This window comes from Prionailurus viverrinus, chromosome A1, assembly GCF_022837055.1.
Source record: "Prionailurus viverrinus isolate Anna chromosome A1, UM_Priviv_1.0, whole genome shotgun sequence".
Taxonomy (NCBI): domain Eukaryota; kingdom Metazoa; phylum Chordata; class Mammalia; order Carnivora; family Felidae; genus Prionailurus; species Prionailurus viverrinus.
The window spans coordinates 229,042,229-229,113,915 of NC_062561.1; the positions used below are offsets into that span (position 1 = coordinate 229,042,229).

Genomic DNA, 71,687 nt, shown 5'->3' on the forward strand with positions numbered 1-71,687 from the left:
CTAAATCACAGTGTTCTGGGATGTCAGTTACACATGCAATAAACCACCTGATATTATCCCCAGGTCACTGAGGCCTCATTTATTTTTTTCCATCTTTTTTTTCTCTGTTGCAGATTGACTTGTTTGTATTGCTACATCTTCAGGTTTGCTGATCCTTTCTTTTCCCATGTCTCAGCTGCAGTTAATCTCATCCAGTGTATTTTTTGTTTTCATTTCAAATATTTTAATTTTTATCTCTATAATTTCCATTTGGTTCCTTTTGTATCTTCACACACTCTCTCCATTCTATTCATATTAAAGATCCATAAACATAGGGTATTTATAATAGGTATTTCAAAGTTTTGTGTACTAATTCCACCATCTCTGTTATTGGTGGATCTTTTTCTATTGACTTTTTTTTCCCTCCTGGTTATGGGTCACATTTTCCTGATTCTTGGTATGTCCAGGAATTTTTTACTGGAGGCTGAATGTTGAGTTGTTAGGTTACTGAGTATGTGAACTTTGCTATCTTTATTTGAAGAACATTGGCTTTGTTCTGAAAGAAAGTTACGCTATTGGAAGGTCAGATGGGTTTGATCTTTTCATGGCTTTTTAAAAAACTGTTACAGGGTAGGTCTGCGGTTGCCTCAATTCAGAGCTAGTTTAGCCCTAGTACTAAGGTGTGACCCTCTGGGTTTCTTGAATAGTCAATTTGGAAGCTGATTTTCTTGAAAGCATAATGTTGGAAGATCCCTGGCCTGACCTTAGGAAGAGATTCACAAAATCCTTTCTTCACTATGGTAAGCTTGAAACCAAAGCGTTCTGAGGAGGGAACATGGGATATGTGGTCGGCTGCAGGTGCACAGAAGAACCAAGCCAACGGCCGGATGCTGAGAAACATTTAGAATGCTCCCATAACGAAAGGTGGCTGTCAGGTACTCAATCATTAATCACAAGGACAGCAGTTCAGTGTGATAATTGGTTCTCTCTGTATACAAGGATTTAATAGCTTTCTTGCCTGCCACATAAATGATGCTGACCCGCCCAGCCTCTGTGAGTAGACAATGGTACTAAAGATTGTGTTAATCTAACTGTGCATCTCCTTAGGACCATCAGTCTACAAATAGGAACTTTGAGGCATTATTGCAATTTTGAAAAGGTTGTCCCTCATCATGTGTCTTTGCTTACATTCCTAAACTATATAAACCTCTTTAAATGGTTTTATGTGGAGAGATTCTTTTCCAGTTAATATTTAAAGATGTTTGTTTCATCCACTTGAAAATGCCTTTGGTTATAACTCTTCATCACTGCCCCTTGTTCAACATAAAAACAGATATAAAAAAATGGAAGCTTCTCAATATGTGTGCCAGTTTAAATTTCTACCGGTGTCTAAGAGATCCTGGCATAGTCAAGACAGTTCTCTATCCTAGCAAGGTGCTGCCTGAGGCTTGTGATGTGCATACAGCTGGGCAAAGCAAGGCTCTGTGTCCACCAGGGGCTTGAGCTCACGACCTCAAGATCAAGAGTTGCATGCTCTATGGACTGAGCCAGTCAGAATCATTTTTTACCCTGGTCTGCACCCTAGGAAATGGAGCCCAGGGCACTACTTTGTCCTTATTCTCTTGCCCTCTGGCTGCAGGTTGGGTTTAGCCAATGGGAGATGCCAGTAGGAGATGGAAGGGCAGGATGAGAGATGACAGTCTGGGATGTGTCTTCTCACTGTCCCCTTGCCTCTGCTCCTCCAGGACTACAGCTCCTGCTGGCCAGTCCCCTCTAAGCCTGCAGCCCTCTCTGGGCTCCATTACCATTTTCTCCCTTTGTCTTTTTGGCTGTGATGACAGTAACAGCTTCATGCCAGGGCTGGTTCCTGGGTGCCTCAGCAGCTTTTGTCGGTTCCCTTAACCTTACCAGCATCTCTGTAAACCATCCTTCACTAAATGGCTCTTCATTTGAACCATCAAGTGAATGCTGTTTCTTTCCAGAATTCTGACTAATACACACGTTAAGTGAAAAGAGAAGAATACAAAGCTTTGTATAGACCAAAACAAAACAAAACACCCAAAAAACAAACAAACAAAAACACCTAAAACTGACATGGAAAGTCTCATTATCTGGGGGCGCCTGGGTGGCTCAGTTGGTTAAGTGTCTGACTTCAGCTCAGGTCGTGATCTCATGGTTCATGAGTTGGAGCCCCACATCAGGCTCTGCACTGACAGCTCAGAGCCTGGAGCCTGCCTCGGATTCTGTGTGTGTCTCTCTCTCTCTCTGCCGCTCCCCTGCTCATGCTCTGTCTCTTCCAAAAATAAATAAATATTTAAAAGTTTTAAAAAAAGAAAGTCTAATTATCCGGAGGTCGTTTAGGAATAAAGTAAGGAAGATGGTTTGCAATCATTTGAAACTATTCCACCATTTCTATTTTTTTGTTTAATTTTTTTAATGTTTACTTATTTTTGAGACAGAGACAGAGTGTGCGTGGGGGAGGGGCAGAGAGAGAGAGGGAGACACAGAATCTGAAGCAGGCTCCAGGGTCTGACCTATCAGCACGGAGCCCGACGTGGGGCTCGAACTCGGGAACAGCGAGATCACGACCTAGACTGAAGTCGGATGCTTAACTGACTGAGCCACCCAGGCACCGCTATTTATTTTTCTTGAGCTGGAGTAAGTAACTGCGTACATAATAGGTAACTATGGGTATAACACCATCAATATCTGTTTTATAAGGTACCAACTTCCAACTTCGTGGAAATTTACTACTCGTGGCACAAGGAGAACAACACATTAAGGAAGTCGTCAAGGAACCTGGAGGAAGTAGACAAGGCTTCTTCCCACATGGGTATTCAACTTGGCGACTGAGGTCATTAGAATAAAGCTTTAAGTCTGACTACTTTTGTTACTATGGCTTTCTTAGCATTTGTAAGCACATTTATACATTCCATTAGGTCTCGATGATCATTAACTTGTAAGAAATATTTCCTCTTCCCTGTATTTATTTTCATTTTTTTAAATGAAGTATAGTTGACATACAATGTTATATTAGTCACAAGTGTAGACCATAGTGATTTCACAATTCTGCACATCACCCAGTGTTCACCGTGATACGTGCAGTTATCATCAGTCACCATACGTCAGTACAGTATTATTGGCCAGAGAAAAATATGGACATTTCATGAATTTGCACATCATCCTCATGCAGGGGCCACACTAATCTTCTCTGTATCGTTCCAGCTTTCGTACATGTGCTTGCTGAAGCACATGCTTTCTTTCTTTCTTTTTTTTTTTTTAAGCCAAACATCCCTTGGCTTAGTTTAGTAGTATTGTTAACCTCTGAAATGTAGATAAGCTTACTGTCTCCAACACAGATGGGTCCAGAAATAGATTTCATGGGTTATCCATTTACAATACCAAACTATCCTTTCTGATATCCACTATGAGGTTCTCCAAAGAGTTCCCCTTATTCTTAATGTCTAGAAAACCACAAATGCAATCTCATTAATGAGAACCACCACCAGGTTTAAGCCTCTCAGGGCCTGGGTACTCTGTTTCCTGGCCCCAGGCTGTGTCTTAACATAGAGAATATCCTGTAGAAGTCAATAGGAATAGGGAAAACGATATCTCATTATAGTAAACATAAAACTAACTTTTGATAGAGCTGTTAGGAATTCTGTGCATGAGGTCCCAGATAATCAGATTTGACCTTCATGCTTCTGTGTAAGAGCGGGGGAGCCAATTTCCACCACCGTGGAAATTTACTACCCGTGGCACAAAGAGAACAACAAATTAAGGAAGTCGTCATGCAACCTGGAGGAAGTAGACAATGCCAAATCCAACCTTTGCAACGTGAAGTTTGAGTACTGCAGCCAGAATGCACCACAGACCTAACCCACTGCAGACTAAAAGGTTTGCTGCAAATGCACCTACGTGAGGTTCAGAGGACCTGGAATCCACTTGACATCAAAACGCTGCAGGAAAGCTCCCAGGACTTTGGTCTGCATTTTTTGTTAATGGGAATAACGCTCACTCCTGGGGTTCTTTGGTTTTTGTTAAGTTTATTTATTTTGCAAGACAGAGAGAGACAGCGAGCTCGTAAGTGGGGAAGGGGCAGAGAGAGAGAGAGAGAGAGAGAGAGAGAGAGAGAGAATCCCAAGCAGGCTCTGCACCATCAGCTCGGGGCGGGCGCTCAACCTCACAAACCATGCGATCATGACCTGAACCAAATTTCAAGAGGGTCGCTTAACCGACGGAGCCACCCAAGTGTCCTTGGTCTGCATTTTTAAAACACCACACGTGTAGCTGCTCAGCTAACTAAACAGATCAATAGAAACAAACCTTTGCAGGAGGGGAATTACTCTGGGCACCTGCAACTTTTTCTTCTTTTTATCTTCACCTGACCACTGAGAAAAGTACTTCAGGAGGGCAGCCTTGTGTGACGGTTACCCTAACACTCGGGTACCAGCTGGCATTTGTCTCTGCTCATCTTCAGTGAATTCATTAATATTTTTATCTGTAGGATATTCACAGATAAGAGTACTAACCTTAATTATATGCTAATCTGAACTAGATTCTTCTTCTTCCATCGTTGACGGTCACTCACGTGTGCACCTGAGCTGTGAAAAGCTCCACAAACAACAGATATGGTTCAAGGCACACGGGGCTCACACCCGCTTCCCAAAAATTTTGAATCTGTGTTGCCGACACACTGGCCTCACGCCCTGGCCACGGATGATTGGATAGAGTGGGCCATGTGGTTCAAGGGCTATGGGTCGGCTGAGCCAACCAGATTCTACTTCCTGGGGATTTGAACTGGTGGACTCAGACGCAGCTTGCCTCAGTGGTGGGAGCAGCCAAATGTGCCAGGAGGACGAAGAGGGGGAGCCGGAGGTAGAGAGAGACCAAGAGCGGTACGGAGAAAGACATCTTGAGCCACGAGGCCAGAGCTCATCTGAACCGTGAGACCCACAGCCGGAAACCTTAATTCTTGGCTCTCCTGGGCCCAGGCAACTGCCAAGGGAACTGGATGTACTTCCTGCCCTGTTGCTCTGTGGGATTCTCACTCTCAGACTCGCTTAAGTGCTTTTCTGTCATCACAACCCCAACTGCTTGGACAGAACCCAAAGCAGGTTAGGAACCTCCTATTGCTTGCATTCCCGATCAGGCTGACTTAGGCTCAGGCGATATTTCCTACTAATCGTAAAACAGCCACTTAAGCCGCTAACCATTTCTCATTCGCAATAAAACCCACAGAGAACTGGAATTCATGGATTTTCCAAAGCTCTTCCTTCGTGCAGCAATTTAGCTCAGGGCCTCTCTTTGGCCCACCACGTAGGAATCCTGCAAATGCTAAGCAGAGCGGTGGTCGTGTGGAGCTCTGAAGACCGTCAGGAGCCAAGGTGAGATGAGTGAACCTGGGTCTTACAGCCTGGTGGAAAACCTGTTTTTTAAGTATGCCCTCCTACCTAACTTGCCACCGAGAGGTACCTTCCTCTGTGCTGGTGATAAGCCTCTAGGCCTTCACTTTTCCTGACTTCAGCTGCGCACGGTGGGTGAGTCCTGCTTCGAACTTTGACAAATATCTGAGATGCACTCAAGTGTTCCTGCCATGGGTGTGCAGGTGCGGGCCGCCCGAGCCCTTGCTTTCTTTTAGCCACACCGCCCTGACCCTACATCGCTGTCTCCACCCTGGGGCCTGCAAGGAGGCTCTCAGAGCCCGGGCTGAGGTCAGGCCTCTTTCACAGGCACATGTGCTCCCCTGACATCTCAAGGTTCGGTTCATTCTTAGAAATCCGTGACCCCACTTCATAACGTCCTTCCACGAGCCATATTTACTTAAGAACCTGTTTCTGGGTGAGGCCACTGTCCTTGGTTAATTTTAACCTCACTAGAGATAGAATGTTAGCAAAACTCGGTTTGACCTCTCATGTCTTCTGTGGCCGTTCCATAGGTCATTGTGACTTGGTGACTATGTCAGGGGGTCACTGACTTCAGGAAGCTTCCCTCCCCAGGACATCTAAAAAACGTGCTCTCTGTAAGTTCCGGATCAATAAAAAGAAACCGCAGGGGGAAATAATCCCACTTTGCCTCTTAGCTGTACTTGGCTCTCATTACCAACTTGCAACTTGGAATTTACTTGATATCTGTTTGAGCTCTGTTCCACTCACAATGATACGAGACCCATATCCTTCCCCACCAGAGCTTGAAATCCAGGAAAGAAAGAAAGTGTCGTGATAAAGATGGACCAGTAACAGCAAAAACCCCACAAAACAACAACAACAACAACAACAAAACGTACCGCTCTAGGCAAAATCCCAAGCCCCTACATAAATAGCATCAGAATCTATTGATTCTTTCTTGCAATCCCTGTTTCCGTGCTTCTGGGTGTGCTCTATAGGCCCGTGTCACATTGTGAACCCTTTGTTGTCCGTCTGTCTGCGGTAACGCGTACAGAAAGGGAGAGGAAGCGTTTGGAAACTTTTACAGCAACTAGATCTCAAGGTAACATTTTTACTGCACTTTACAGAGATGCCACGTTGCAAAGGATTGGAAACTTTAAGAAGCTGTGCCTCTCTGTGAATAGTTTTACAAGCACCGTTCTGCCACAGTTTTCAAAGGGAAAAGGCCACGTTCCTTCCTGCTCTAAAAAGAAAGCCGTGCAGTGTTTCCTTCTCTTGTAGGGCGCAAGATGTATTTTCATAGCTGTTTGCTCTTGTAAAGACATACAGGAGGGACAGCCGAAAATGCAACTACTAAATATCACGGGTCCCACGAGCAGATTCAAGTGTTCCGTTATTACCTTGTGAAATATAAACCGAGTGGAAACATTAATTTCTCATGTACCTACCACTGACTAATGCATTAAACATAGATCACACACTCACCAGTGCTGAGTTTTTCTTTTCATCTCTCCAGCATGTTGAATTATAGCTAAAGTGGGGGGAGGGAGGGCACCTGGGTGGCCCAGCTGGCAAAGCATCCTACGTAGGCTCAGTTCGTGATCTCACGGTTTGTGAGTTTGAGCCCTGCATTGGGCTCTCTGCTGTCAGCACAGAGCCTGCTTCGGATCCTCTGTCCCCCCTCTGTCTGCCCCTCCCCTGCTCTCTCTCCCTTGAACATAAATATTAAAAAATAAAATAAAATAGGGGCGCCTGGGTGGCGCAGTCGGTTAAGCGTCCGACTTCAGCCAGGTCACGATCTCGCGGTCCGTGAGTTCGAGCCCCGCGTCGGGCTCTGGGCTGATGGCTCAGAGCCTGGAGCCTGTTTCCGATTCTGTGTCTCCCTCTCTCTCTGCCCCTCCCCTGTTCATGCTCTGTCTCTCTCTGTCCCAAGAATAAATAAACGTTGAAAAAAAAAATTTTTTTAATAAAAATAAAATAAAATAAATTATAGCTAAAGGCCACTTCTGATAAGAGAGATGTATTTATCTTTCCTATTTAACTACAATAATACGAATATTTTATAACAAACGCCATTTTCACCATCAGCGCATCTCTGCTCCTTTTTTTATGTACAGGAGTCTGAAAGTTCCAGAACACCGAAGCAACTTTCCGGGTCTTTGTTCCCGCTGTTGATCATTTTGCACCAGCTGCTTCTCTTTCCCTGGCCCCAGGGGCCTTTCCATGAAGCTCAGTTCAGCAGAGAAGCCAGCACCCAAAGGAAATTCACACACATGCTGACAGGTACTTGAAGCATTCCCAAGCTGTTTCCCGGATTTTGGCCTTGGGGATGGCAGTGATAACAAGAATTGGGGCCAGGAAAGTCTCAGGCTTTTGCGTCTGTCCTGATAAATTTGTTGATCGATGGTAAGGTGCAGTGAAGTAAAGCTATACAGTGTCCATGAAGCATCTTAGCATTACTGACCTCGTTCTGCCTTTTCAGACTTGAGGGTGAAGAGAATAAAACTGTAAAATGCTGTGCTTATACCTGGTTTTAACACCCAACCTCTGTTTGGTTCCAACCTCTAATTGGTTCCATCCATGTAAGGCTTTATAAATTAGGAACAAAAAAAAAAAATTCTTTGCTTACAAATAAGCTATTTAAATGGGGAAAAAAAACACCCTACATTTCTGTACGTAGGAATGCTTTTTGGAACACATTCCCGGTTTAAATAAGCTACCTGTGCAGATGGGTTTTACAACCCAACCCATCTGGACTAAGCCGGAAATACTTAAAGCAAGCATTTCTTTCAGTTTACAGAAATCCTCTTGACTAAGTTTTCCAAGAATCATCACAAGGGACACTGATGGAAACAAAGGGACTTAAAGATCAGCCTAAGCCCTGATGACACTGATAATGAGGACCAATTGATCATTATACACAGAAAGTTGGGCTTGATGTTATTGATTTATTTATTTGTTATTTATTTATTTATTAAAAAGTAATCTTTACGCCCAACATGGGGCTTCGAACTCATGACCCCGACGTCAAGGGTCACGTGCCCTACCGACCGAGGCAGCCAGGCGCCACCCAGAAAGTTGGTTTTTAAACAGAGAGTAGTCTTTTTCCAGAGACACCAGCCAGCATTAAACTTTCAATCCCACGCATGCTTCACCCACTTGGGCTGGCTTTGCCCCTTACTTGTTCCGACAGACCCCTCAACTCCTCAAACACAGTCTACAACTTTCAAGTGCAGTCACACAGCACATACCTCTGGCTGGTCTACGGAGCACTTTGGCCTAGGGGATGTTGGATACGGGAGTGAGTGGTTTTCCGTTACTTACAAACCCTGTTGATATTAAACCCAAACAGAATCCAGATATGCTTTCGTTTTCTCGCCCTACAGGATAGGACGGGATTAAAACTAAAATGAATTAACAGAAGACCCAACCATTTTGAACAAGTAACATAAAAGTGATTGTACAATTTGGACCCACTTAATTTTGTGTCTGACTGTAAGACAGTCATTATGATGAAAACAGGACTTTTCTCTATAGAGAAAACTGTACATAAATATGGTCAGTACTGAGGTAAACAATAGTCAACCTAATGACAGGTAACATAGACTGTTAATGTTTTAGATCCGTAAAAATATATGTTGTTAGTTTTACATTTTACAGTAACCAGTCTTAAGCAGTGGAAGCACATTCCTGTAAAAACAACCATACCCCCTTAGGAACTTGCTATTTAAGTGAAAACTAACACTAATTCTGAATTAGTCATTTCTTTATTCACATTTGTATAGGTTTCCACATATGAGGTTAGTTGTCAGTCTAAAACTTTACCTTCTTTAATGTGGTACTCAGAACTTAGAATTTTTTTCCTCCACAAGATTAGCTTCGACAGAAATAAAATGGTCTTTCTTTGATCTCACTAAATTATGAGAAAATCATCTGATCTAGAATAACAATTATTTTCATGCAAAATTCATTTGCAGGCAAGTCCTTGGAAAATTAACGTAAATGTCCCCTAATCCGGGTTCTTCTTCTCTCCTGGAGGCCAGGCAGATTCTACACTGGCTTGTCTGGGTCTCTTTCCCATACATAGAGAAGGCCCTACGACTTCCTCCATGGGCGGAAAGGACTTTGGTTCAAGACTGTGATGGCCCACATTCAAGAAACTCAAGTCGTCATGGTGGCCTGAATTATACAGAATTGATACAGTTCTTTGGGGACCTTTTAAATGGTGTGTGTTCGTAGGATGAAACCAGAAGCCACCTGTTATTATTTCTTCACTTTGGAGATGAAGTAGAACAGGATTTGCCTGATCCATTTGGTCACCCAAACCTCCCTTGCATTGGACGTCTGCATGGAAGTCTGGAGAAAATACTGAGATTAGAAGGCCATGATACAAAGAATGTGGAAAGTCAAAGAAGTCCAAGTACCAGGTGGGGGAATGAAACCTGCCCCTCTATCAGAAAGTCCATCTTGACGATAAAAAGTGTTCTGGGGACGGATGGTGGTGATGGTTGCACAACAGTGTGATGTCCTTAATGCCACTGAAGTGTACATTCGAAGGTGGTTAAGGGGCACCTGGGTGGCTCAGTCAGTTAAGCATCTTGACTTTGGCTCAGGTCATGATCTTGGGGGTCTTGAGCTCAAGTCCCGCGTTGGGCTCTGTGCTGACAGCTCGGAGCCTGGAGCCTGCGTCGGATTCTGTGTCTCCCCCTCTCTCTGCCCCCCCACTGCTTGCGCTCTGTCTCTTAAAGATTTAAACGTTAAAAAAAATTTTTTTAAAGATGGTTAAAATGGTAAATTTTGCCACAATAAGAAAGTACATCTTGCCACAATAAGAAAGCCAGTCTTGTACTACTATGCATATGACCCCTCAGTATGGACACATATGGCCAAAATTTAAGAGAAACATATTCTTAAGTCAGAAAGGAACAAGGGCGTATGTTTGCATTTTTGCTATAATCTTCTCATCATTAAAACATGTGAGGTTAGAAAGACATTAAATGTTGGCATCATATAGGAAATTCACCTCCAGGTTCTTGTTGGCATTTAAAAGTGGTGCTAATTAATATGCAGTTCCCTCTAATTCATGTGTTATTCATTATACAACTGAATTAAAAATAAAACAAAACTGGAAACACCCAATACCTCCTCTCAAATTCTTGATTCAATGCCTTCTGCAAACGTGGCAATTATTTAAAGGCCTTTACTTTTTACTTTCTTTGTACTGGGATGCCCCTTTTCCACAATTTGGTCTTGCCCCATCCTGCCCTGCCCCCCAACACAAGGTTAAGGATAAACATAATTGATTAGTATGTCACAGAGCTTTGGGCTGCTAATCCCTGGGGAAAAAGTTCTTCCTTTCAATCCTGGACTGGTGTGGAAATCATAACACTGAGTAAGGAGATGCCAGGTGAGTGGTAAGGTACAAACGCCGGGTAGGTGCCTGGACAGCTCAACTGGAACCAAAGTCTAGAACAGACATGCCATGAGTATCAGTCACAGTGACCTGCTACAGGCCGTCACTGTAGCTGCCTACGAACACAAAGGGTAGGGTCCATTTTCTCATGGTCACAGTAATGTATCATGGGAAGAACTTTCCACGGGGTCAGTTAAATGACAGGAGTTATGCAAAACCATAGACACTTCCAAGCAGGAACGTGCTAGAAAGATCAATGAAGAACTCCCGTTTAAAACAAAAAGAAGAACTCTTGTTTCGTGTGGCTATCAGGGTGACAGAAAGCCCCTTGGTCTGAGCTAATTGCTTTCCAACTCTTCTACCAGGAAACTAACTGAGAGCAGGCACAGCACAGTGTGCATTAGACGTCCGGCTTGAGTAGTACACACAAGTGATTATCCCCAGTACAAAAGATCTGGATGTTGTTTTCATCTGCCACAGCAATTAATTTTATTTCTACTAGCACAGCAGTATGAACATGGGAGAAAACATTAGCATCAAAAACATTAAGTCGCTCTTAGAAAGGATTCGTAACTTTGAAGTAGCAGACCGTTAGGCAAGATTTTAAAAGCTATTTTGTATTTATTGAAGTTCAAAACAGCCTAGCAAAGTACCTTCAAAATAAAGATGACCAAAATAAACTAGAAAAGTATTTCCAAAATAAAGATGACCAAAAATTTGTCAGCTCGAGCGTATTAGTTGTCAGTTGCTGCTCTAACCTAACACGTTACCATAAACTTAGTGACTTAAACAACACAAGCGTATTATCTTACAGTTCTGCAGGTTAGAGATCCGACACGGGTTCCGTCCCACTGGGCTAAAATCAAGGTGTGGGCAGGGCCACGTTCCTTTCTGGGGGCCTTGGGGAAGACTCTGTTCTCTTCCCTTTTCACCTTCAGAGACCATCCACATTCCATGGGTCATGGCTCCTTCCTCCATCTTCAGAGCCAGAAATAATGCGTCTCTCTCTCTCTCTGTTCTGTTATTTTACATTTTCCTCTGATCCTGACCCTCTCCCAATTCCTCTCCTCCCCTCTTAAGGACCCTTGGGATTACACTGGGCCCACCTGGAGAACCCAGAACGACCTCCCAGGTCAGATTAGTACCTTCATCCCACCTGCAATCTTCTTCTTCTTTGCCATCTAACCCAACGTATTCCCAGGTCCCGGGGATTTGGACACAGGCATGGTGATCGGGGGGTGGCATTAGTTTACCTACCACACGTTAAATACACAGGTAAATACACATTAGATACACCACAGTTAGTATTTTGTAATAGTTCAATAGTTGTCATTCAGTTACCTTAATCTACAGAATTAATCTTTTTTATCATAAAACATATTCAACTGGCCAGATGCAACAGTAACAAAAAAGTGTAAAGTGATATAAAACAAATTGTACAAGATTACAAAGTAGTGATGATTTGTGTGTGTGTGTTCATATATGTATATATAAAACTATACAATGTATATACATGTGTATGTGTGTGTGTGTGTGTGTGTGTGTGTGTGTATACACATACCCCATACACAGAGTTTTACAGTTAATTAAGTGGTTCTAGAAAATCAATATACCATAAAGATTCCTGGGAAAGTAATGCTTATAAAATAAGGCCACGTTTATAAAGATCTCAAATCAGTCAAAGACAAGGTTCCTCATGAGAACATCCAGGTTACAGACAAATTCGTTCCTGGTTAGTCCTTTCCCCTTCTCCTCTCGCTTTTTTTCCTGTTGTACTGCCCAGATTTCCTTTCCCGGTGCCCTTAAAGGCCTGTGGCATGTGAAATGACTAGAGCCCGTGTGAACAAGGTCAAACCACCAAACACAAATAGGCCGGTTTGGAGGAAGTCACTGGAAAACAAAAGCATGCCATCCGTGCACCTCTGTGTCCAGGGCACCTGCAGCTCCAGAGAAGAAGGCCCCGCCCCTTTCAATGGTCGCAACACCAGCTTTGGCTCTCCACCTGGACTTTGCTTGAACGTGTGACCGCTGTGAACGGCGAGGGCCGGTGCCCGGCCCACGCCAGACTTAAAAGACAGGAATGTGGTAGTGGCGGTCATTCTCCGTCAGCAGGGAGATCTCGGGCCACTCCCTGAACGGCAAGTCTGGGTAGCAGACCTCAAAGTCTCTGGAGTTAAACTTGAACAGTCTGAACACTTTTATCTTTATTTCAAGGGAGTGTCCAAGAATAAACATATCGATCTGGAGAAGAGACGAGAGAGAGGTCACAAACACACATTTCCAATTTCCCGCCCCCACCAGGGGAGGGAGCGTGTTCTCCTGAAGCTTAGGAAGCAGTGCCCTTGCTTAGGAACCAGACCCACACATGAACCACTGAAAGGCCGGCGTCAGGAACAAATGCCCACGATGCGGAAGGCAGGGGACAAGCAGAGGAACATCTCTGTAGACCAGCATGAAGTTACAGGGGGAAAAAAACAAAACAAAACAAAACAAAAAACAATAAAAAGTAAAGGATGCTCACAGTTAAAATCACACTGTTTTCCAACTAGTTTTAGATAAATTTTTGTAAAAAAAAATGGCAGGTAATTTTGCACACCGCCTAAGAGAGCAAAGCAAAACAAAAGAAAACCTCTTTTCTATGGGAATGAAAAAGTCTTATCTGGATTTTAAAGTTTTTAACAATTTCTTTTTTTTTTAACTTAAAGTTTATTTATTAGTTTTAATCATCTCTACACCCAACATGGGACTTCAACTCACGACCCGGAGATCAAGAGTCGTATGCTCTTCCGACTGAGCCAGCCGGGCGCCCCTAAAATTTTTCCAATAGTGTCTATTTATCTGCACTAAGGAACCAAATGCTTTCCCAAACATTATCTCCTCCAGCTGGACTTTCTCTCGGTTAAACTCTGCTGTGGGAGAACTGCCACCAACTGAGAAGCAGAGTGAAAGCTCAGAAGGGCCTCCAGCACTGCTCAGTGGCCATGGGGCTTGACAGACACACGGCACACTGCACGGAGCAGTGAGGTTTTTACTCTTCTTTTCCTCCTTTCAGGGGCAACGACATCAAGCCACTGCTTCGCCGCAGGTGGGTTTATCACCTGAAAGTAAACTCCACACACCTGTGTGTTTAGGCACTGCCATGGGGTCCTGAACACATTCTTCTGCCCCAATTACCTGCTCCAGTCCACATGTGTCGCCCACAGAATTCAGGTGGTTCATCATGAAGCTCAAAGGGTCAGAGGATGTTTCCCGGGAAAACAGGAGCCGAAAAAGACTGGGAATGACTTTCTGAGTCTTCATTTGCTCATAAACTTCAGTGACTTGATAGAGCATGATGAACTTTAGAGCTTCGTAAAGTTTATATTCCAGAATCGCATCAGAAAAGAGGATGTTGCACATACTTCCTCTCTTGTGATAATCTTTAATTCCACTAAATTCAGTCCACTGGAAACACAGATGTGAGAGTGAGATTTACAGGGTAGAGGTGAATACCGACAGCATGGCATAGTTTTAAAGTACGTATAAAAATAAACCAGAGATTAATAGAGGGGACCTTTAACTTTTCATTTTTGACCCTGATTTTTTAAATTTTTTTTTCAACGTTTATTTATTTTTGGGACAGAGAGAGACAGAGCATGAACGGGGGAGGGGCAGAGAGAGAGGGAGACACAGAATCGGAAACAGGCTCCAGGCTCTGAGCCATCAGCCCAGAGCCCGACGCGGGGCTCGAACTCACGGACCGCGAGATCGTGACCTGGCTGAAGTCGGACGCTTAACCGACTGCGCCACCCAGGCGCCCCTGACCCTGATTTTTTTTTAAAAAATTTTAATGTTTATTTATTTCCGAGAGAGAAAGTGAGAGAGAGCGTGAGCGGGGGTAGGCCGGAGAGAGAGGGAGACACAGAATCCAAAGCAGGCTCCAGGCTCCGAGCTGTCGTAGGGCTCGAACTCACAGACCACGAGATCATGAGCTGAAGTCGGACGTTCAACCGACTGAGCCACCAGGCGCCCCTGACCCCGATTTTTTTAACCACAAGTATATATTACTTTTATAATAACAAACTAGCTTAAATATCTTTCAAAAAAGCACCACCGATTAGGTAAAAAACCAAGCAAGTCAGTTTCCTAAGACAGCTTAATACAGCTGGGTCGCACGGCAGATATTCCAGAGACGAACAGTAATAACTAGTATTCTTTGCCACTCACCATGTGCCAAGCACGGTTTAAAGCCACATGTATTAACTTATTCAATCCTCACAATAACAGTACAAGGGACACAATATTCACATATCGGTTTTACTCATCAAAAAACCACAGCACAGAAATTTTACGGTATTTACCGGGGAGGGTTCATTTCAACAATTCCAAATCTGTGTCTATTAAAAGGCAGGAAAACTCTTAGTTCAAATGACAGCGTCTGTGGTGTCCCCAAGTTATTAATGGGGCACATTCCAGAAGTGCATTTCTGAATGCCCTGTCTGGACCTTGCACCACATCTCTCTGGGGAAAACAAAGGTACGGGACTGTTAAGGTTTCCTGGCCAGCCCACAAAGGCCTCCTGAACCCATAACGGGCCTAATTATCACGTCCAACGCTGCTCTCGTTGGTTACTTGGAAGGAGAAAGAACAGGAAAGCCCATCGTCAGCTCCTAGAAGAGGCGCTCCTGCCCACAGGTCCTCCCCGCGAGGCATCGGGTGACAGGCCTGACAGAGAAGAGTCACTCACTGCACCCGGGGGTGTGTGCTTTCATTCCTCGTCTTTTCTTCCCCCAGACACTCACCTGCGTTTTCAATAATTCCACACATTTACGTAACTTTCCAAACACATTGGAACCTGTATACTTCTCAGGACCAAAACTGTATTGCTGGATCCAATTACAACCTTGTGAAAAGAGCAGTTTTTCAGGAAGCTTGAAAAGGAAGGAGATGCCAACCGTGATTAGTACCTCAACGTTTATGACATTACAACCTAGAATATGTCACGGCACACGATCTTATCCCACTCAGGAATCTCCATTTAAAAAGACTAAATAAAAACATAGAGTTTCTTCTTTTAGATCTGTGGATTAAGGGATTTGGATCATATTCTTTCCCTCTTTTTTTTTTTTTTTTTTTTGAGAGAGAGAGCGAGAGCACAAGCAGGAGAGAGGGGCAGAGGGGGAGAGGATCTTTTCCTTTTTTAATGTTTCCTTATTTATTTTTGAGAGAGTGAGAGGCAGAGACAGAGCACGAGTGGGGGAGGGGGCAGAGGGAGAGAAAGAGAGAATCTTAAGCAGGCTCCATGCTCAGCGTGGAGCCCGACTTGGGGCTTGATCCCACGAACCACGAGACCATGACCTGAGCCGAAACCAAGAGTTGGACACTTGACCCACTGGGCCACCCAGGCACCCCACAGAGAGAGACAGAATCTTAAGTGGGCTCCACACCTAGCATGGAGCCCAACGCGGGGCTCAAACTCACAACTGTGAGATCAGATCACGACCTGAGCCAACATTCAAGAGTTGGATGCTTAACCGACTGAGCTGCCCAGGTGCCCCTGGATCGTATTCTTTTTTTTTTTTTTTTTTTAATGTTTATTTTTGAGAGAGAGAGGGAGACAGAGTACAAGGAGAGGGGGAGAGAGAAAGAGAGAGAGAGAGAGAGAGAGAGAAAGGGAGACACAGACTCCAAAGCAGGATCCAGGCTCCAAGCTGTCAGCACAGAGCCTGATGCGGGACTTGAACCCACAAACTGTGAAATCATCACCTGAGCTGAAGTCAGACGCTTAACCGACTGAGCCACCCAGGCGCCCCGTGGATCATATTCTTAATTTACAATTTCACAGCTGATGAAAACCTACATGAAGATTTTGTCTATGAAACCATCTTTCTGCATAAAACACTTCCCAAACTGCCTAGGTATACCCATTTAGAAATTATGTTTACCCTAACAACGCTAGAATACCGTAGCATATCGCGGAGCATATGGATTTTAGAATAAGGCACTTGGGGGTCCAAACCTCACTCTGTCACTCACCAGCCAAGAGACTGCTCACCCAGTGCAGATTATTTACCCTCTGAGCCTCATCCTCTACCATAAATCAAGGACAAGATATCCATTTTACAGGACTCCGGCTGGGACTAAGTAAGACCACAGAATTTGTAAGACTCTGATCCAGTGAAGGGATCTAACCCATACCCCACCCAGCTGAGCCTGGGGAACCCCGGGGTGTGGCCATATTCTCTGTCCTCGGCAGCTGGCCGCGGGGCTGGCACACTGCACACACTTGACGAGTGCTTCCTAGATAAAATGAAACTAATAAAAGCAACTCTCAAGAAAGAAATGGGAAGGAAATAGACCATGTGCAGCTATATAATATGCATATACTTTACATTACTCCTATTTCTTTGTGCTTCTGCCCTTAAATGTACATCCTAGATTGAACTTCCTACATTCAAAATAAAAATTCAGGTTGTTCATCAAGAATGTACTGCCTCAGGGCACCTCAGTGGCTCAGTTGGTTGAGCGTCCGACTCTCAATTTCAGTTCAGGTCACGATCCCAGAGTTGTGGGATCGAGCCCTGCATCGGGCTCCATGCTGAGTGTAGAGCCTGCTCACGATATTCTCTTTCTCTCCCTCTCTGCCCCTCTCCCCTACTCATGCTCGCTCTCTCTCTCTCTCTCTCTCCCTAAAAAGTAAAAAACAAAAAATAAAGAATAAAAATAAATAAAATAAAATAAAGAATATACTGCCTTATACCATTAAAATGAAAAAAAAAAAAAACCAACAAGGCACAGACTGGGAGAAAATATTTGCAAATCACATATCTGATAAAGCACCTGTGTTCAGAATATATAAAGAAATCTCAAAATCCAATCAATAATAAAATAAGAAGGGGCAAAAGATTTGAACAGACACTTCTCTAAAAAGATAATAATGAATGGCCAATAAGCACATGGAAAGATGTTCATTCCTCCTGACTAGCGGAATGCCAACTAAAAGCACAGTGACGCCAGCGCACATCTATCAGAATGGCTAAAAAACCCAAAAAACAAAAAACCCCAAATCTGACAATCCTGGTTAGAACTGGGAACAACTGGAACTCTTACACGCTACTGGTGGAAATGCAAAATGGCTGCACCACACGGGAGATCAGTTTGGTAGGTTCTTATGAACTCGGACCTACACCTACCACATGAGCCAACAATCTCACTCCCAGGCATTCGCCCAAAAGGGATGAAAACTTCCATTCATACAAAATCTTGTACGGAATTGTCAAAAACTAGAGATAATCCAGATGTCCTTCAACTGAAGAACGGATAAACAAATTATGTCATACTTACATCAAGGAATATCACTCAACAGTAAAAAGGAATGAACTACAAACTCACAGAATGTGGATGAATTGAAATGCATTTTGTAAAAAAGTTTTTCAATGTTTTATTTTTGAGAGACAGAGAGAGAGTACGAGCAGGGGAAGGAACAGAGAGAGAGAGACAGACAGACAGAATCCAAAGCAGGCTCCAGGCTCAGAGCTGTTAGCACAGAGCCCGATGCGAGGCTTGAACTCGTGAACCACGAGATCATGACCTGAGCCGAAGTCGGACGCTTAACTGACTGAGCCACCCAGGCACCCCTGAATTGCAATGCATTTCGCTAAGTGAGAGAAGTCAGATGCAAAAGGCTACACACTGGATAGTTCCATTGATATGACATTCTGGAAAAGGCAAAACCATAGGGTCTTAAGACCAACCAGCGATGGCCCTGGGCTAGGGGTGAGGAAGGGCTGACTACAAAGGAACAGTGGAGAATCTCTGGAGCACTCTATGCGTTTGTTAAACCTCAAATAACCATAGAGTAAAAAAGTGAGTTTCAGTAGACCACCTTGCTTCTGAAGAATGGATGCCCTTCTCGAGCAAAGATGGTGGCATCCAAAGCAAACACAACTGAGCATGGCGGCCTTTCTGAGATGGAGGGGGCCACAGGGCCTTCGAAGGCTCCTTCAACCTCGGGACGCACAAAGCCGCCCACTGAAGACCCAGCCATCTGCGCTACAGTTCTTGTCAACGCAACGTTCCCCGCCCCACCCCACCCCCGCCCCGTTTCCAGCGGACATACCTTCACAATGTCTTTTTCTTTCATCCACGATGGAAAGGAGAGGCCCTGGCTGAATATCTGAAACAACACTGACCTCAGTGCGTCATAGTTGTCTCTCTTTACTTGTCGGACACATTTGATGTGATGCCTCCAAAACAGCTCCTCGTAAGCCTGTCCACACAAAAACAGAAAGTTCGTTTTCAAACCCTCTGGATAAGGGAATAGAGAGAGTGAATTCACTGTATTGTCAGCGAGGCATTACCCCCAAAGAAAGGGGGCAACAGAGACAATAACAATTATAAATTATGAATGCGACCACATGTCACTATTTTATTCTGAGAGCAGGGGAGGTGAGCAGGGGAGGGACAGAGAGAGAGGGAAAGAGAGAATCCCAAGCAGGCTCCGCACTACCAGCACATAGCCCAATGCGGGGCTCGAATCTATGAACGAGGGGACCATGACCTGAGCCGAGATCAAAAGTCAGAGGCTTAACCGACTGAGCCATCCAGATACCCCATGAGGACATGTCATTTCAAAGGGACACTTGTGGGGCACCTGGAGGTTCGGTAGGTTAAGCGGCCGACTTTGACTCAGATCATGATCTCGTGGTTCGTGGGTTTAAGCCCCATGTTGGGCTCTGTGCTGACAGCCTGGAGCCTGAAGTCTCCTTCGGATTCTGTATCTTCCCCCCACCCTCTCTTAAAAATAAATAAACATTAAAAATTCTTTAAATAAAAATTAAAAAAATAAAAGGACATTTGTGTGTATTCAGTCTGTGTCATGCTTTTTCAACTGACACCTTCCTGGAAGCCCAGGAGCAAAAGAATGCCATTTAGGGGTGATGATGGCTATAATGTGACCAAAGGGAAAAGAAAATACTATATACGTTTAAGACCTCGCTAAAAATGACTTGAAACAAAAATTTCTTTTTTTTTAATTTTTAAAAAATGTTTATTTATTATTGAGAAACAGAGACAGAACACAAGCAGGGGAGAGGCAGAGAGAAGGGGACACACAGAATCGGGAGCAGGCTCCAGGCTCTGAGCTGTCAACACAGAGCCCAACGCGGGGCTCGAACTCACAAACCGCGAGATCATGACCGGAGCCAAAGTCGGACGCTTAACCGACTGAGCCACCCAGGCGCCCCTTGAAATAAAAACTTCTCGTTGCTGACAAGGTTGGATAGCACCGCTGGGAAAAGTTACCAAGGTCGGTCCAATGGGAAATTCTAAAACTCCTCAGAATTTTACATCCAGGTGCCTAATCCCTGCAAAGACAGAAGTCCCCCCTGCTTGTCCAGAGAGCCCGTAGGCTTGGCGGGCAGAGCTGAAGAGTGCCACCCTCGAGTTTCCTGAAGTGACAGCCTACGGTACGCCATCGTCCATGCCCTCAGTAAAGCAGGGCGGAATGTTAGTTTCCTGATTTTTACACACAAATTCCCCATCGTCCGTGACCTGTATAAACTGACGCACCTTCCGCATCAGCTTGGCACGCGGCGTCTCTCCCTTCCATTCTCTCGCAGAGTAACTGAGGAGATCGACCTCCGCCTCCACGCTGAGGTTCCCTGGACCAAATCAGATAGGAAAGGTAGTGAATTTTCCCTTTTCCTCGCCCTTCTTGAACCCTCCCTGCACCTTAGAAATAAGAAAGCATGAAAATACTTACTTTTGAACTTTCTCTGCAGATATCCAATCCACCTAAAAGGTAAAGGGAAAATAATATCAAAAATCTACTCTGGAAAGCAAGGGTCTATTGGTGAAACCGGAGGATAATACAACCACCTACCATTTCAGCCGGCGCCCTAAATAGGAGTGCATCCTCCTCACGTAGCAGAGGGCAGCCACCAGGAATGCTACCGCCAGCGTCACTGAGCCCCTGGCTATCTTCCACGCAGTATCCAAGGCTTGGCTGGTGACCAGCATCCAGGAGTGAACCTGGTCACTTCCTGCAAAAATTTAATAATAGAAAAAAGACACGTCACAATTACCCAAGTCTGCTTTAAGGGAGGGAAATATATCGCTCATTGTACCTGCCAAGTGTCTGTCATTGAGTACGTGAACAGTTTTTAAGGCATTCAAAAATTCAATCTGAAAGTTAAAGAAACACCCAGTTCTCCTCTAATCAATGTCATATGTAAGAATGTCTTTGTCCCACACAATTCACGAGGAATAATCATAGAGCATAGGCTTCGGAATCCCTCGGACCTGTTCAAAACCCGTGTCTCGACTACCCTGGCTGCGTGACTGTGAGAAAGCTCACTTCTCTACTCCCAATTGTCTTGACTGCAACACTGGGGAAAAATGCCGATCTCCCCGGAGAAAGATGGAATGAAATTAATTAAGAATGCACCCTGTGTTGCATATCTGCTGAATCCAAGAATGGTTCCAGCAGGGATCCTGCTCCACACCAGAGTCCTCCAGTGATGCCACCACCATGTACATCTGCCCACTTGGGTTTGTTTTGTTTGTTTTTTAAGTAGAGAGAGAGAGCACAATTGGAGGAGGGGGCAGAGGGAGAGAGAGAAAATCTCCAGCAGGCTCCACGCTCGGCGCAGAGCCCAACGTGGGACTCAATCCCACAACCTCGGGATCATGACCTGAGCTGAAATCAGGAGTTGGACACTAAATTGACAGAGTGACCCAGGTGCCCCGCCTTTTTTTTTTTTTTTTTTTTTAATTTTAGAGCCACTTGGATATTCTTAACGCATTAGGAGCGATGACAGATGGCATCACCTTAACACACACAATGAGTGGTCCAAACCGCGGGCACACAGACATCATTTCCAGGGAGTGGACACCTCAGCAGAGCTGTGAGGTGGAGACAGATGTGCTGTGTGTGGTCCACACTGCAATTCCTGATTTGGCCAGAGAGCATGAACGGGCCTCAAGAGCTCCAACTGCATACTTGCAATATCTTACTATGTGCAGCACATTCCCAATTATATGATGCTTGAGCACGTAAAATGCCAAAGTACAAATGAGGAAGAGAACTTTTGAATAGTGGCCAAACCTCCTGGGGTTCATTGTGAAATCTTCCCCTCCCTGGCACAAGGTTTAGTAAAATTCCAGTGATTAATGGTAGTAAAAGCCTCAGCAATTCAGAAGCTACAGTTTTAGCATTTTTTTTTAAAGTAGGCTCCACACCCAATGTGGGGCTTGAACTCCTGGCCCTGAGATCAAGAGTCGCATGCCCCACCGACTGAGCCAGCCAGGTGCCCAAATTTTAGCATTTTTGACCATACCGATATTTGATGTACATTTAAACTCTCACAAGAATTTACTAGCAAATAAAGAAATTAAGTTACCGGTAAATGAACCTAGACATATTTGCAATTACTTAAAAGGGCATTTTCTTCTTTTTTATGGTAGTTATTATTTTTTAATATAATTTATTGTCAAATTGGCTAACATGCAGTGTGTACAGTGTGCTCTTTTTTGGGGGTAGATTCCCATGATTCCTCGTTTATCTTCAACACCCAGTGCTCATCCGAACAAGTGCCCTCCTCAATGCCCATCACCCCTTTGCCCCTCTCCCCCACCCCCCCCCATCAACCCTCAGTTTGTTCTCTGTATTTAAGAGTCTCTTATGGTTTGCCTCCCTCCCTCTCCGTTTGTAACCATTTTTTCCCCTTCCCCTCCCCCATGGCCTTCTGTTAAGTTTCTCAAATTCCACATATGAGTGAAAACATATGATATCTGTCCTTCTCTGACTTATTTCACTCAGCGTAATACCCTCCAGTTCCAGCCACATTGCTGCAAATGGCAAGATTTCATTCTTTCTCATTGCCAAGTAGCATTCCATTGTATATATAAACCACATCTTCTTTATCCATTCATCAGTGGATGGATATTTAGGCTCTTTCCATAGTTTGGCTATTGTTGAAAGCGCTGCTGTAAACATTGAGATACATGTGCCCCTATGAATCAGCACTCTGTATCCTTTGGATAAATTCCTAGCAGTGCTATTGCTGGGTCGTAAATTGTTCTATTTTTAATTTTTTGAGGAACCTCCACACTGTTTTCCAGAGCAGCGGCACCAGTTTGCACTCCCACCAACAGTGCAAGAGGGTTCCCATTTCTCCACATCCTTGCCAGCATCTGTTGTTTCCTGAGTTGTTCACTTTAGCCACTCTGACTAGTGTGAGGTGATATCTCAGTGTGGCTTTGATTTGTATTTCCCTGATGATGAATGACGTTGAGCATCTTTTCATGTGTCTGTTGGCCATCTGTCCAAAGATGTCTTCTTTGGAAAAGTGTCTATTCATGTCTTCTGCTCATTTCTTCACTAGGTTATTCGTTTTTTGGGTGTTGAGTTTGGTAACTTCTTTATAGATTTTGGATACTAACCCTTTATCTGATATATCATTTGTAAATATCTTTTCCATTCCATTGGTTGCCTTTTAGTTTTGTTGATTGTTTCCTTTGCAGTGCAGAAGATTTTTATCTTGATGAGGTCTCAATAGTTCATTTTTGCTTTTAATTCCCTTGCCTTTGGAGACGTGTCAAGCAAGAAATTGCTGTGGCTGAGGTCAAAGAGGTTGTTGCCTGTTTTCTCCTCTAGGGTTTTGATGGTTTCCTGTCTCACATTTAGGTCTTTCATCCATCTTGAGTTTGTTTTTGGGTATGATGTAAGAAAGTGGTCTATTTTCATTCTTCTGCATGTTGCTGTCCAGTTCTCCCAGCACCATTTGTTAAAGAGACTGTCTTTTTTTTCCATTGGATACTCTTTCCTGCTTTGTCAAAGATTAGTTGGCCATACATTTGTGGGTCCAATTCTGGGTCCTCTATTCTATTCCACTGGTCTATGTGTCTGTTTTGTGCCAATACCATACTGTCTTGATGATTACAACTTTGTGGTAGAGGCTAAAGTCTGGGATTGTGATGCCTACTGCTTTGGTTTTCTTTTTCAACATTACTTTGCCCATTGGGGGTCTTTGTGGTTCCATACAAATTTTAGGATTGTTTGTTCTAGCTCTGAGAAGAATGCTGGTACAATTTTGATTGGGATTACATTGAATGTGTAGATTGCTTTGGGTAGTATTGACGTTTTAACAATATTTATTCTTCCAATTCATGAGCACGGAATGTTTTCCCATTTCTTTGTGTCTTCTTCAATTTCCTTCATAAGCTTTCTATAGTTTTCAGCATACAGATCTTCTACATCTTTGGTTAGGTTTATTCGTAGGTATTTTATGTTTCTTGGTGCAACTGTAAATGGGATCGATTTCTTGATTTCTCTTTCTGTCGCTTCATTATTGGTGTATAGAAATGCAACTGATTTCTATACATTGACTTTGTATCCTGCGACTTTGTTGAATTCATGTTATCAGTTTTAGCAGATTTTAGTGGAGTCTTTTGGGTTTTCCAGGTAGAGTACCATGTCATCTGAAAAAAGTAAAAGGCTGACTACTTCTTTGACAATTTCGATGCCTTTTATTTCATTTTGTTGTTTGATTGCGGATGCTAGGACTTCCAACACTATGCTAAACAACAGCGGTGAGATGGACATCCCTGTCATGTTCCTGATCTCAGGGGGAAAGTTCTCAGTTTAAAAGAACATTTTCAAAAACAGGTACTCATCTGTTTAGAACAATTAATTAGCTGTTCACTATACATTTACTCCTGCCTATATATTTAGTAAAACTTTGTGTGAGTTGTTTAAAAATGTAAAGCTAATAAATAAAACAAGTCAATAAAAAATGTAAAAAAATGTAAAGCTATACTGCCTTTACATCTACAATTTAGATTTCTATTAATTCAGTGATTTCTCAACTGTGAAAAATTCTGACATATGTAAATAATTTTAGTAAGTCCTTAAATTCAGGAAAAACTAGAACTTTGTCTATGCAATACATAATTTCTTTTAACTTATTTATAAACTTTTCCTAGAAAAATGAATATTACACATGATTTTAGTTTGTTTTTTCTCTTCATACACATTAGACATCTCTTCATTTAACTACACATAGATCTACATTATTCTTTTTAAAGAATGCATAATATTTTAGTATACATATAGACCATCACATGGGGTGCCTGAGTGGCTCTGTTGGTTAAGTGTCCGACTCTTGATTTTGGCTCAGATCATGATCTCACGGTTCATGGGATCGAGCCCTGCATTGGGCTCTGTACTGATAGCATGGAGCATGCTTGGGATTCTCCCTCTCCCTCTTTCTCTCTCTACTCTTCCCCCACTCTCTCTCTCAAAAAAAAAAAAAAAAAAAAGATAGACAATCATATATGTAACATAATCATTGCCTTACCAATAAACCATTTGGATTATTTCCCATTTTTCACTCTTACAAACACTGCTGAGAAAGACATTAGGTAATGTCTTATAGACATTAGATAATGTCTTATGGATAATGTCTAATGTTCTTATGGACTCATGGTAGCTTTTAGGATAATTTCAAAAAGAGGAAACTTTAGGGGCGCCTGGGTGGCGCAGTCGGTTAAGCGTCCGACTTCAGCCAGGTCACGATCTCGCGGTCCGTGAGTTCGAGCCCCGCGTCGGGCTCTGGGCTGATGGCTCAGAGCCTGGAGCCTGTTTCTGATTCTGTGTCTCCCTCTCTCTCTGCCCCTCCCCCGTTCATGCTCTGTCTCTCTCTGTCCCAAAAATAAATAAACGTTGAAAAAAAAAATTTTTTTTTTAAAAAAAGGAAACTTTGGATCAAGGGGTGTGTACATTTTTAGTTTTGACAGATATTGCCAAAGCACCCTCCAAAACAAACCATCAACTAACACCCCCTTATGTGTATGAGCGTCCCTGTGTCCCTAAACACCAGTTCCAGTCGTGATTTCTCACAGCCGTCCACATTTCTGTAGGAACACATTCACATTTCTTCTTCCAGGAAGAGCCTTTTAGAGCATCTGCCCATTTCCCACTGGGTGGCGTTCGTGTTTGTGTGGACTCAGAGGGCCTGCGGTCACTGAGGTGGGGTCTGGCTGCCACGCCCTCCATGGGGCACACTGCTCTCATCTGTCACAGACTCTAACCAACCCACTGTAGTCTCGGGGTTACTTCCAGGCCTTTTGGGGCCCTTGATTTGAGACCCCCTAAGCCAGGGCCTTCTCCTGAGAATGAGGCCACTCCATAGCAGCTGCCCAGGGCTTCCACAGGACCCACTACAGATTGTGGCTCTCCTCACTCCTACACACACACAACACACTTCCTTAGCCTAATGGCCTCATCCTTGAAATTTAGCCCTGCCTCCAACCCAGAAAAGGGATATGATCAACTTATTAGAAAAAAACACGTGAGGGCTCAGTACGCCTTTTCCGTGCAAACCTAGACTACAAACTTAAACTCCTGGCTTCCCCCTACCTAACTGGCACAGGTTTTGGTCAAGTGACTCAAACCAAAGAAGGACCAGGGTGCATGAACATGGCGGCTGGTGTGGGTGCCAGGGAGCGACCCAGAGGAGGGAACCCGTAAGTCCCGTGTAAGCGGCTGCAGCTCACACAGCCCTGAGGTGTTTGTACAATATATGAAAATATTATAAGGAGTGGGGCTTCTTCATCTAAGGAGAGGAAGTGCAGTGTTTTAGTTGGAAAAAGTATGGCTCCATTGATAATTAAAATAGCTACAGTTCGAGTTTCACTATAAGCCAGAGCCCTTTATGGGCTTTCCAGGTGTTCTCTTGGGTCACCTGGGTGGCTCAGTCCATTAAGCGTCCAACTCTTGGTTTAGGCTCAGGTCATGATCTCATGATTCGTGAGTCCGAGCCCCGTGTCAGGCTCTGAGCTGACAGCAGAGAGCCTGCTTGGGATTCTCTCTCCCTCTCTCTGCACACCGCCCCCTCACCCCACGCCCCGCACATGTGCGCTTTCTCTCGCTCTCACTCTCTCTCAACATAAATAAATAAACTTAAAAAAAATAAAGTAATTCTCTCATTTGCTCCTGCAAACACTGCCCCACCCCCAGCCCGGCCCTGCTCCTACACTGGTGACTTCTTGGGCTTCTGTTTCTCCACCTGGGGATCGAAACACAATGCAACAGTGCCTGGAACACAGGAAGTGCCATGCTGGCCCTCATGATCCTTCCTGCAGAGTCACATGCTGGGGGAAGGAGGGCATGGGCGGAGTGGTTTCTGCCTCTGGAGTGGCTGGTTGTAAGGGTGGGTGGAAATGTTAGGGAAGCGCTGAGCAAGCCGTCTGGCAAAGCCTGAGTCCCTAGTCTGTGTTGATCATTATTTTTATTGCTACTACTGTAACCACCCTTATTCTGCAGATGAGGATGCGAGGGAGAGAGAGATTAAATATGTAAGTGGTAAAGCTGGAATCCCAAGACAGGGCAATGCGGTGCCAACACTGAGTGCCTTATCACTTGGCTGTCCTGCCTGTGAACTGTGCAGCTGAGTAAGTCTTCAAATTAACTTTGCTGCAGCAAGTGGAATTAAGACTCTTTAAAAAGAGAATTAAAATCAATTTTTCCCGCGCGTGTCAACAACTGGTTTACAACTCAAAAGCAACAGCCATAGGCAAGGATACCACGAATGAGGTGCCTTGCAAAATACGATCACAAACATGACTTGGATGATCTCATGAGTCAAATCTCATCTCCCCAAATACAGCTGAGGGGGGATTAAAGTCTCTCATGGCAGGATCTTCACGGGGGAATCCCCCGTCTGCCAGCCCAGGGAGAGAATTCAGGGAGGATTCAGCCCTGGCCCAGCCTCCCCTCCCCTGCCCAAGAGGACCCGGGCTTGGGTGAGGCTTTAGCCCGACAAACAGGAAGGAGGGCAAGGCCCCACCAGTGATCTGGTCATTGAACACAATACAGAGAGGAAGGAGGACGAGGACCTCCCAGAAACAAGGGATGGGGGCAGGTTTTGGTGATGAAGAATCTCCAGGAAGCGAAGAGGAGAGGAAGAGAACAGAAGCACCGTCAGAATTATGGGTTTGGCCCTCTTTCAGGTTCGTCAAGAGACAAAAAACCCACAGTGTCTTTTCAGGACTTTTGGAATGGACAACCCGGGTGGTGGCTGAAATGAGGCCGCCATGCATTTCTGTTCTATTGGAAAGCGGATTAATTAGGCCTCACACATCCCCCCAATCTTCAGCACGAAGACACGCGAGAGACCCCAACCCACACTGTGGGAAGAAGTCATACTTAAGTAGCTAAGATATCCTGGAGTAACTGCACCAGAGCCTCCTGAAGTCAACAACGCGGCTATCTGAACGTAAAATCTGATCTGCCATCACTCAAACTATATATGGCAGATGAGACCACTGACTAGAACTGAAAAGAGAGAGAGAGAAAAAAAAAAGCCACCTTTTTGTGGTAAAATTCTACTTAGAGTTTTTTCCATTCTCTAAAATGTACCAAAGCTGAAATAATTCAAACATTAAAACAGGAAACCAAAAAGAAAAAGAAAAAGAGCCCTGAAAACAAAACCAAAACTCACTGAAGAGCCGGAAACAGAGTGATTATGCACACGGCCGCTCCCCCCGGGAGCCCTGGGCTCCTTCTCGTGGAAACTCCTCAGTGTCTCCTTCGCCCTAGAAACTTCCAGTGACTTCCTGGGCCCAGGCAGCCCATCCATTCCTGCCTCTACTTGTCTCCCAATCTTACTCATGGTACAGCAGTCCATGGCACCTTCTCCCTACACACGTCCACGCAGCCAACCGCATCTGGCTGTTGACTTTCTCCTGAAGCAGATCAGGGGCTACCCAGTGGGCCACAGAAGGGGGAGACTAGGCCGGAGCCAAAAGACCTAAAAGGCGATTTAACTTAGAAATTTGAGAGCACAGGGAGAGAAAAAATATGTGTATTAATGTCATCTTGTTAAAAAAAACATTCAAGGTAAAAGATACTAATGTAATTTAATGACTTCAACAGCCCCTCCATGTGCATCAATAGCATGTTATGGTTATTTAGCAGGAGGTAGGGGAGAGAGCACCCGAGAGAGACTGCCGGATCAAAGAGCAGAGGGGAGCCTGGGGCGGGGGTGGAGGGGGGGAGCCCCAGGACAGCTCCCACTCTCTGCCGCCAGAGGAGTGAAGGGGTGGGCGTCCCACCCAGGGACAGAGGGAGCGACACAGACGTTTCAGAGGCGTTGGTAAACTTTTCACACTTTTCTGAGCTGAGTTGTGGAACACCACCCGCTCTGAAAAAGTGAAGGTGGCTTCGGGGTTATCCTAACCAAAGGTTAGTACTGCAGAGAGGCGTGATCAGAAACCCCATGGTGCCATGGACCCAGGAGGATCAGGGAAGGCCTTCCTTTCTCCTGCTAGCCCTTCCCTGGTTATACTTCCTTCCCCTAAATCCTCACCCCGGGCTGGCTGGTAGTGAAAGTCACATGCTCTGTCCTGAAGGAGCTCATGGTCAGGTGGCACAATGCCCTCCCATCAGGAAAGGCTCCTGGCCGGCTCGTCCAGGCCCACGGAGCCCCGACCCTCACACCCCACGGTCAGCACATCTGGAGGGGTGGGGGTGGCGCGTGTCTCACTGCAGGGACTCAGAATAACAGCAGGGCCTGTGAACTGGATGCAGACATGGCAGGCAGGCCTCCATCCCCAAGCGGGTCACCTCTCTCTGGGGTTAACTGTGAGAAACCAAGAGGCTGGGGAATAAAGCAACATAATGTACGTGAGTCCAAACAAATAAACTAAGCGGGACGTAAGCCCAAGGGTAAACACACAGAACAAATCCCGGGGGGTCGGCAAAGTGTCTCTGGAGCGTGGGGAGACCACGAGAGAGGTTTTACAAGTCAGCACGGCAGTGGAAAGGACTACGCTTAAGTGGTCTTGCTTCTTGAAAAATCACAGGCTAGCTCTTTGTTTTCAGTTACAGAGGAAATATTCAGAAAAAAATATCCTCTTAACAAGTGCGAGGTCAAAGGACTTTGTAAGCTTTTGTAAATTTCAGTATGAATTCTGCTCAACTAAGAAATGACAGTCTTCGACTCAGTAAAGAACTATAACCAAAAAGTGCAAGATCAGTATCACTGAGGAAAACAGCCACCAAGGGGAAGGTTTTTATCTTGAAAGTCATGATCAGTGAGACATTCAGCTGTAGCCCTGTCATGCAACCCACTTAGGCTCGGAGCACAATCCCCACGGGACGGGGCATGTTTTTACCCAAGGCTCCTGTTAAACTGAGCGTCAGTCAGTAAATACAACAGGAAACTGCTCCTTGCCAAACACTAACGGGGCTCTGGTGTGTGTGTGCGCGTGTCTGTAACAATGTCATAGCTCAGAGTTTTTCCATTTACTAGGGCAAAGTTCAGGGGTGTTAATTGCAAGCCATCACTTTAAAAGAGAAGTTAAATTTTCTAATCATGCGTAGGGGATTTTGAACCCTCCCAGCTATAAAAATACAAAAGCTGGAGGTGGGATAGGCTTCTGTGGACCAGCAAGTTGTAACTCCTCCTCTGGAGAAAAATCTCAGCACGCCAGGATCACTTGCTCCACCCAGACACTCTCCTTGGCCCTGATCTGGCGAAACAAGCCAGACACTCTGTCTTCACTCTGCCACTTTCTAGCTGTAGGACCTCAGACAAACCACTGAGCTTCAAGGATCTCGAAACATCTCTCTAATGGAGAAGACCATAGTGATAACAGACGGTTAGATGAAAGCAAACGCCAGCCACGAAAGTGTGCTTGTAACCACAGAGGCACCGTGCAAATGGAAACTCTCCCACTGAGTCCCTGTGAGCCTCCACCTCTGGGGGTGGGAACTCACTTCCGTTGGTGGGAGACCATCTTCTTTTCGGGAATATTTCTCTCTTTGTTGATCAAAGTCTATTGTTAGTCAATGAATATAGATTAAGCTCCTCCTGCAGGCAGAACACTGGGCCAAGAGCTGACGTTACAATTGCAAACAGAAGGCTGACCTCTCCTCGTGTGTCTGGGGCACGACCCAGGCGATGCTCCACAGAAACGTGGCTCCATCAGCAGAGGTACCACGGGTACCCGACCTAGTCCCACGTGAGCTAGAGCAGAGAGCCAGCGGGTACGGCAACAGTTCACAAGGCCAGGAAAGCAAGGGCCTTTAGACCCTTTAGAGATGCTGGTGTTACCTGAAAAGCAGGGAAAGTTCCTGAGCAAGAGGCTGGTGCGGCCAGACCTGTAACCACGCTTGAATCGTTATTGCTTGGAGTCATGAGGATCATGTCAGATGACTCTTCTATGCGACACCTTTTAAGTCTTTCACAGAATCACAGAATGCTTTGGGCGAAGGCGCTGGAGTTCTACTTGTTCTCCAAGGCCTGATTCACACCAGTCCCTCTGCAGAGCAGTGTAGACAGAGTGCTGTCCCCACCCCCGCCCCTGGCCGCCGCACTCTGTCTACACTGCAGGTCAGTTAGGCATATTCGTGACTGTGTCCTCTGCTGGCCTGGAAACACCTCTGAGGTGAAAGCTGAATCTTAATTCGTGGACCTGGTCATCCGACGGCCTGTCGTGTGCACCCCTTCATCTTTGAGGTGGAGAAACTGAAGCCCAGAGAAAGCAAGTAGAAGTCTGAACTTGAACCAACAGGTTCTGACTCAAGGTCAGTGCCCTTTCAATTAACCTCATAACTGCCTTCCCGGGGCAATTCTCTCCCAAGAATTCAAAACAACTGTAGAAGGCAGCTATCATTTCCATTGTGCCTGCTTCTCGTTGTCTCAACCAGTCCTCGTATGACACGGGCTCGAAGGGGTCTCTTCGTTGTCCGGGCCACTCTCCTCCGAACCCATGCCACACTTAAAGGGAGACCACAGGACAGAATGCAATGTCCTGAGCGTGACCCCCCAGGAGACAATCCAAAAACATGACCACTCCTTCATGCTCGGTCAGGGGTCGGCCAGTTTTCTTGTATAGGGTCAGAGAGTATCTTGGGCTTGCCTGCCATCTGGTCTCTGTGTCAAGTACCCAAATGGGCCCTGACAGAAAAACAACCATTAGACAATACACAGTGAGGCTGTGTTCCAAGAAAACCTTATTTACAGACACCGAAATCCAAAGTTCATGTAAGTTTTACAGGTGAGGAAGTGGCATTCTTTTGAGTTTTTTTCCTTTCTGACCATTAAAAAAAAAAAGTCAAAACCATTCTTAGCTCATAGGCCATATAAAAACGGAGCGGAACCAGATTCAGCCCGTGGACTGTGCTTTGCCGAACCCTGTTCTAGACGATACACTCAAAGTAATGCACCCAGCCTGAGATTGTATCAGTCAGTTTCGTACAGCTGAGAAACAAAAAGCCCTCCACTCACAAGTAGCCTGCCATCAACTAAAAGCCCCGTTGCTGGAGTAAGTGTCCCCAGCCTTCGAAGGGGGAGGCAGGGATCTGCACTTTTATCCCACCGTCCTTCAGATTTCCAGCTGGAGGTGCTTTCCAGGAGCCCTGGCTCCGCCCTCTGCCCCAGCCTTCACTCGCCTGACTGACTCCTTCCCAAGCACCACGCCTGTTGGCAGGTTGGGAGCTACTGCTCAGCTCAGCCCCTCCTCCACCCTCCAGAGAGGGCCAAGGGCCTGACCTTTTAGGTGTGAGCTCAGCTCAGGCATGGCTAGCAAGCCCATCTGGCCACACAAGTGGAACTTGTGGGTTTTATCACTGAGCTGACATTTTAAAAAAAAAATTGTGTTTTTAATGTTTATTTTTTTGACAGAGACAGAGAGAGATGGAATGTGAGCAGGGGAGGGGCAGAGAGGGAGACATAGACTCCAAAGCAGGCTCCAGGCTCCGAGCTGTCAGCACAGAGCCTGATGTGGGGCTCGAACCCATGAACCATGAGAATACGGCCTGAGCTGAAGTTGGGCATTTAACCGAGCCACCGAGGTGCCTCCTGAGCTAACATTTTAAAAATCTCTGACTCCTGTGTCCACCTTTCAGTTCGGCCAGGACCCGGGAAGGGAAGCAAGGGGGTGATCACGTGTGCCGGCTCCATGCTTTTTAGACCAGGAGCAGACACGTAACCCCACGCAAGTTCATGTTCCTGGATCTGGTTCACCGCCTCAACCTGCCAGGGCTTTGGTGGTGCACTCTCAACTCTTAGACCTTTATAATTTTTTTAAGGTTTATTTATATTTGAGAGAAAGAGAGAGAGAGAGGAAGAGAGAGAGAGAGAGAGAGAGGAAGAGAGAGAGAGAGAGAGAGAGAGAGAGAGAGAGAGAGAGGCAGTGCACGAGTCGGGGAGGAGCAGACAGAGGGAGACCGAATCCAAAGCAGGCTCCGGGCTCCGAGCTGTCAGCACAGAGCCCAATAAGAGGCTTGAACTCAGGAGCCCTGAGGTCATGACCTGAGTGGAACGGACTGAGCCACCCAGGCGCCCTCACTCTTAGACCTTTCATCTCCCAATCATTTACGAAATGTGACCAGGAGAGAACTATGGGTACACTCAGACAAGTCACCCTTCACTTTTGCCCCGAGGTGATTTTTCCATTAATCAGAACCATTTGGGCTCTGTTGCTAGTGGTTACTAATCCTTCTAATTGGCTTCCCTTCCCAAAGCCATTTTCCACTCCTTAGCCAGTGGTGTTTTTTGTTTGTTTGCTTGGTTTTTCTTGCTTTTTTACATGCAATGGGTGTGTCAGCTCCTATTTAAAAATCTGGCTTTTCTTCTTCCTCTTCCTCTTCTCCTTCTCCTTTCCCCTTCTTCTTCTTCGCTGCCTCCTCCCCTTATTATTATTTTGGCTTTTCTTACTTGTAGGAAAGACTCGAATCTGTGAAATGAGCTGGAAAAGCCTGTAAATGAGGTGTGAGAGAGGTAATCGTGCCTCACCCCTCGCCCCATCCTAGCCAAAAGTCATGGGGCACCAGTTCTGGAACCAGGAACCAGCCACACCATGTAACTCACAAACCCCAGGGACTGAGAAGTGGAGGTGGGCGCACCCCGGACGGAGGCACAAAGGAGAGCCCCTCTCTCCTCCCCAGGTCTTCCTTCCTCTCTCCTTTCACCGCCCCCTCCACCTTTACGTGGCCCTTTAGGTCTGCTCTCCACGGAAGAGACCTTCGAAACAAACTCATCAGAGCCTCCGGACCAGCAACATCCCTGCCGCCCGGGGCACTTAGGAATACAGATCCGCGGGCGGCATCATCTGTACTCTGCGAGGTCCGCAGCAATCTGCACGCACGCCCAAGTCTCAGGGGCACTGGGACGGGGCGGAGGATCTCCCTTGCCCCGGGTCCACCTGTGCATTTCCTGATGTACTGGGCTGAGGCCCAGGCCCCCCGTCTTTCGTCAAGTTCCCAGGTGATTCCGATGTGTTGCCAGCGCTGAGAAACCCGCTGGGGAGTAGGGGCCTCCTCCATCCTCGGCCGTCTCTGTCTTCTCAAGTCATATATTATCACATGCCGGTTAATTTCCGAAACTTCCGTTAGGAGAAATCATGCCAGACAGAGTCTCACTGGTCACAAGAAGTGTTGCCTGTGTTATGTGGCGCCTGGGTGGCGTAGCCAGTCGAGCGTCCGGCCCTTGGCTCAGGCCACGATCGCGAGGCTCGTGAGTTTGAGCCCCGCAGTGGGCTCTGTGCTGATGGTGTGGAGCCTGCTTGGGCTTCTCTCTCTGCTCTCAGCCCCTCTCCCACTTGCGCGTGCTCTCTCTCTCCCAAAATACATAAATAAGTAAACACTGAAAAAAAAAAAAAGACATGTTGCTTGTGTTTTGTGCCTCTTTGCTTTCAGCCAACAGGAGGGGCTAGTTTTACTAGTCAGTTGTTTTTCCATGGCAGAGCTACGCCTATGGAAAGAGAGACTGTGCTGAAATTAAAATGAAAGGAACCCGACCATTAATGTGGCCTCCAGCAAGGGTGACCAATGCATCCCGGCCTGCCTGGGACTCTCCGAGTTTTAGCACTGAAAGTTCCACATCCCAGGACATCCCTGTGGCAGGCACGCCACGGCGGTCACCCTTCCTCTGGGGCCCCATGCGGTCTGACCCTGATTCTTCCCCATTCTGTCCCCTCTGCCGCTTGCTCAAGAGGACGGGCTGTGAGTTCCTCCGTGAGAGCCCTCTCTGCCTCCCGCCTGCCTTCGCCCCTGCTTTCTTCTGCCTGTAATACCCCCCACTCGACTCTTTCTTTCTCCAGCTGTCAGCTCCAATGTCACTTCCTGTGGCAAAGCCTCTGACCCTTTCCCTCCCCCCGGGCTTGCTCAAGTCCCCGTTACTCTCTCTCAGCACACGGCGTCTCTTCCCTTCGCGGCACTTAGCACGGTTTACACAACCATGTCTGTGTTTGATCAGTGTCTGCCTCCCCACGTAGGTAAACGTCTTAAGGACGGGGATTGTGTCTGTTTTCTCCCTGCTTTCTTGGTGCCTAGGCACCGGGCAGACGGCTAATAAATATTTGTTGAATAAGGAAAAGGATTTCAGGTAATCAGGATCCAGTCCATGCGTCTCCACGACAGGCACTGAGAGCTTCCCTCAGTATCTGTTCTCTCTTCCTCCGTTGAAATAAAATCCTGACTTTGAGCCGGCTACATGGCTACTTGAATAAAGGCCACATTTCCTCCTCCCCAGGTGCGGGGTGTAGCTGTGTGAGTGGATTCTCAGAAGCATTATGTGCAGTTTTCGGAAGGCTCTGCGGAGGGGAGCGTATTCCTTGTCCTCCTCCCTCTCCACCAGCTGGAATGTAAGTGTGGTGACTGGCGTTCGGCGGCCGTCTTGGACCACGAAGTAGCTAGTCATGGAAGCCATGCACCGTGGAAATGACCCGGAGGAGCTGGGCCCCTGGCAACGTGGAGCCCATTTCTGGCCCTGGAAGAGGGGGCCACCTTCGAGCGGTGACACGAGAAGAATAAACTTGACTCACTTATTTGGGGTCGTTCCGTTATCCCACTATACCTAATCCTAGCTAATGGCCTCTGTCTTGGCGGTCCACTTGGAACACGTATGTCAGAAACAGTGAGCCACCAGAGTGTTTTCTGTTCCCTTAATTACACTCATGGAAATACGAAGCAGGAAATGAGAATGTGAAGCGGTCACCTAGTGGGATGGCTTGAGGACAGTGGAACGAACAGGCACCAGGGAGTCAGGAAGCCATGGTCTGGTCCACCTCAGTTTCCTCCCCTGTGAACAAGCATAGGGAGGCCAGGCCATTAACTGCCATTTCCCGTCATCCACCACAGGGCCCTTCGTGTTAACTTGTTTCAGGGTTATGTTGGAGGAACAGTCACGTTGGGGCACAAGGCACAGGATTTTAAGTAGTTGTGAAGCAAGTGAGGTTCAACTATACTTAAAGCATCACTCAAAACAGGGCGCCTGGGTGGCTCAGTCGGTTGAGCGTCTGACTTCGGCTCAGGTCATGATCTCACGGTTCTGCGAGTTTGAGCCCCGCGTTGGGCTCTGGGCTGTAAGCACAGAGTCTGCTTCGGACCCCCGTCCCTCCCCCCTCTGCCCCTCCCCCGCTTGCACACTCTCTAACACAAATAAACCTTAAAAAAAAAAAAAAATTACTCAAAACCTGCACCATAGGAAAGATGCCCTGTAGGTACAGAAGTTACACGAGACTGTGACAAATCGGCAACTACTCCAACCCTTAGAAGCCATGCTCGATTCTACAGACTCTCACACCAGCGTTTCCCCGGAGGTGACCAGTTTCTAAAAAAAATGGCAAGAGGGGCGCCTGGGTGGCGCAGTCGGTTAAGCGTCCGGCTTCAGCCAGGTCACGATCTCGCGGTCCGTGAGTTCGAGCCCCGCGTCCGGCTCTGGGCTGATGGCTCAGAGCCTGGAGCCTGTTTCCGATTCTGTGTTTCCCTCTCTCTCTGCCCCTCCCCCGTTCATGCTCTGTCTCTCTCTGTCCCAAAAATAAATAAAAACATTGAAAAAAAAATGGCAAGAATATTTTTTTTTTAAAGGAAGGCTGAGAAGGAAACTGGGAGGGAGGGAAAAGGAGAGCTGTACCTTCACAGGTTACCGGCTCCACATTTTGAATGAATGAATCAATGAGGCATAAATGGGAGAATACACTGGAATAGTCAAGCGAGAAGAACAAGACAGCACAGGTCAACGAGCATTTGCCATACCAGCCCTCTATCCCAACCGTCAGCTGGGCTTAACAAAAGTGAGTTTAACAAATATTTAAAAAACAAAATGGAAACATAGTGGGTGAAACTGATCTCATAAACTCTCTCGGTTTGAGTGATTTTTCTCTCTACCTTAGATTGCAGGAGAAGGATTGACATACCCGAGTCTTACGCTGCTTCAGGTGCAAAACTGAGGGACCCGACGCTTCTAGTAATAATTCCATTGGCTACAATGGCTTTTCGAGGTAAGGGGCCAGCCTCATCCTTAGCTACAAACAGTTGAACTCCAAGTTCATTTTCAAAATGCCCGGTAAAATGACAAAAGGCTGGCATCAGTGCCATCCAGCCCTTTATATCTAGATGGCGCCTGATTACATCAAGTCCGTGCCAGCACTGGCTCGCCATCTCTCCCACTTCCCCTTTCCTATCAGCCGTCCTGCTTCCTCCAAGATTTCTACCTGTCCTAATGACCTGGGACACAGGACTTGGAAGACACAGAGTCCTCAGTTTCCCTGCCACTCTAGAGACCTCAGGAGAAAGATGAGGTCTTCCTGTCACAGGTGCACGACTATGCCCACATTGTACCAGGTGTTATTCTACGACTTAGGGAACAATCCCCTTTTTTCCAGAAAGAAGGAATTTAGTTCACTTCTCCTAAACTTGGGGGACCAAAGCCTCCGGGAACTCTCTGCCCTGACTTAGAGATGCAAGTTTTCAAAGACCACTGCCCAAGGAGCTCCCACCACCATGTCCCCTCTCCACCTCCATCCCATTTGTACCCACTGAGGCTGTCCCGTGCCCGGAGAGAAAGTGGGGGGCTCGTGTCCACTGTAATGGGAACAAGAGAGGGCAGTATGCTTCTCTCTTTTTGACAATTAACCCTTGACTTTGAATCAGATCCCACTTCTCTCTGAATTGGGGGAGGGAGATGGGGATCTCTTGAGAAACCGATTTTCAATTACATTATTATTCCCTGTGCTAGAAGACTAACCCTAATATTCATAAAAGCCAGTTACAGGGAAAGCAGAGAGAGAGCTAATACAGTATTTTAAATTACTCTATATCTATCATCCACAATTCCACATAGACTCAAAGTCATAGATACATAGTTATATCAACAACAAAAGGCTTACTATTAAATTCTTAATTCAGAGATTTATCGAGCATGGCACTTTACGTGCTACAGTTTCGGAGATTTTTGTTTATTACTTGAGAATCCCAGCAACAGTACTAACAGAAAATAGTCCTTAGTCTCCTAGAAATGAACATAACACCTCCTCTTATTTTAAACATGATGCCGCCTGTCTCTTCTGGTTCCAATTAAGTGAGAAAGTAGAAAAATGGGGTATAGATGGGCTAGAACAAGAGATTACTGGCAAAACAAGTGCATAAACAAAACACTCTTCTCTGGTGATTTATTGTGAAATAACATCTCATGTTCTTGCATTGTTAATTACACATCAGTAAATGCGTGTGCCACCTCAGTTCTGAGAACGGTTGTTTTAAGTAACTGAATATTTGCCAAAAGATCAAGTGGACCGGAGACAAAGGTCAAATACACCAGCCCAATAACCAACTCGCTCTGCTCAAGATGGTGAAGGGGCTTTAATAGCTACAAAGCAGCAACCACGTATGTTGCAAGTTTCAGCTCGATCATGATGACCCTGTCATAATCTCACTTCTGTACCCCAGACCTGTGAGTTCTGTGTAGCAACAAGAAGGGTGTAAAATGGGAACCCAGCTTGAATGGCCAACAGCTGAAATGTAACCCGGAGACCAGAGCGCTCTCAGGTATAAGCCTGAGCCGAGCTTCAGGAAGCAGAAGAGGTGGAGGCTTAAGAATCGGTTGTGGGTGGAGCCACGCTGCCAGGGCTGGAATCCTGGCCACCGCTTCTTAGCTGGAAACTTTGAGCAAATTCCGTAACCGTTCCGAGCGTCAGACTGGTGGCTGTAAAGATTACATAAGACTATCCATGGGCAGTGTCTCCGTGGCCAGCACCATAAACAGAACTCAAATGCCTACTGTTCCCCTGGCGAGGACGACACGGGGTGCCGTAGGCGCCCACCCACTCCGGGGAGCCAGATGAAAGGTCATTTTCATTCTTTTTTTTTTTTTTCAATATATGAAATTTATTGTCAAATTGGTTTCCATACAACACCCAGTGCTCATCCCAAAAGGTGCCCTCCTCAATACCTATCACCCACCCTCCCCTCCCTCCCACCCCCCAATCAACCCTCAGTTTGTTCTCAGTTTTTAACAGTCTCTTATGCTTTGGTTCTCTCCCATTCTAACCTCTTTTTTTTTTTTCCCCTTCCCCTCCCCCATGGGTTCCTGTTAAGTTTCTCAGGATCCACATAAGAGTGAAACCATATGGTATCTGTCTTTCTCTGTATGGCTTATTTCACTTAGCATCACACTCTCCAGTTCCATCCACGTTGCTTCAAAGGGCCATATTTCGTTCTTTCTCATTGCCATGTAGTACTCCATTGTGTATATAAACCACAATTTCTTTATCCATTCATCCGTTGATGGACATTTAGGCTCTTTCCATAATTTGGCTATTGTTGAGAGTGTGAAAGGTCATTTTCAAATGCGTAACTGTGCCAATCGAAGATTTCTACTTAGCTAAGACGCTTGGTACCAACATTTACATTTTACTTGGCACTTAATCCATTTCACGGAAATGGAAAAGTATAAAAGTGGGGCAAACAGGCTGGCAAAAAAAATACCAACCACGGACCATTTGGTTTTAGGCGTTCTGTTGTGTATGTTTTTAATTGCAGCATTTGGGTCTTGTTTGGTTTTGTTCCTAAGCCTCCAACCTAGGGAAATAGTTCTCTTTAAGGTTACAACTAGCACACAAAGGACCTCATCTCCTCCTGGGCACCCACTGGCCACTGCCAGCACCCCCTCTGCTCGTGGTTCAAGTCCTTGAGAGCAGAGGCTTGGAAGGCACCGGCTCTAGAATAAGATCACAATTCCTAGCACCCTCCGCAGTCTGCGTTGAGGAGGGAATGTGCGCTCACCCCCCCACCCCGATCCTCATAACTCTTCTCGCCAGGGACCAGCCGCCTGGTCCTTAGCTGTTCTGACCTGCCCCCTCTCCCTTTAAACACAGACGTGCTCACCAGGCAGACTCACGGGTCTACCGAGTGTGGTACCTATGACTGTCCAAGGGAATGAGACAAAGACAGCATTCAGCGGATCAGAAACATCTGCTTTGTACGTAAAGTTATCCTTGAATGGCTTTGGAATAATGTATTCCATGGTATTGAGGAACGCATCTTGTAAACAGAAAAGTCTAGGTGGGAAGTGGGAAATCTGGTATAAGTTTGCACGTCACTTGGTTTCAATAAAATAGGGATAAAAATAACAACTACGTCATGGCATAAGATAGTGATAATAATAACCCTTGAGTAAGCTAACTTTGCAGTGCTTACTACGGGCCATGCATCGTCCTAAGCTCTTTACATGTAATAAAGATAACAGCAAAATTCAAAAATATTGGCCGTTACCATTACTTCTAAAATTTCTGTTTAGCATTAGACTTTTTCGCAAACAAAATCTTACTCAGAACAGCACATAAACAAGAAAGGCGGGGGCGGGGGGCAGAGCTGCGCTCTGTGTTGCTGGAACCAGGGCACACGGTCGATGGGTCCCCCATTCCACAACTGGGCATTCCTGTCACCCCAGGCGAGCGCCTAGGGACCACCACAGGGTCCTGCAGCTCCTGAGGGCCTGGATGAAAACTTGCAGGCTTTTCTGTGAAGAACCACAACAGTTAATCACCCTGAGGCTGGCCAGAGGCACAAGGAGCCAGGAAAAACGTGGGGCACACATCCCCGCTTCAAACACCAGACTGCCAAAGGTATGCTAAGGATTTTGAGTTTCTCCTACAGTGGGCAGGTCACCCCTGCTTCCTGTTTCCTCCCGGGTCTTCTTGGGGCCTCAGGGCATTGCACCAAATCATCTTGGGCGCCACTTCCCTGTCTAGTATTCCAATTCCGACAGTGTCTTTCCCATAATACGGTGCACAGATGTTCAGTGCATGAGTCTCAATACCCAGTGAAAAAGAAACAGTAAAACTGGCTACCAAAAAATGCTTTCCACCCCTACTCGTTCCCTGGGTTTCCTTCGGTTGCTGTCCATTTAGTTTTTATTGTCAAGTGTTACTTGTTAGCATTTGCTATGATTTCAGAAGTCTCTCTCTTACGAAAAGAGGGGTAGGTAAAAATAACTCGCTCCCATCCTAGCTTTGGCAAGGGACTCGAAAACATTTTCACCTCCAAACATGACTGGTAAAGAAGGGAAACTATGCTCCTAAGTCCTCAGAGGTTATGTGGTTATGTTTTGGAGGGGAAAAAAAAGTTTTCCATAACCTGATCCTTGAATCACATTCTTGCACTGTGCACAGGAACTACAGTCCCCACAGGCTGGAGCTGAGGAAAGAATTCTGAGTTCCCAGTGCTGGCACACCTTGAACTTGATGCATTGGAAGGAAAAATTCCTGATTGTTAGGCTAAGTCCAGAGCAGGCACCTTTCTGCCTCCCAAACCAGCTTTCTCCTGCTGAGCCCTACCCCCATTTCCAGCTTTGCTTTCTCTCCCAAAGTAAGGCAAAGAGAAAGGGAGGAAAAAATCACATCATGAAAAGTTCAAATGAATACACCCACAGGAAATATTTGGCTAATTCGATTATCATTCAGGGTGCAGAAAGGTTGAAAGGGAGTTCAATTTCCAAACTTTTGAGGCTGGGAGGGAAGTCAATTACAGAATTCTAGACTGGGAGGGGCCTTATGGATCAGCTACCCCAACATGAGGACGTAGAAGTCCAGAGTGGCTGTGGCTTCCAGGCACACAGTCCTGGGCAGAATGAGGTCTAGAACTCATGTCCAGACTCCCAGAACAGCACTGTTTCCACCACACCCAACAGCTTGCTGTGTGAATCAAAAGCTCCTGCTGGGACCAAGAACCCCAGTCAATAGCCAGTACTGGCACCTGCCAACTTCCCATAAACGCTGCCGTATCTGCAGCCCAAACTCGGCGCTTGTGAATCGGCACTCTCCCCCAAATCGCCGGCAGGTTCACACCCACCCCTGCGGGGGCCACCAGACAAACACGGAACGGGAACGTGCTCATAACTGAGAAGCAGCCACGTTCATCCTCCTCGGAGCGGGGCCTGGAGGGCACAGCTGAAGCGGGGGAAGGAAAACACCCTTCACTCCTACCCCAGCTACCAACGCAGAGAGCAGAGACGCCCAGCCACAGGGACTGCGCCCCCACCTCGGCGACCAGACTTGCGCGCGCGACCTGGGCCATTCTGTGCTGCTGCTCCTGTCCTTGGTGACATTTTTGTTCAACAGCCAGCTTTTCTCTGCTGTTCAGCAAGTCTCGACTGCTGCGAAGGTGTGGGCCACATCCTCCGCCACCAAAGCGCGAAACGCGTCAACTTCCCCCGCCACCCCGACAACAATCAAGTTCTCAGAGGGGACACCTAGAAGGGGACGCTGCCCCTCCTCGGCGGCAGAGCCTGACCCCGGCCGCTGTCTGAACCCCCACCCCGTTCCAGCCCACCAGACGGGCTCCCTCCTCCCAGGAACCTGCCCTCCCTGCCTCGGCAGGTCGCTCGCGGCCTCGACCCAAACAGATCTGCCTCCCGAGGGCGCGTTCCCATTCAGACGCGACGCGACCCCCGTCCCCGACGGCAGCCCCAACGCTGCCGGGGGTGTTTTGAGGCTTCAGCCCCCTGCCCTGGGGCGGCGCCCCGGACCTTCCAACCCTCAGCGCGCAGGGGGACTGCCCGCGGGCCCCCTCCCCGCCCCCGGCCCCCCTCCCCGCCCCCGGCCCGGCGCCCACCTGCCGTTGGGGAGCGAGGACCCTCCCGCTCCCGCGCCCGCGCCCGCGGGGGGCTTCTCGGCGCCGCCATGCCGGCCGCGCGCTGCGGACGGGCGCGGAGCCTCCTCCGTCGGTCCGTCAGACGCCGCGGCCGCCCGGCGCGGCTGGCTGGCTCGAGAGGCGCGGGGTGGGGCCCGCGGTTGGCGCTCCCGCCCGGGAGAGCCCGGGGGCCGACGGACGCGCGGGGCCGCCAATGGGAGGCCGCGGCGGAGGTGGGCGGGCTCTCGGGCGGAGATGGGCGGGGCCTCCGCGCACAGACGGGGTCTACCGTCGGCAGCTTCGGGCTCCCGGCGCTGTGCGCGCAGCGTGGAAGCCGCTCCTGGGTTCCCGGCGCTGCTCCTCCGGAGACGTCCTGGGGTTTCCACCTGGACGGATCCCGCGACCTCCCTGGCACTTTACATCGAAAGCCCATTGAGTGGGAATCAAAGAAACGTGGTGCGTGGGATGATGGGGGAGAGGGACAGGTGCCTTTTCCCTCTCCACGGCGAGGGTGCAGAAGGATCGCCATCCCTGGCCGAGACAAGAACCCGCTGATGGGTCACGGCCATGGGAGGGCCAGACTGGAATCCAGATGTTGCTGTCGGCCCAGGGCCTCTTCCACTACTTAGGGCACATTTTAAAAAAAAATCTTTATTTTCCCCTAGGTCAGCAGAACGGTTATGCTTACTCAGAAGTCACAGTGTACCTTAGTAGCCGGAATATGTGCGTTAATGACAAGATTAATCTTCTGATAAAGTGGGTTATCAAAAAGAAAAAAATAAACAGCTCAACAATAAAAAGGCGCTCACAACAAGGTTCTTTTGCCCCTGGTTTTCTATTCAGAGGGACCCTTTCTCGGAAGAAAAGGGAAGAAAATGGAAGTCCTGTTGAACACTTCCTTTTTCTCCAATATACACAATTCCAGACAGAAACAGATTTGCGTGTGGCATGTTTTGGCACCTTTTGAAACAAACTCCGTAACTAAAGAAAGACGTGGAAAACACTCTGGAATCTTCGGTGGCTCCGGTATACTTAGGTCAATGTCAAGGAATTGAATCACTTTCCCCTTTTCTGAATCTCAGGGCAAAGGATCACAGGTCTTTGGGAATTCTGGCAAAATTCTAAGAGCAACAGGAGTTAATACAATGCGAGGCATTTACTGACACCTGACATCAGGCCAGGCACTTGGATAATCCTTTTATGTATTATTTTCCATATTATTTCACTTAATCCTCACACTTGCCCATGCGGTAGGTTACTACCTCCGGTTTGCGGATGAGAAAACTGAGGCTCAGTAAATGCTAATGCAGAGGTTGAACCAAGGTCTGATCTCTCAACCAGCCCATCATTCTGCAACCCATGATTCACAAAAGATAATAAAAATGTTCCCAAACTCTGCTGCATGTTTAAAAAAAAAAAAAACAAACAACCTTTTATCCAAACCAAATTTTAACTTAGAGGGCTAGTTTTCTGCAGCCATAAACCATGACTTGTGTGTACTGAGCCATGTTACTCATACAAAGTAAATGGCTTAAAATTGCTGTGCCTAATTACAACCTAAACAAGGTTATAAGCAGTGATGAGTAAAACTGTCTATTCTAGAAGCTGAAAATACCAGAACTAATTTCTTGTGGCATAATAAAATAAAATTTACTGAAGTCCTTTAACCACAAAACAAATTAGCCAGTAACCTTGCCCTCCTCCCAGGAGATAGTATTTATGAACACAGCTGTTGGGACTCAGCCAAAACCCTTTCAAATAATTCACGGTCAGGATTTTGTGGTTTGCTGTAATGTTCATTGTTACTCCAAAAGCTGAGCGGGAGGCCTCTTAAAATGGTACTGTACTTACAGACCTAGACCTTGGAGCCAGACTGCCTGGCTTGCCTGTGTACTAGCCACATGGTCTTGTACAATTATTGAACATTTCGGTGTCTCAGTTTCCTCACCTATAAAATGGGGCTTCTGGGAGTACCTTCCCCATGAGGTTGTTTTGGGCATGAAGTGATTAAATATGTCCAATTCCCTTAGAGTAATGCTTGGCCCATAATAAACACCATATAAATATTAGCCAAATAAAGGATGTGACTACACATAGAGATTTTGGCTTTCTGGTCTACCTATGTGTGATTTACTGCATGTCTTAACAAAACAAAATGAAAACGCCCCACAAATATTAAACCATAACTCCCCATTCTTCCTCCTCCTTCATCCCCAGCCCCTAGCAAACATCATTTTACTCTCTGTCTTTGACTACTTTCTGAATGTGACCACACTAGCTACCTCATATAAGTGGAATCACACAGTATTTGTCTTTTTGTGACTGGCTTATGTCATTTAGCATAATAATGTCTTGACGATTCAGCCATGTTGTAGCATAGGCCAGAATTTTCTTCTTTTTAAGGGCGTCTGGGTGGCTCAGTCGGTTTGAGGGTCTGACTCTTGGTTTCGGCTCAGGTCATGATCTTGCGGTTCATGGGTTTGAGCCCCACATCGGGCTCTGTTGATGGTGCGAAGCCTGCTTGGGATTCTCTCTCTTTCTCCTTCTCTCCCCGCCCCTCCCCCACTCGTGCTTTCTCTCTTTCTCGCTCTGTTTCTCAAAATAAATAATAAACTTAAGAAAGAAAGAATTTCCTTCTTTTTAGAGCTGAATTATATATTTCATTTTAGGTAGATAGATCACGCTTTGTTTATTCATTCATTCATCAATGGACAGTTGGGTTACTTCCTCATTTTGGCTATTGTGAATAATGCTGCTATGAACATAGGTGTACAAATAACCTATTTATGAGTTTCTGCTTTCAATTCTTTTGGGTGTAAACCTAGAAGTAGAATTGCTGAATCATATGGTAATTCTTAACTTTTTGAAGAAGAGCCACACTATTTTCCACAGCAGAAAACACTCCCACCAACAATGCATAGGGTTCCAATTTCTCCACATCCTTGCCAACACGTCATTTTCTATTTTTTTTAATAATAGCCATCCTAATGGGTACGAAGTGATTAGGGATGCTGAGTATCTTTTTATGTGCTTATTAGACATTTGTATATCTTCTGTGGAGAAAGTCATTTAAGTAATTTGACTATTCATTGTCTTTGCGAACATTACACCATCATTGTTGATATCCATAAAAATTAAAATCTGAGAAACCCTTCTGTCTACTTCCCTCTTGCACTGTAACTGAGCATATGTTGCTTCTTATGTACATGGAGTCCCCGAATTAGTACAAAAATTTTTATTCCAAAATCAAATGGGGCCAGTTTTTTTTTTAAGCTTATTGATTTTGAGAGGGTGGGGAGGAGCAGAGAGAAAGGAGACAGAGAGAATCCCAAGCAGCCTCCTTGCTGTCAGTGTAGAGCCTGATGCGGGTCTTGGGCCCACGAAATCATGAGATCATGACCTAAGACGAAATCAAGAGTTCCACACTTAACCAACTGAGCCACCCAAGTGCCCCAGATCATTTTTTTTCAAATATTTTGTAATTTATTTTGAGCGAGAGAGAGAGAGAGAGAGAGAGAGAGAGAGAGACAGAATCTGAAGCAGGCTCCAGGCTCCGAGCTGTGAGCACAGAGCCTGATGCGGCGCTCGAACTCACAAACTGTGAGATCATGACCTGAGCCGAAGTCAGATGCTTAACCGACGGAGCCACCCAGGCGCCCCTAGATGAGTTTTTTCAATAGAGGAAATGTGAAGACGTTACTAGGTGTTTGTGGTGGTGGTGAAGATCATGATGATGCAGATCACACATGGTAATGTGTGACAGTTGAGCACTTAATGAAGTGCTCTGTTCAGTGCTCTTTATGTATGAATTAATTCAACCCCCCATTTGAGATATATACGATTATTATTCCCAATGTACAGACAAAGGAGCTGAGTCACAGAGGGTATAAAGTATCTAAGTATCTAGCACTAGGTCATTCAGCTAGTAAATGGCAACTTGGTATTTGAACCCAGCCTCCAAGGCCATATGGAAAGTACCCCCCCCCCAACACACACCCAAAAAAAATCACTTTCCAGGAACTCAATGAGTTCCTGAAAGGCACATCTGATCTTCTTCCTAAACGAGCTGAGCCTAGGAGAAACATGGTCTACCCTGCAACGTGCCGCTCCCCACCCCCCTCCCCAGCCCTGGTGAGATGCCCCCAGCACAGCATGAGGGTGAGTACACGCTGTGAGGACAGAGACTAGGGTGAAACCAAGGCCCAAACTGTCATTGCACAACCGGTGGGGAGAAATCCAGAGGGTCAAGGCAGGAATGGGGAAGCCAAGGTGTGACGTTCAACCAGGCTGGGAAGCCAGGAGAGTCCTTGAGAGAGATGCCAACATGGCAGGAGCAGAAGGAGAGCCTGAAGCTGTCCAGAGGGCACTGGACGCTCCTGTGACTCCCCCACTGGGGCCTTTAAGCTGTCCATACTGGAACCTCCTGCTGTTAGTTCCCAAACTGACCCCGGAAACAGAAGACAAGGAGAGGCCAGAGGAAGAGGGAGGCCACTCCAGACTGCTAGGTGGCACTGTTAATAGACAAGGGAACTTACTTGTGAGGCTTGTCTTGGGCGGCTGCCAGATGATTGGATCTCCGCACCCACCTGCCAAATCTTAAAAGTTTATAAAGAGGCCTTAATTGGGTTCAGCTACGCATACGGTCCAGACGGTACTCTCGCCACGTTGCTCTCTCCAGGCTCTGTCCTTGGAACAGCTCCCACCGTGGGACAACCGTGTTCTAAACACTGGGTGTGAGGGGGCCTGAGGAGCCTCTGATTGCCCAGATCAACCAGCAGGCAGCTCCATTCTCTGGATGACCTTTTTTCAGCAAATGGGACAATTCAAAATGGGTTCCTTGGTCTGGGATTTTGTCCACTGTAAAAATGATACCAATCAACTAAATCACAACGCTATCCCATCAGTCATCTACACCTTAATATTACTAAACCTTGGATCTTTCTAAGAGCAGATGTTGAACAGGAGAGTGCCAAGGGAGCCTAAGAGCTGGCTAATAGGATAAAGGAGGTCAGCTGAGAGCTGTAAAGGGAACTGAAAGATGAGGGGGTGGTGTGTGTGGAAAAGAACTTCGCAATTTTGTGTAGGTCCAGACCAGAACTTAGCGTTTCCTTATTTTGTTTATTTTTAGCAAATTCGATGGCTTCACTCTTCCCCAAATTCCGGACACCTGTCCGGCCGGCAGTTTGCGTAGAGCTGGGCTTGCTTCCCACTTCTGGGCTTTGATCAAGCGTGGCCTTTCCCCCTCCCGTCCCCTGGCTAACTGCAGTGGTCTCTCCCAGCCGTGCTCCAGGCTGCTCTCCTTCGGGAAGCAATTCCAGGCCAACCTCGAGGAGTTAGCACCGAGGCTCCGCCCTCCCGTGCATTCCTGCTGTTCCCACAGCACCCAGGATGCCGCAAGCTACCGGCCCACATCCTCATCTTTCTCCACACTTGACTGTAAGACCTAGATCTGTGTCCCCTGGGTCTTCCGTTCAATGTCTGGGGGACACTGAATGAGTGCTTGCAGGATGCACCGTGCAGGAATCACACCTGCCTTCAGTGGCTCACCATTGGTCTCCTCAATGGTGTCCATGGTCTCCTCATCACCAGACTCAGTCTGCAGACGGATTCCTTCTCTTCCTCTACAAAGGGGCTCTGAGCACTCCGAGGTCCTCGTCCGTAAATTTGCCTTCCTCTGATGGCACTTCCTCCCTCATGCCTGCTAAGCTTTTTAAGATGGCAGGGACAGCAAGCAGGAGCCTGGCCACATGAACATACAAATGAAAAAACAAATTCTCTGTATAATTTGAAGATGAAGTAAAAATATACGGAGAGCCACAGTCTCTAAAACTTTTGGATGTTTTACTGGGCTTGCAGCTCTGGTTCACCAACAAAGCATATTTTTATATTTAGTTAAAGAGGAACAAACAAACTGGAGCCTTTGTGGCTTTGTCTACCCCACCCCACCTTCCATTTTTAGAAGCAAACTGAGGGCTAGGGAAGAAAATCAGAGTGCTCTTTTTCTCTGACTCATTTATTCTTCAGGATACCTGGGCAGGCCCACTCCATTAGGTAACTGCTTTTCTAGCCTCAAATTTTGCTTAGGGGTGATATCTAAGAGAGAGTAGCTGGTGGAAGAGAGTCAATCTTAGAACTATCTAGATCTGGCTCCCCACCATTGATTACTGGAATGATAATGGGAAATCACTTATCCTTTCTGCATCTCAATTTTCTTTCCTGTAAAGGCATAGAATGTACTGGATGATTTCTCAGACCTCATCTAATCCTGTAATTACGATTCTGAGATGAGCATTTCCTCGAACAGGTTGGCTTGCAAATGGGTGGTGCGTCTAAATGATTATGTATCAGGCAGCAACTAAAAAAAACTCATGGTGTCAAAAATATTGAATGACACTGGAAAGTCTCATATTTGTTTCTCTAGGGAGAAAGAAATGCTCTTTGCTCCTGTAGGGAGTTGCTGTTGTGTGGATTAGAACTATAATGGGGACATCTGCAGCCCTTTTGTCACTATGAGGAAAAAGCTCTCCCAATATTGAGATGTGTATGGAGGAAGTAGAAACAAGAGAGGGGAAAAGAGCCTTATTACATTAAGCTCTAGATTTAGCCCAAAGCAGTAATACTCCTGTATCTCACAGTTACATGAGCCAAAACACTCCCCTTCCTCCCCCTACTCTTTTTTAGCATAAGCCTACTTAAGATGTTTCCTATCAGTTGCAAGTGAAACAATACTAATATAGGGTATGCAGCCAAGTTTTGTAGGAAAAAATATTTATTCACAGAAAAATATTGGAAGAACAAAGCCCAAAATATTAATAGTTGTTATCGTGGGCATGAGATTATCTACGTACTTTTCAGCATTTTCTAAATTTTCCAAAATTATATATTACTGGCATAATTTTTAAATACTGTTTTGCTGCATGATTCCTTAAGAAACTGAGGAGACTTTCTGTGTTGTAGAGAATCTTTCCTCCTTGTTTTGACCCTTTCATTGGAGGTTGAGATTTTTTTTTTTTTTGAATGTTTATAATTTGAGAAAGAGAGAGGGAGAGACAGTGTGAGAGCAGGGGAGGGAGGGGCAGAGAGAGACAGCGACGGGATGTGAAGCCGGCTCTAGGCTCTGGGCTGTCAGCACAGAGCCTCACGTGGGGCTTGAACTCACGAACCGTGAGATCATGACCTGAGCTGAAGTCGGATGCTTAACTGATTGAGCCACCCAGGCGCCCCATGAGGTTGAGATTGGATACACTATTGATGTTTCTTGTGGAATAGGTCGTTGCTCAGGCCCTAAATTCTGTAATGGGGCAGGCCAACTTTCTGTAAAGGGCCACAGAGTAAATATTTGTGCGTTTGTGAGCTACAGACTCTTCACGGCAACTGCTCAGCTCTGCCATTGGGTCACGGACGCAGCCCTAGAGAACTTGTAAATACATGACCATGGCCGCGTTCCAATAAAACTTTATTTAGGGACACTGAAATTCAAATTTTATATAATGTTCACGTCACAGAATCTTATGCTTCTTTCTGTTACTTTTCAACCATTTATAAATGTAAAAGGCACGCTCAACTCACAAGCCTCACAAGGACAGGCGCTGGGCCACATTTGGCCTGTGAGATGTAATTTGCTGACTCCCTGCCCTACGACATTGGGATTCCTACCATTACACCAGTTGTTGCTGCCCTTGGAGTTTCCGTGGCCTTCCGAGTTGAGTTTCCATGAGGAACAATAATCCTGCAGTGTCTGGCATGGTTTTCCAGCAAACCTCGTGGGCTTGGGACTTGATGATGATGATGATGTCTGTGTCTCGCTGGGCATTTGTGTTCTTCCCTTTCACCGAGAGGCTTCGAGGAGACTTCCTGCTTTCTCACCCATGTTGGAGGCACACCCCCACGCCTCTGCTCAAGAAAGCAGCCATGTGGTGGTTCTTGGAATTGTCAAGCCCTACTTTGGAATCTGACCTTGAAGCTGACAGAACTTGAGAGGACTTTCTGCCGCCGGATTGGTTTTCTACTCCATAAAAAATCCCTAAATGGGAGAAGTTTGTGTCAGAAATATTAAGTAACGACCAGCCAATAGCAATTTCAATTTTTAAAAGAATATTCCGTGTGGGAACGTTTGCGAAATTTCATTTTCAGAAGGAAAGGAAAGGTAAAGGGGGGTTACTGTTGATTGCTATCTCGGTGTGTCAGTTAAGAATGTTTCCAGCTATGACTAACGACAAACTTAAATTACAGTGGCTAAAATGAATAAGAGTGTCAGGTCACAGGAAGTCCAGAGACAGGCATTGTTGCCTTGGTTCCGCTTCTCGACCCTGTGACTCTCGCGGTCCTTCCGACATGAAAGCTGTTGAGGCTCGAAGCATTGTGTTCAAATTCAGGGAAGGAAGAAGGGGAAGAGGCAGCACCAGCTACATTACCCTTCCCAGAAGCCCCCAGCAGACAACTCCTTAAGGGACATTGTAGAAAATGACGCCAAGCAGCTAATGACCCTGACCGCAGGGGAAGCTGGGGAAACATGATTTTTGGCTTTCTCAGTCTCTGTGCTGTGGTAGGTGGGGGGTTGAAGGGGTGGATGGCAATAGAGAAGGGAGTTAGGAAGATCTGTTAAGTTGGCATAACACATATATGGTGCTAAATAATTCCCAATGGCAGGCAAAGCTCTTTCACCCTACACCAGTGGGACGAGCCACTCAAGGAAGCGTGGACTTCCTCTGTCTCGTGCCCCGTGGTATCCCCAGCTCCTAGCACACTGCAATCGCTCAGTGAAAACTTGCAGAATGAATGGATGCGCCAATGACAAGAGCTCTTGGGAACTCATTGTTGATACGACCTATCCTTTTTTGGGCAACACACCGACAAAGAAGCCTTTGGTTCACTCATGCCCCTGCGAGCTTCAAGCACGGTTTAAAGCCGCACCATATGATAGAAGACCCTTACGCATAGCTCCACCCGCTGTCTCTGCCCATAATGTAAACCCTGCTGGAACTCTACCTGTTCACAAAGTGAGAGGAGGCGCCCTGTTTCTACCATCTTGCCCAGTTCAGAATGGAGCTTCTTTATGGCTACCTGGAGCCAGAAACCATGGGATGTATTCAGATAAAGAGGGTAAGATGAGGAAGGGAGTGTGGCTAATCCTCATCCAGCCCTTCCTCTGCTCCAGACACTATGCTGGGAATTTTATGTTTGGTTATTCACACTTTATTTGATGAGGAAGAGACGGCTCACACAATTAAGTGTAAGTCTTTGAGAAACATCATGGGTTAGAAAAAACAAGATTAAAAAGGAACTTAAAATGCCAAAAGCCAAAAACGGGTAGACAGTGGTTAACAGTGGCAAACTGCCCGAGTGCATTAATTGTCACTTCTAACCTCAAGTGACCAGAGGAATTAAAAAAGAAGGACACATCAAATCAAAGAAATACCAGTAGGCAAAAAAAAAAAAAAAAGAAAAAAGAAAAAAGAAAAAGAAAAAGAAAAAGAAAAAGAGAAAAGAAAAGAAAAGAAAAGAAAAGAAAAGAAGAGAAAAGAAAATTACATCACATTTTTGGGTTAGAAAGGGTAGATGGAGAAAGATTACTGAACAGATGCCCACTATAGAGAAAACCAAGAAGAAGAATAGCTACTAATAATCTTGGCAATATGTATCAGTTGGTTATTGATTGATAATTATACTGATTATTAACACATTATGTTGATTGATTATATTATCTCAGGGCTTTGTGTGCATCATCCCACTTAATCCTCACCAAAGCCTCACAAAGTAGGTGAGATTATTATCCGTCTTTTACAGATGAGGAAACTGAGTCACAGAGCTATAACAAGATGCTTTGAAATTGGATCAGAGGATAAGAAAGAATTCATGGAAATCAAAAACGTGATAATCCATATAAAACATTCAACAATGCCTGACCTGATTAAAAATGTAATCAATGTTTAATTATTGTAGGGACCACTTACTTTATGGTTCTACTTTGCTTTTCCATTGTTGTTTTACGATCTACACCTAGGTAGGTGCAAGGCAGAGCACCCTTTATAATATAAGGTCTCATTGGACAAGAGTGTAAGATTTTAGAACCCTGGGTTATAGCACCAATTCTATTCTAGATCCCTCCTTTGAAGGGAATGGACAATGAAGAGAGGCCAATCAATTTTCCTTGGCTCATTCAACCACTTGGGAGAGAGCACCCAATCCTAACCACTAGACCACCAGAGAGGTTTCTTCAACCACTTGGTAGGTACAGCCAAGAATGAAGCTCTGGTCCTCTGGCCCCCAAGTTAATGGCTCTCCATCTGTCTTTTCTTGGTTCAGCACTACAGTGGACACCTGCTCGGATGGGTAGGCTGGGCTCCTTTAAGGGAACACCCACCTCTCCTGGGTTCCATGTTGTCTTAAAGGGGACACAATCACAAGGCCATTAGAGCACCCTCATCTCTTCTGGTCAACAAGGGGTCAGTGACCCACACAAAGCCAATTGAAGACTTCCCTGGGTTTGGAATATGGACATTAGAATAAAGAAGTCACTGTCCACTAGGGCTAGTATCGGAGAGGGGGAAAATATTTTTCCTTCACTCATCTTAGGTTCGCCAGCTGGGGTCCTATAAATCAGACAGGCAAAAGACAGATTAACATGAGAAAAACAAACATATTTATTCAAATATGTATGGCCAACACACATGGGAACACTCAGTGATGAGTAACCCAAGGAGGAGGTTAGGATTTGGGCTTATGTACCATCTGAGGCTCAACAGAGGGAAAGGGGGTTGGGGCTTCTGGGCAAGGGAGGCAAATTATAGAAAGGTGACCAGGAAAAGTATGACAGAAAAGGGTGGTTTAGTGAGGTTTGTTATACAGATTTAAGTTAGTGCCTTCTTCATTGGTAAGAGTTGTTAAGATCCACCTCCTCCTGGTACTTGAGAGAGATACCTCTTGACAAATGGAAATGTCCTTTGTAAATGTACATTTCCTTTACAAAAGGACACCTTGGGCCCCATTTCTGGAGCTTTTCCTGCATCTGCTGACTCTCAAAGGTCTTTAGCTCAAAATAATCTATATGTCAAAGACGCATATTTTGAGGTGGCATATTCTGGTACCTTCATTTGTTAGGATCTGCGGCAAGGGTGGCTTTATACAACCATTTATTGTATAAAGTGTGACCTGAGGACAACCCAGACAATAGAAAGAGACAGAGAGCCTTGATAACACCACTGAGTGTGGCTGAGGGAAGTCCCTAGATGACAGCTGTGCAGCCAGTCTAGAGATCAATCGGTTTAGTGGGGACAGGAAACCAGAGAATTCCGGAAGGGAAGGCTCCAGGGAGAAAACAGGGATTGGTTGTGTATTAATGCATTTGAGCATCTGGAAAATAATATAGTAGGCACCCGGTAGAGCTGATGGCACACTTGGAAAAAGAGTATGTTTGGCACATAAAAAAACCAAGCAAGTGAACAAAGTAAGGCAATGAACTCCAGGAAGAACAAACAGTTGTACAAGAAGGGAAACATCTGTTACATCACACTCCTTGGCTCAGCAATGAACAATACCGACATAGTCGTAATAGGGTTTAAAAAATTGGGACAATACCATATTGGTAGAATCGGGGGGGGGGGAGATAAAAATGTGGGAGGGAGCAACAGACACACATTTTCATCTATTGTAACAGGAAGTCAAAAGATAATGTCTAAAATGATAAACAGCAGAAAAAGCATATTATTTAGAAATGTGAAAGAAATACCAGAAGCTCTAGGACAAGAGTTGAAATTTTAGAGTAAGAAGCTTGGGAGTTTTGCCGTTGTTAAAAGCTTTTATTGTATAGTAAATACACATGTCGTGTTAAAAAGAAAGCCATAGACCCAAAATGGCGTCACTTCTGTTGGGCCATGTCATGAAACTGGGGCTTAATACCAACCTAATCACAATTTCAACCTCCCCCAGAAATGTAGTTGTAACTGGTCAGTCAGGAATTTTCTGGTCAGCACCAGTAGGCTAACCTGTCATATGGACACTCCCCATCCCCCAAAGGAAGAAGTATCCACCTAATAAGACCCTTATGTCCCAAAGGAAGGTGACCTCGCCCAAAATAATCCTTCTTTCCGTCCACAACTTCCTTGTCCTGCCTTTCCCTTTCTGTAGCCCTTTGGAGCTCCCCACTACTTGCTAGATAAGATGCTGCCCGATTCATGAAATGCAAATAAAGTCGTTAGATCTTCAAATTTACTTGGTTGAATTTGTTTTTTCAACAACAGAAAAAAATGTGTATTTACAGACAACCATATGTTCTACTATTTTATATATATATATATAGGGAATATATGTAAATATACCTTTGTTAAAAATATAAATTTCAGGGGTACCTGGCTGGCTTAGTCGGTAGAGCACTTGACTCTTGATCTCAGGCAAGCCCCAGGTTGGATGCAGAGCCTACATTTAACAAACAAACAAACAAACATATATATATGCACATATATATATATATCATATACCAAATATATATATATATCAATATATCAAACAGTATGTGTTTTGGAAAAAAGTGACCTAATCAGTAGTCCCTGAGAAACCCAGAAGTGTGAGTTGTGTTGTGACCATCAAAATAAATCAATTATCTTATTGCATGAAAATAAGTTAGCACATAAGCACAAGAAATAAAATACATATTAAGTCTCCGTGTGTCAGCATGGAGCGTACTTTGGATTGTCTGTCTCCCTCTCTCTCTGCCTCTCTCTCTCTCTCTCAAAAGTAAACATTTAAAAAATGGAAAAAAATAAGTCTCTATGAATACGGAGCAACTTAATGATATAGAGGGAGAAAAAGGCAAGAAAAAACAAGTTTTCATTAAAAGCAACCTCTCTGCAACTGAACGACGCAAGGAGAGGTCTTTATCTCCATGCTGGGGCTAAAGGGAAGGCAGCCCATGAGCTGGGAGGACCCAGGCTCTGGCCCCAAGCCCTTTAGCACATCATATTCAAGGGCAGGGCTGAGATCTCAGTACTTACAATTTTAAACATCTTAAAAATAACAGCCATGTGTGCATGAATATGTGTGCATGAATTTGTGCCAGGGAAAACCAAAAAGTTTCCATTTTTCAGGAACTTGATATTCTGAGGCCTTCTTTTCTTGCTGCATGCAATCTTTGAGACTGACTCCCTGACCCTTTCTCTTTGATCTCGGTCCTCCAAAGTCCTGCCAATAATGCATGGGATATTTGTGACGCTATCAGTTCTGCCTGAAGGCCAAGAGAATATTCCTGAGTTGTGTAAACCACCAGAGAGGATTGCTGCTTGCCTTTCTGCCCAGGATGAACTTCAGAACCATGAGGGGGATAACTGGGGAACCCTCTGATCTAGACCACCATCTCTAATGGCTCGGGAGGAGTTCTGAGAACAAAAGATCTGTATGAGAAAAGCGAACCCACATAGTGCGGTGTTATCTAATTCTAATGTATAAGTCAGGACCTCGCGGTTGTGAACGACAGAATCCCAGTCAGAACTAGCGTGTGCTGAGAAGGGAATTTCTTCACTCTACTAACTGGGAGGTCCAAGGGATAGCTCTGGCTCCAAGCATAACTGTTACACAACAATCAATGTCAGGTCATTATCCTCTGGCTCTGGCTCTGTCTATCTCTCCAGATCCAGCCTCATGTGATCGTTAGCACACAGTCTCAAAAGAAGAGTCTCTCTTTTCCAGTGGCCATGGAAATCCTAGAGAATGAGTTGTGGTCCCCTAGCCTCCCCCCGCCCCCCCCCCCCCCAACATGTACATACTCTCCCGAAACTATCATTGCCTGTATCATTGCAGGGGGCCATCCTGGATCATGAGCCCGGGGATGGTGAGGGCTCTGTTACTAGAGAAGGGGCAAGGAATAATGGACAGGCAAAAACTATAAAACTGCATGCTCCTAAAGTATATATATCTTGAGCTTAACTATGACTTAAGCATGATTCCATATTTAATAGAGCGTTATGCTTGTATTAAGTAATTATGACTGCTACGAGGGAGTCCCTGAAATCCATTGCCAGGAGCAAGCCTCTGTCGTGAGCTCTCCACATCTTCCCTCTGTCATTCCGGTCCCACAGCTTCTGCATATGTCCTATTCAGGCTCATAAAAGTATATTCCAGGCCATCCACAGAGCTCCCTGAGCCTGAGATTTCTCAGTCTCTCTGCAATTGCTTCAAGTCCATAGTTTAGCTTCATTAACTGCATTTCTCCCGCTCTCGCTCTATTCTTGGGAGCTTTCACGGAATACAGGAAAGCCGGCCTGTCTTCAAAGATGTCATTTTTATTTACTCATTTGTGTTTGGTACAATCGAGGTCGTTGGTTTTCTTCTAAGGCAGGTCGATCCTGTGACTTCCCCTTTATGTCCTTGGCCCCGTTATGGCAGACTTCCAGCGGGGGGCCACCCACGGCCCCCCATGCCGGTGCCCTTCCTCAGGGCCGCCGGGCCACCCTCCCGGGAGGGGTCTCGGCCCTCTCCTTGAATGTGGCCGGCCCGTGACTTGGTCGACGACACACCCTCAGTGCTCCGGAAGTGATGCGCTGTGACTTCCTGGGGCGCACCGGGGACGGCTACACCCGGATGGCCCGGCTGACCCGGAAGCACTCCGGCGCCTAGGCCCCAGGCCTCACTCAGTCTTCCCTGCCCCAGTCCCCACCGAGTGTCTGGAGGAACGTGCCTGGAGGTGACGTCGGCCCGCAGCTGTGGAGCCTCGGCTGAGGCCTCGTACGTCATGGAGCAGAGAAAGGCCCTGCTGTGCCTTTTTCCAAACTCCTGGCTCACAGAATCCCTGCGCAGAAGAAAATGGTGCAGCTTTCAAATCGCCAAGGTTGGGGTGGTATGTTAGGCGGCCGTGGTGACTGCCACTACCACCGGACAAACCCTCTAGGAGGCCGACCAAGAACTGCCCCGCGGTTCTGCCACATCCAAGAGGAGTCCTTGTGGGGCGTTCCTGGCGACACAGACTGTGAACCCGTGGAACGACAGGGCTCGGGGACTCTGGGAGGAATCTCGTTTTAAACCATTTTTTATGTTAATTTATTTATTTTGAGAGAGACAGAGAGCATGAGTGTGAGGGAGTGGTAGAGAGAGAGTGTGAGAGGGAAGCCCAAGCAAGCTGCATGCTCAGCGCGGAGCACGACTCTGGGCTCGATCTCATGATGGTGAGATCATGACCCGAGCCTAGATCCAGAGTCACATGCTTCACCGACTGAGCCACCCAGGCACCCCTGCAAGTGATGTTGTTTTACACACAGGGAAACTGAGGCTGTGACCTCTGAAGGCAAGTGAAACAACAGTTCTTTAGGGCGTACCGTGTGGCCTAGTGATCCAAGTAAGATGTGGGTCACGTTGGCTAGAATAGGGTAAAGTAGAGGCCGACGCATTTCACTTATGCCCTCATCAAAGGACAACTGGAAAGCTCATTAACCAGCTATGTCCAGGATTTGGTTCCAATATGTTTACGAGCCATGTGAAGTAATGCGTTATGCATGGTGCTACCTGGGCGGAAGGGATGAGCTTGCTCTTTGTGCAGGCCATTTGAATTCCTGGGGCTCAGAGGAGAAATGAAATTCATACACCCCATGCTGGCTGTCTCGGAAATACATTTATCAGTTCCTAAAACAGACCGGTCGGAGAGGCGTTGATTCATGGATACCATATTAGCTTCATCAGTAGGTCTTGAGACGGGGGTCAGTCTCTGAGTGCGAACCCTGTTTTCACCCCTGACTCACCCTGCCACCTTGGGCAAATCACTGATTTGTCTTCCTGAGTCCCACGGTCTCATCTGGAACGCCGGGATCACAACAGTACCTGTCTCGTTGGCATGTGAGCAGGATGGAATGAGGTGGTGTAGAGAGAGGGTTGAAAGCCGGCGTGACATGTGGCAAGCATCCAGTAACGTGGCTGTAATCACATGATGTGATGGGACGATGCATGGTTGGTATAACCATGTTCTCATACAAATTGCAGTAATGCCATGGAGAAGAGAGGTAGGCTTTGCATCCAGAGTACCTTGGTTCAAAGCCTGACTCTACCATTCACTAGCTAGGAGACCTTGGCTAGGTCACTTAATCTCTTGATGGCTTCAGTTTCTTTAAAAAAGAAAAAATTTTTTAATGTTTTATTTAGTTTTGACAGAGAGAGAGACAGAGCATGAGCAGGGGAGGGGCAGAGAGAGAGGGAGACACAGAATCCCAAGCAGGCTCCAGGCTCTGAGCCATCAGCACAGAGCCCGACGCCGGGCTCAAACCCACAAACCAGGAGATCATGACCTGAGCCAAAGTCGGACGCTCAACCGACCGAGCCACCCGGGCACCCCTTGATTGCCTTAGTTCCTAACCTTGCAAAATGGGCACAGCAGCAGTGCCTGTTCACAACGTTATTGGGGGTTAACTTAGGTGAAGCCGGAAGCCCAGGCATGTGACAATCACCGATGAATGTTAGCTATTTTTGCTATCACCAGTCCTGTGTTTTACATTTTGAAGATTTTCCTGACTGTTAATAGCTCAGGTATTGCTATTAGGTCTAAGGGAACTGGCTTAAATTTAAGACCAAAGCTTAGGGTGGTGAGGGCATGACCCTGGTTTCCATCCTACAGGTTTGAGGTTATGAGGCTCCAGAAATGCTTTCTGTCCTCCCAGACACCGTGTCTCAAATCTGTCCGCATCGATTCTGGATTCCACATGAAGCTAGTTCACGTTCATCTGCCCTGCCACCGGTGAAGCTATCGCTGTGGCCCCAACCATCTGCCCTTTGCCCCCCAGAGCAGCTTGGGCAAACAGAACAAGTGGGCGGGTGGGGCAGGAAAGAGCCCTAATTACCCCCCACTAAAAACGTAGGGCACAGATGAAGAGCCTGGGACTGGTTTTATAGCCGGGGAGGGGTACCCACTGCTGGAGTCTCACCCAGAAGGGCCCACAGGAAACCAGAGAGGAACTGACTTCACCACACCAGGCACATCATTGGCTCTAACTGGTTTGCTCTGAAGCAAAGTCTTTTTTTTTTTTTTTTTGAATTTTTTTTTTTTAACGTTTATTTATTTTTGAGACAGAGACAGAGCATGAACGGGGGAGGGGCAGAGAGAGAGGGAGACACAGAATCCAAAGCAGGCTCCAGGCTCCGAGCTGTCAGCACGGAGCCCGACGCGGGGCTCGAACTCACAGACCGCGAGATCGTGACCTGAGCTGAAGTCGGACGCTTAACCGACTGCGCCACCCAGGCGCCCCAGAAGCAAAGTCTTCTAAAACACGTCGGCAGCCAAAGACAAGAAAAGGATATATCGTACAATGTGTTACTCTGTCCTATAAGCTTGGAGAGTTTTATTTCCTTTGCCTCCTTAAAAAAAGTAACAGGCAGCTGTCAGTGGAGGTACTCTTTTGGGGGTTAATTCACTCGCTTGGAGGTAAACACGAGGTTGATCTGAAGTTATAGTTTCTACCAAGGCTGTTTCCTCGAGGGGGTCCTCTTTCTCTTTCAAGATGGTGGACTCCAGGAAGCTACAGGCACGAAAGGTTCTCTGTGCCGTCTTCTCCATGGTCTCCCTTGTCTCCTCTGCTCCTGGCTGCACCTGGGGAAGCTGAGAACTTCCTCTAGCTTTCTGCTCGGCGATTTCCTGCCCTACTTTTCTCACCTGCCTTGGTGTTTCTATTCATCCTCATGACCATGGGATTCTGATCCCAAGAAGCGGTGAAGTCTCTTTCCTTCTCCACCCGGTCTGTTGAAACTTCCCTATTTTGTCCTCAAGCCTTTTTCTTCCTGGAGGAAAGGCTGCCAGAAAGAGGGGGAGAAGTGGAGGTGGGGGAGGAGGAGGAGGAGAAGGAGACACAACCCAGGGAACTAGGGGAAAATTCTTCGGTAGGCAGTTCAGGAACAGCTTCCTCATTATATGACAGTAATGGGAACTTTCCTGGTTTTCCAGTTGCTGCGGGAGATGTCAGCAAGCAAGGAGTGACTGGAGCCTTGAGCTGCTTCTCTGTCTTTCTCTTGTGCACCCAGGAAAGCTTGGAGGGAGGCTCAGGTGGGGAGATCAGGCCATCAGCCATTCTGACCTCTCCCGCGTAACAATGGGATACCTATGGCTCCCCACTCCCCACACCCAGCAGGGTCAGCCATAGGAACCCCTTGGCAGCCCAAGTCCCAGAACAGGGAGTGGAATTCCAGCTGTACTATCCTGTGCTCAAATGAGGAGGGGGAAGTCATTTAATCTAGATCTTTCCCTTTCAGCCGATGACCAACAACAGCTTTTGTGTGAAGCTTCAAAAATTGTAGATAGTAAAAAGAATCCTCACCCTGACCTCATCCTGCTCTGCACCACGCCCCGCCCCCATCTCCCCACAAGCCTCTGGTTTATCCTTGTGGTCAGGGCAAGCTGTCTCTCCAGGATTTCTAGGACGTTCCCCACCCCCGCCTCCTGGCAAGTGACCCACCAGAAGAAAATGGATTAGTAATTATGTAACATTGTCTGTTGAATTTCCTCTTTGAGGGGCTGCCTTTTGGTAAGCACTTACAATGCCAGGAGGGGCTCCTAGACATGGTTCAGAGCTCTTCAAGTGTCCCTACCTAACTTTCAGAGCCTGAGACAGCTGAGTGGAATTTGTGGTGGCTGGCATTATTCAAACTGGCATTGCTAGTATGCCGTAAGGTGTCCACAGAAGAGGGGCAGAATATACAATTCCTACCTATGAGAAAGCATACCTAGGGTGTTCGTCTGTCGTGTAAGTCTGGCCTAATGACTCATTTGTGATGGGCAAAATGCATTTGTAGTTTTATAGGATACTATAGTCCATGAAATACTAAGCATGTGGCAATGAAGGTTGACATCCTTGGCCACTCCCTGTGCCCCTACTGCTTGAGAGGATGCTTATAGGTGTTACCCAGGGTGTGACACAGAACCACCCGATTTCCATACAGGTGTTAAGGGGGAAGAGGTCCTGCAAACCCAGGGGGTCTGGAGCATGGAGAAGAAAGCAGAGAACGGACTGAATGGACTAAAAGGGAGTCTGTCTTTTTCCGGGCACACTGGTTGCCATCGGCCTCGTTTGGTTTACAGTGGACCCACTGAATCCAAATCTGTGCAAGTTATTGTTTATGTATGCATAACATACATAACGAATGACAGCTTTAGACATGGCTGGCTGTGGTGTTTAAGCCATACGAACCTCATTGTTTCTCTTTCTCTCTAAATCTCTCTTTCTTTTTCTCTGTTTCTCATCTCCACGTGTCTCTCTTCTTGGCCTCAGGTTTCAAACAGTTGGGAGTTCTCCATGTGAGGGCTCCAGGCTTCATTCTCCCTGCCTAACGACTGCATAGAAAGAGACAGCTGTCCTTGGGGCAGAAGTCCCAGGAAGACGCAGGCCTGGCTTACTTTACACCCTCATCCTGTGGTGCAAGGACAGAATATTCTCATTGGCTTGAAACTGGTCGCCCGCCCACCCTGACCAGGTGGAGGAGAAGGCAGGGCCAATTGTGTGGAGTTTCCAATAGGAATGGAGAGTTCTGTTGCCAGAATGGAGAAACACAACAAGAGATGTCCCCTACGGAGGCGCCTGGGTGGCTCGGTTCGTCAAGCGTCTGACTTCAGCTCAGGTCACGATCTCACGGTTCATGGGTTCAAGCCCTGTGTCGGGCTCTGTGTTGACAGCCCAGAGCCTGGAGTCCGCTTCGGATTCTGTGTCTCCCTCTCTCTCTCTGCTCCTCCCCTGCTTCCACTCTGTCTCTCTCTCTCTCTCTCAAAAATAAACAAGACATTAAAAAAAAATTAAGAGATCTGTCCATACAGATGTCTCCAGAAAAATGTATCTCTATTTAATTTTAGGGTCTGGGTTCAGATATGCTCAACCAATCCTTTGTGTGTGTGTGTGTGTGTGAATGTGTTCTTCATAAAGAATCCACTGAGGGGCGCCTGGGTGGCGCAGTCGGTTGAGCGTCCGACTTCAGCCAGGTCACGATCTCGCGGTCCGGGAGTTCGAGCCCCGCGTCAGGCTCTGGGCTGATGGCTCAGAGCCTGGAGCCTGTTTCCGATTCTGTGTCTCCCTCTCTCTCTGCCCCTCCCCCGTTCATGCTCTGTCTCTCTCTGTCCCAAAAATAAATAAACGTTGAAAAAAAAATTAAAAAAAAAAAAAAGAATCCACTGAAACATGATTATAAAGAAACACTGGACTCTGTCTATACAACAGTCAGGATTTTAGAAGTGGACAAAGCTGGATGTTAGAGGAGATTATACTGGACGTTCCAGCAGAGAAGCCCAGATAAATAAACATCAGATACCAAAGTGAATACAGTGACATCGACGGGCAGATTTTCTAAGGAAATCTCTGAGAACTAGCTCATGATTCTTGGTTCCTGTGGGATAATAAAAAAATATATATGTATATTAGTCTCTGCCCCTGGTTCCTGGCACAGAGCTCCTAAATCTCTCGTAATTTCCTGTGTGATAAGGGCACTAACAGCATCTTTCTAATGTTTGGTCTTTGTACCTGGCTCTTTATGTATTTATTTGTATTTTTGTAAGTAATCTTTATACCCAACATGGGGCTGGAACTCACAATCCTGAGATCAAGAGTCGCATGCTCTACCGACTGAGCCTGCCAGGTGCCCCTCTCTGTGCCTGGCTCTTGACGGTGGGTACTAAATCCTTCCGAGCTTCCTGGGTGGTCGGGTGGTCTTCTGTTCTAACGACGAGACTCTGGTGGGCTCCTGGATGGGGGCTGGTCGCCAGGAAGACCAGGATTAGAGGCTTGGAATTTTCAGCCCTGTGCTCTGTTCCCTAGAGAGAAGAGAGGGGCTGGAAGTAATGTTAACGTCCATCAGGCCTATGTGAGGAGGCCTCCATAAAAATCCCATTAGTTTGGAGTTCAGGGGGGTTTCTAGTTTGGTGAACATATTCACACCGGGAGGGTGACGTACCCCAACTCCACAGAGACAGAGGGGCTGTACTCGGGACCCTCCCAGACCTCACCCTTTCTATTTATACATCTGGCTGCTCATCTATATGCATTACCATATCCTTTCATTATGTTGCCCACATAAATGTTTCCTTGAGTTCTGTGAGCTGTTCTAGCGAATAATCGAATCTGAGGCCGAGGAGGTCACGGGAACCTCTGTTTTGTAGCCAAGATGGACAGAAGTTGTGGGTAACCTGGAGACCTATTGTTGTTGGCATCTGAAGTGGGGGCAGTCTTATGACTGAGCGCTTCACCTGTGGGGCATGATGCTATGTCCAGGTAGATAGCGCCAACCTGTAGGACACTCAGCTGGTGTCGAATTGGTTGGTGTGGGGGAAAACCCACGTGTCTGCTGTCAGAGATGCTGTCAATGTGGTGGTCACGTGAGAGTCAAAAAGAGACGCATCCATCCCTTAAACGAATCCCTACTCAGAGGCTAAACATGGTGGGGGTGTTGGAGACCGCGGGGGGACTCGGTGAGGATTTCCTTGGAGCCCGATCCCTACCCGTGAGAGTTCTAATCTATTGGTTCTGACAGAGGAGGGGAGAAGAGGGGACTGCGCAGGGTGTGGCTTACACGCTCCAGTTTATCCGGACAAAGTTTACAAGAGCGTCTCCTGTCTGGGCCAGATACGAGCCACGTGGGGGAAAGAGCCAATCTGGAGCAGTTTCTGAAAAATAAACTTTCGAATTAAAATATCACATTCATTCCAAAAATGCATGAGTCTTAAGTGTACAATATTATTATTACAGTAATAATGATGAGTACCCACGAAACCACCCCTGAATCCAGAAACAGAATGCCACCACACTCAAGAAGTGTCCCCCGTGCTGTTTCCAAAGCCCTACCGTCATTCCCCATATCCTGTCTTCCGGCAACAGATTAGTTCGACTTGTTTTGAATCTTTCAGAAATTCATCCGCTAGACACTTTCTTGTCTACCGTAGACTTCTACAAAGTGGCTTCTTTCACCGGCATAATGTTGAGATCCAGTCATGCCACTGCATATATCGATGGTCTGTTCTTTTTTTATTGCTGAGTAGTATTCCATTGTAGAAACAAATCGCAGTTTGTTTATCCATTCTACTGCTGAATGGCAGGCACGTGGATTGTTTCTAGCTTTGGGCAATTATATACATGATTTCTGTGGCTATTCCTTTTGTTTTTTAGAGTTTCCTTATTTTTTTTTAACTAAAAAAATGTTTCATTCCAATATGTTAACATACAATGTGATGTTAGTTTCGAGTGTACAGTATAGTCTCTCTGTGGATATTCTTTTACACGTATGCGCTTCTACTGGGTAAATTCTTAGAAATGACATTGTTGAGACATATGGTATGAATTTATATGATTTTAGTAAATACTGACAGTTTTCCAAGATTGTTGTACAGGATATAATAAAGAGAAGAGAGGAAATCAATACCATTGAGAATAGAAAAAAAAAAATCATTAGATAAAAGTCAATGAAACCAGCACCGAGATCTTTGTTTCCAAATACGATTCTTTGATAAAAGGCACCAGGATGCCTTGGAGGAATGCCTGCTTCTAGGGCTGCGGTGGGGAAACTACAGATGAGCCTGAAGTATCAGAAGGTAAGGAAGTACTAAAAAAAGTGGGGCACGTGGCTGGCTCATTATGAGGAGCGTGTGACTCTTGATCTCAGGGTCATGAGTTCAAGTCCCATTCTGGGTATAGAGATTACTAAAAACAAATAAATAAACAACAACAAAAAAAGATAGGGATATGTCAAAGGGATACAGGAGCCAACCAAAAGAACCCCCAGAGACCAAAACTGGGAGAATTTGAGCAACAAATTAAGGCATGTTCAATAGGTAAGCAATCACTCTAAGTTTTTAAATAAATATTAACATGTTAAAGGGCATGGAAGCAGCTCAGAGTGAAAATGAAAAACCAGACATTGAACTGTAAATTCGTCTATATAAAAAATGCACGTGATAAATAGTGAAAAGTCATAAATACCCCAAATGCCAAGAATGATTATGTTGGGGATGGAATCCTTTCCTAGTTTCCATAGTATTATATTACTTTGATATAATTTTTATGAAGACTATATTCTTTTTTTTAATCTTGTTTTATTTTTTATTTTTTAAAATTTACATCTAAATTAGCATCTAGTACGACAATGATTTCAGGAGTAGATTCCTTAGTGCCCCTTCCCCATTTAGCCCATCCCCCCTCCCCCAACCCCTCCAGCAACCCTCTGTTCTCCATATTTATGAGTCTCTTCTGTTTTGTCCCCCTCCCTGTTTTCATATTCTTTTTGTTTCCCTTCCCTTATGTTCATCTATTTTGTCTCTTAAAGCCCTCATATGAGTGAAGTCATATGATACTTGTCTTTCTCTGACTGACTAATTTCACTTAGCATAATACCCTCTAGTTCCATCCATGTAGTTGCAAATGGCCAGATTTCATTCTTTTTGGTTGCCGAGTAATACTCCACTGTATATATATACCACATCTTCTTTATCCATTCATCCATCGATGGACATTTGGGCTCTTGCCATACTTTGGCTACTGTTGATAGTGCTGCTATAAACATGGGGGTGCGTGTGCCCCTTCGAAACAGCACACCTGTATCCCGTGGATAAATGCCCAGTAATGCAATTGCTGGGTCATAGAATAGTTCTATTTTTAGTTTTTTGAGGAACCTCCATCCTGTTTTCCAGAGTGGCTACACCAGCTTGCATTCTCATATGAAGATTATATTCTTAATGCAACTAATCCCTGTCCCATTTTTTTCTAAGCTAATGATTTTCCTGAGTTTTGCTTGAAGCCATGTTCGTCTATAAGCGATCCCTGCTGCAGACTCTAGAGTAAAAGTCGGTAGACCTGGTCTGAAAACAGACCGCCATGTTTGGAGTTGTGAACATGGGCGCTAGTTGGCCTCAGGGGTATCACATCATAAGTAATCTTGAGAAGTGAAGAAACACACGAGAAGAACGCAGTAAGCAGCTGAAGCGAACCAGGTTCGAGAAGCGCGAGACGCAGGAATGTGAGCAACTTGTCACCCATAAGAGACAAGCACGATCCGGGGTGGCCAGGAACAGTGAGGAGAGTTCCTTCGATATCCCCCGGTGGGTGCTCGCTTCGGCAGCACGTGTACAATATTCCCCAGTGGGAAGCATAACCCGGAGGTTTCCTTTTATGTCAAATGCCAAGAAATAAAGACCCCACCAAATACCTTGTTGACATTAGCGCCCGAGGGGAAATCAAGTTCAGTGCATCATATTAATGGAAGATCACCGGAAACAACACCCAACCTGTGAACTTTGGGGTTTGGCTCCTGGGCTCCTGGCCCCTGGGCTCTTCCCTGCACGATAGTTGCCAGAAGGGTCTGGCTGTGAAACCATCAGCACACCACAGGAAATGCAAACAAGCATTCGAAAAACCCAGCGGGATGGGAGATCCCAAACCTACACGCTTAGCAAAGCCGGACGTCCGACATTCGGAGCACGTTCTACTGGACAAATAACGTGACCTGCAATCGGGTCCCAGGCTGCCCACAGAAATCTACCCAGCCCGCGGTGGCCTGGGCCCGGGGCCAGTCACGGGGAAGGGCAAAGGCTACGGTAGTTTTCCTGGTTTCTGCCCCTGGAATTCACACGTTTGAAGAACAGGGTGTGGAATTAACGGAGAAGGAGGAAACAGGGGGTTTGTTTCTTTCGTTTACACCTCCGAAGACGAATTACAGACCCTGCAAGGAACTAGTAACCGAAGCACTGGTTCTTTGCAATGAAGGCACGTGTGTGAGAGCCTGAGTATGTGAGTGTGTGTATGTGTGGGCGGGGCTTGCTGCACATACACGTGTGTACATACATGAAGTATATCCAGGCGTCCCGCCGCACCTGGCTGCAGTCAATGCCACCTTCTTCATCCCGCACGTCAAACAACTCACCTGGTCCCTCCTGTGAGAAATGACAAGACAATCTATTCCAGTTATCGGGAGGGTCCCCCTCCACTCCAGGGTCTTCTGTAGAAACCTAAACTGATGCTAAGAATCACGGGGCTGAGCCTCTGGCGTTTCCACAAATACTAGCAACGGCGGTAGCACTGACGATGTCTGACCACGTTCTAGAGACTCGCGTGTGACGACGTACCTCGCTCCTCGAGCCCTGTCAGGCGGGCAGTAGCGTCATCCCCGTTTACAGATGGGGAAACTGAGGCGCGAGACTTGTAATAACCGGCAGAGCTTGGTTTCTCATCCACCACCCGGGACTTTCTCACGCCCGTGGGCCACGCGCGGCCAGGGCAGGGGAGCAGAGGCTCCCCAGCTGCCTGGGTTCGTGATGCGTCTTCCTACATCTACCACCTGTGATGATGTCAGGACGTGTGCGCGGTGAGGGATGCACTCAAAGCACCCGCTTCCCTGCAAACGCACACACCGTGCTCGTGCGATCACGCCGAGGAAAACGGGAGGGGGTCGCCCGGGCGGCCGTGGAGCCAGGCCCGGGGCCCCACTCTCCGCCCCAGGGGACTCACCTCTGTGTGGAGAGTCCGGTGGGATGCACGTACCGGGCAAGATGTGTCAGAGCAGAGGAAGAACCGGCCGAGGGCCTGGGAGCGAACCCACCAGCTGGAGTACAGGACTATGGCGACTGTTGGCTAGAGATGCTTCACCTGCTAAGAATCGAGGATGCAGAAAAACCTAATTTTATAAAGTTTATAAAACACAGGAACTATACTAGATGAAGGCATAGAGGTCATGCAATGAAATGGGTTTGCTTAAAAAAAAAAAAAAATATATATATATATATATATATCCTGCCAACCGTTCCATATCATCATAACAAATTTCTTCCGAGATGAGGTCGCTGTAAGAAACAGGAACTGGGAAAAGCAAGCCACGAGACTCTCCATTTTCAAAGGACATATAGGAGTAAACTTCCTTACTGCTCATGAATCAGTCAGGACAGTGAAGCCACTTGTCTCAGCCTCATTGCTGTGAAACCCAACAAAGCCCAATGTGTTTGGCATACTTATTTATCAATAATTTATAAGTAGTGACTCCATAAAACCATGGGGGGATATCCGCTCAGAGAGCCGAGCTTTAAAATAGAAGATGTTCCGAAGTGTCGGCGTGTGAAACGGGTGTCAGCCTGGCCCCCGTGCAGGGGGAGGGGTCCCCGCAACCCCCAGGAAGGGGGGGTTTGCCTCCGTCAGGCCAGACCTTGACCGCACCCTTCTCTGGCTCGAGTTCAACCAGGGCTGTGGCTGGATGTGAAAAGATGTCGATGACAAAACGAAAGCAATTTGGCAACAAGTCTGATCTCCTTTCTTCAAGGCAAAGAGGATGGATGGACGGGGAGCACTGTTCCCCGAGCATGTGGGGCAAGAACAAGAGCGTCGAGTGCATTAGAAGACACAACGGGGCATGATTACTAGGAGGTGGGGGATTTTCTTACAAGGCCGGCAGGTCCTGTTTCCCAGGGGAAGGTGAGTCAGCTCAAGCGGGGTTGGAGGACGGGCTGGTGTGCGTCAGGTTCCTTGACAGGTGCTTCCCGTAAGCGCAGGCTCACCCAGGTTTGAACTTGTGATATGGGCTGGGCCACTGGGGCAGCCTCCGCTTGGCGGACCCCTACGAACAAATTCACTCTATTCTCTCTCCCTTGGGAACTTCACTGGGGGAAACGGCAGGAGAACGAGGCAGGTAGAGGTGGGAACAGAAACTTCTAAAGCCAGCCTGGAGGGTCGGGACAGAACTGATGTGACGTGTGCAGGCATAACGGGGCTGGAGACAAACGCCCAAGAGAGGTTGGCTGTGGCGTTCCAGGCCCCTCTGGGAGGCTGTCCCGCCCAGTGAGACGGTGGGGTACATCTGCTCCCGCAGTCCAGGCGCACAGGACAGAAGAGGCAGAGGTCACCGTGGTTGCTGATCTTCCTGGGACAGCCTGGTGACCAAGAGGTGGAGCCTTTGTACTGGCCCCTCTGTCATGTCAAGTTGGGCATAGGCCTGGCTGCGGTGGTTACGGTTGTCCTGGGTCTTGCCAGCAGGGGTCACCCTGCTTTCCATCCGGTGATGGGCCCTGTGTCTGCTTCCCGATGAAAGCAGTTGTCAAGGCCGCAGGCCATGCTGATGGCGGAGCCCTTCGGAGAAGGTCCCAGGGTCTGGCTTTGAGTTCCAAGCAGTTCCCACCCGTCATCTGTGCAGCGGGGTCTGTGATCCTGTGGTTTATGATAAGAAGCGTATATTTGGTCTTCCTCCTGTCGCTGACACGAGCTCCTAAAAGCCTGGGAATTTGCAAAGAGATGAGAACCATATAGGCATCCTTTGTTATGTCAATGAGGTGGCTTTTGGAGGGTCCCTGGGGCACCTAAGGAGGGGGCTGGATGCCCAAGGAGTCCACCTTCCTTGTGATTTGAATGTTGGAAGCTTCAGTCCCTTCCCTCCTTCCCTCGGGATCGGGATCGGGGTGGGACCAGAGGTTGACTCAATCACCAAGGGCCCATGATGTAATCAACCCATGCCTCCTCCTTCTGGGAAAGAAATCTCCATAAAAACCCAAAGGACGGTCAGGAGGGTTTATTGGGTTGGTGAACCACGTGAAGTCCTGGGAGAGCAGTGACAGAAGCTGCACACCCTTCCCCCACACCTTGCTCGGGGCGTCTCTTCCAGCTGGCTGTTGCTGAATTGTATCCTTTTATAATAAACCGGTAGTCTAGTAAGTAAGATGTTTCTTTGAGTTTTGTGAGCCGCTCTAGCAAATTAATGGAACCCGAGGGGGGCGGCTGTTGAAACCTCCAACCCATAGCCAGTCCTTCAAAAGCACAGGTGATACCCTGGTCTTATGACTGGAGTCCGAAGGCAGGGTCTGGGGGACAGAGGGGGGCCAACTTGTAGGACCGAGCCCTCATCCGGTGGGATCTGACATTATTCCCGGGTAGATAGATGGCTTCAGGATTGAGTTGAATTGTAGGACATCAGCTGGTGTCCAAGAATCGCTGGGTGGTTCCAGACGCCGCCCCCCCCCCCCACTGGAACTGGGGTTTCAGGCCCATCCCACGCCTGCTGAGCTGCCCGAGTCCAGATGCCTCACACGCCCATGTTCCTTGCACCCCAAAGTGTGTGGCTCACGCAATACTTTGTGGTGCCTTTGCTCAGACTGGCAGGGAACACAGGTTGTGCTCAATACCAGACGGCCCACGGTGTGGGGCCCGCCTGAGTCTCTTCTGCTCCTCCGTGGGAGGCTCGCAAACTGAATTCCAGAATCCCAACTGCAGCACGGGGGGGGGGGGGGGGGGGCTGATGTGTTCCTTTCTGTTTCAGTTTTAATGTGGTGTGAGGAGGAAGAATTAAGTCTAAATTACAAAGGCCACAAGGAAAGCCCATGGACATGTTCCAGGGATCTCCTTAATTAAAAACAGGAAGCATTTTCAAGGATTTTTCAAGAAGCCTTCTCCCAAGTAAAAGCCTAATTTTCAAAATACCTCCTTTGTTGGAAGAGCTTCCATCAGTGACTAGTGGGCCTGTTCTTGGGAAATGACGCCCCTGCCCTTTTCTCCTCCAGAGCGGGAGCTCCAGAGAGCCTGTGGCTCGGCCCTGCTGACTTCCCGATTTACCCCTGCCTCAGCCCCATTCAGCCCTGCCAGTGCTGTTCCCCACACAGCCTGGTTATCGCAGGTTTGTGCCCAGTAGGGGGACTCCTTATCCTGGTTTGTCCTGGACTGAAGGGTCTCCCAGGGTCCGAAACCGGGAGGTCCCAGGCACCTGGGACAAACTGGCCACCCTAATTTGGAACTGAGACAGAAAGGACTTTCCCCCATCTGCTCCTGGCCATCCCATTCCCTGGATCCTCCCTTAGGACTTCCTCAGGGACACAGACACCCCTTTTGACGGAACGATCTCTCAATTCTTGGGCTGTCTCAACTGCGACCAACTTTCCGTGAACTTCTTCCACCGAATGACACCTTGCTGGTCCATGGACTTCTGGCCAAACAAGAACATAAAAGTTCACATCCTCATTTTCTCTATATTTTACAATTCAGACAGATGAACGGGATAGCCACGCATGAAGTGTTTTAATGTATTAAGCGCTGGGCTCTCATGATCAGAAAAC

At 46.7% G+C, this 71,687-nt stretch overlaps 1 protein-coding gene and 1 non-coding gene across 3 annotated transcripts; both read right to left on the reverse strand.

Annotated features, from left to right (window-relative positions):
• Window positions 1–3,127: 3,127 nt before the first annotated feature.
• On the reverse strand, window positions 3,128–3,231 carry LOC125147057 (U6 spliceosomal RNA). Its single transcript, XR_007144982.1, has one exon. It is a non-coding gene; the product is annotated as a U6 spliceosomal RNA (small nuclear RNA).
• Window positions 3,232–11,380: 8,149 nt separating this feature from the next.
• Window positions 11,381–43,127, reverse strand: OTULINL (OTU deubiquitinase with linear linkage specificity like). Of its 2 annotated transcripts, XM_047864454.1 has the most exons (8): window positions 42,662–43,127; window positions 20,642–20,801; window positions 20,522–20,553; window positions 20,329–20,420; window positions 18,878–19,027; window positions 15,561–15,689; window positions 13,954–14,223; window positions 11,381–13,020 (listed from the first exon to the last, which is right to left on the reverse strand). In XM_047864454.1, the coding sequence occupies exons 1-8, from the start codon at window positions 43,110–43,112 to the stop codon at window positions 12,847–12,849; spliced, it is 1,458 nt and encodes a 485-aa protein (XP_047720410.1). In that variant the 5' UTR covers window positions 43,113–43,127; the 3' UTR covers window positions 11,381–12,846. The 2 variants fall into 2 exon arrangements, with proteins under 2 accessions (XP_047720410.1, XP_047720418.1); XM_047864462.1 differs by lacking the exon at window positions 15,561–15,689.
• Window positions 43,128–71,687: the final 28,560 nt, after the last annotated feature.

Bases quoted from the DNA above. Each gene is read 5' to 3' on its own strand.
- OTULINL (XM_047864454.1), bottom strand. From the start codon at position 43,112: ATGGGCTTTCGATGTAAAGTGCCAGGGAGGTCGCGGGATCCGTCCAGG. The intron at 20,802-42,661 runs GTGGGCGCCGGG...AAATTTTTGCAG, and splicing joins TCCTCGCTCCCCAACGGCAG to GAAGTGACCAGGTTCACTCC. The intron at 20,421-20,521 runs GTAAGTATTTTC...GATTTGGTCCAG, and splicing joins TCTGCAGAGAAAGTTCAAAA to GGAACCTCAGCGTGGAGGCG.